The following is a 60,948-nucleotide window of genomic DNA, read 5'->3' on the forward strand; positions in this document are numbered from 1 at the left end:
TCAAGAGTCTTCTTCAACACCACAGTTCAAAAGCATCAATTCCTCAGTGCTCAACTTTCTTTTTTTTTCAGCTTTCTTTATAGTCCAACTCTTACATGCATACATGACCACTGGAAAAACCATAGCCTAGACTAGACAGACTTTTGTTGACAAAGTAATGTCTGCTTTTTAATATGCTGTCTAGGTTGGTCATAACTTTCCTGCCAAGGAGTAAGCATTTTTTAATTTCATGGCTGCAATCACTAGCTGCAGTGATTTTGGAGCCCCCCAAAATAAAGCCAGCCAATATTTCCAGTACCCCATGAAGTGATGGGACCGGATGCTATGATCTTCATTTTCTGAATGTTGAGCTTTAGGCCAACTTTTTCACTCTCCTATTTCACTTTTATCAAGAGGCTCTTTAGTTCTTCTTCACTTTCTGCCATAAGGGTGGTGTCATCTGGATATCTGAGGTTATTGATATTTCTCCCAGCAATCTTGACTACAGCTTGTGCTTCCTCCAGCCCAGCATTTCCCATGATGTACTCTGCATATAAGTTAAATAAGCAGGGTGACAATATACAGCCTTGATGTACTCCTTTTCCTATTTGGAACCAGTCTGTTATTCCATGTCCAGATCTCACTGTTGCTTCTTGACCTGCATACAGGTTTCTCAAGAGGCAGGCCAGGCGCTCTGGTATTCCCATCTATTTTAGAATTTTCCACAGTTTATTGTGATCCACACAGTCAAAGGCTTTGGCATAGTCAATAAAGCAGAAATAGATGTTTTTCTACTTCTGCCTTCACAAGCTAAACAGTTTTATCACTTACTGGATCTGAAAATGCCACACACCAGTGTACAACTAACTGAGAATTCGGCTTGTTTTTTCTGGCCTTTAACAAGCCCGACCAGGAGGAGCTACTCTATATCCAATGTCGGGGTGGCAGCTGAGAGGAGCTACCCTACGTCCAAGGTCAGGGGTGGCAGCTGACAGGAGCTACCCCATATCCAAGGTCAGGGGCAATGGCTGAGATGAGCTACCCCGCGTCCAAGATAAGGAGCAGTGGCTGCGCCTTGCTGGAGGAGCCATGAAGAGATACCCCACGTCCAAGGTAAGAGAAACCCAAGTAAGACAGTAGGCACTGAGAGAGAGCATCAGAGGGCAGACAGACTGAAACCACAATCACAGACAACTAGCCAATGTTATCACATAGACCACAGCCTTGTTTAACTCAATGAATCTAAGTCATGCTCTGTGGGGCCACCCAAGACGGATGGGTCATGGTGGAGAGGTCTGACAGAATGTGGTCCACTGGAGAAGGGAATGGCAAACCACTTCAGTATTCTTGCCTTGAGAACCACATGAACCACATGAAAAGGCAAAAAGATAGGACACTGAAAGATGAACTCCCTAGGTTGGTAGGTGCCCAATATGCTACTGGAGATCAGTGGAGAAATAACTCCAGAAAGAACGAAGGGATGGAGCCAAAGAAGAAACAACACCCAGTTGTGGATGGGAATGGTGATAGAAGCAAGGTTGAACACTGTAAAAAGCAATACTGCATAGGAACCTGGAATGTTAGGTTCATGAATCAAGGCAAATTGGAAGTGGTCAAACAGGAAATAGCAAGAGTGAATGTCAACATTCAAGGAATCAGCAAACTAAGATGGACTGTAATGGGTTAATTTAACTCAGATGACCATTATATCTACTACTGTGGGCAGGAATCCCTTAGAAGAAATGGAGTAGCCATCTGTTGGGGGCCAGAGTGAGGTACTCCGCCCGTGACAAAGGTCATGAGGAAGGAGGCTCGACATATGCAAAGGCGGGATCGAGCCTCAGGAGTCCCCCTGGAAATCCTCGAGCGTCTACCCCCATAACCAGAGCCTGCCTACTTTACTACTTTGTGCTCTTACCTACACCTCTGACTTTACGGGGGGCTGTCCCCCACCACCTCTTTCGGAGAAGGAGTTAACCTAGAGCTCCAGTCAATAAAAACTCTTGGGTGTGACAAGAGTGTTTTAACCTACAAACTCCTCTGAAGGTTCTCTAGCCTGCCTGACAGGCTCGTCCGGCCACATGTGATTGCTCACAGCCTACCAACCGTGAGAGGCACGAGATGCTGTAAACCTTCTAAAAACAGGTTCCTTAGAAAAGTTAGAAAACTATTAGTATAAGTATAATGGGCTGATTAGAAATTGTGTTGGTGAAGGGTTTTTCATTTGTTGAGCCAACGTTTGTTGCTAAGTCTCCATATCCCCTGCCCTTACACACATTAATGAATATATAGAAGGAATAAGTATTAACCTTTGATATTAATCACGTTAGACCTTAGGCTAAGTAAATTCTTTCCTTAACTAAAACCCACTACACCCTCACCCTGTAGGAATGTAACTTTATTTGGGTGGCGTCTGTTTTGAGAATAATCAGCCCTGGAGAAATAAGTGTCCTGATTGACTGACCGCTGTCACAAGGAGAGGGTCGTAAATTGTCAGCAGGCCCCCCTGGCCAGAAGATGATGTAATACCCCTAAGACCTCTGTATACATTTGTGTGAAGCACCTGACTTTAATAAAAGTCAGGACTGCTGTCCCCACGTGACTTTTGTATAACATCTTAGTGTATAAAAACAGACTCTGGAAAATAAAGAATTGGGATCAGTTTTTCGAAATACTGATCTCCCCATGTCGCTCTCTCTCTCACTCTGGTTGAGTCTCCATCTGGAGCGCAGAACCCACCATGCTTACTAATTATGCCTGGGCTTCTAAGATCCGACCGGGGAGGCCTCAGTGTCTCCTCTCCTTCGGGAGAACGGAAGGACGCCTGCGGCCTACGTAAGTGGTGCAAACTTCTTGTCTTGAAGTTTTATTGGTCTCCCGCGTAAACCAAGCCACTCAGCCTCTTTTCTCCACTGAATTTTCCTACTGAGCTATCCTTATCCTATTACTCTTTATATCTTTGATAAAATATTTAAATAAATAAATAGGTCGCCGACGCCGTCCCCGCTTCGAATACCCTGGATCAGCCGGGGCAGGACCCCGGCAGCCATCATAGTCAACAAGAGTTGCATTCCAAAATGCAGTACTTGGATGCTATCTCAAAAACGACAGAATGATCTCTGTTTGTTTCCAAGGCAAACCATTCAATATCATGGTAATCCAAGTCTATGCCCCAAGAGTAACGCTGAAGAAGCTGAAGTTGAACGGGTCTATGAAGACCTACAAGACCTTCTAGAACTAACACCCAAAAAAGATGTCCTTTTCATTTTAGGGGACTGGAATGCAAAAGTAGGAAGTCAAGAAACACCTGGAGTAAGAGGCAAACTTGGCCTTGGAGTACAGAATGAAGCAGGGCAAAGGCTAATAGAGTTCTGCCAAGAGTTTCTGTTTTAGTCCTCCATTAAAATGATATGATTTCTAATAGAAAATAAATTATTGTTACTCCAAAGTGTTTCAACTCTTACTCATGTTTATCTTCTAAACCTCAGAAACCATAATCTTGTCCAATTATGTCAGTTCAGTTCAGTAGGTCAGTCGAGTCCAACTCTTTGCAACCCCATGAATTGCAGCACACCAGGCCTCCCTGTCCATCACCAACTCCCAGAGTTCACACAAACTCACATCCATCTAGTCGGTGATGCCATCCAGCCATCTCATCCTCTGTCGTCCCCTTCTCCTCCTGCCCCTAGTCCCTCCCAGCATCAGAGTCTTTTCCAATGAGTTAAATCTTCACATGAGGTGCCAAAGTACTGGAGTTTCAGCTTCAGCATCAGTCCTTCCAATGAACACCCAGGACTGATCTCCTTTAGGATGGACTGGTTGGATGGATCTCCTTGCAGTCCAAGGGACTCTCAAGAGTCTTCTCCAACACAATCCAAAAGCATCAATTTTTCGGCGCTCAGCTTTCTTTATAACCCAACTCTCATATCCATACAAGACTACTGGAAAAACCATAGCACCTTAGCATACACACATGGTGCGTATAAAAGTTACATTTTCACTATTCTACAGACTAAACTGTGAAACAGAATTATGTCTTAAAAAAACAGTCTAAATACATGATTGAGATGTTTATTCCTGTCTTTTTCTTCTGGGAGGTGGCCCAATGGACACAGATATTTATTGGATTGGCCAGTTTTGTTCAGGTTTTTCTGTTAAGTTCTTCCAACAGATGTTTGTAAATACACTGAGGTCATCCTAACTGACCAGCAGCATTTGATTTTTGTGGGCACAGCGCTGGTGGATGGCCCTACTCTCTCAGAATTACTATATGCAGAGAGTCCACCTGCACTTATCTGCTGCCTGAGGTGCCACCGCAGGGAGCTTCCCCTCAGCTGTTCCCCCAGAAATACAACTGGGACAAGGTGACTTGTCCCAAGCTTTGTGCCTGCCTGCACCTCGGCCCTGTCAATTGCAACAAGAATTACTGTAGCATTGCCAACAACCTGGGCCTCAGTGTAGCAACATGGTGACGAGTTTTTTGAGGTGAGACAACGTGGATTCAAGCTCCCATTCAGTCACTTCCTGGGATGGGGTGATTTTTGTTCCATTCAAGTTCCTTCATCTGGGAAACGAGAAAGAACATCAGTACTTATTTTGGAGCTCAAATTCAAAAAGATAGCATGCGTAAAGCATTAAAACAAGGACTCGCACACTGTGATATAAAAGTGAATTTGAGTCCAATTTAACATGAGTTATTAACGAAAGTATTTTCGGTTGGGAGCCAAGAACACATCTCAGTTTCTCTGCAAGATCTTCGGGCTCTGAATGTGAATACAACACTGAGAAACGGCAGGACAAAATACAGTTGTAATCCATAGTCATTCCCTTCACTGTGTGCTTGTGCAACTCTACTCACTTGACTTTCAAGCACCTGATCACCGCCAACTCCCAAATTAAACATTTCATTTCACCATTTTGCCATTTCAGTTTTTTCATGGAAGTAAACCCCACCCCTAAAGAAACTCAGCTTCTTCATGTTTATGCTTCACCTACTTTGTACACGTCATGGCATTTATGAGTATATTCAGGTCACAAAAGTTTGAAAACAACCCACTGATTCATATATACCTTGGTGTAAAGATGACAGACAGCTTCTGGGAGCACCTGTTATTTACCAGGTGGGATGCTGACCAACCCATGAATCAACGAATAGCAATCTTTAACATTTACTTCTGAAGACCAGTGGGCCCTGACTGCAGGAGCTCCACAGGAATGGGGAAAACAGAGACTTCACTCTTAACAGGTGCAGATGAAGCCTCACACACCCTGAGACGAAGCTGAGATGAAGGGCAAAACACAATGGTTTGCTAGGATCCTGGATGGTGAGACCTGCCTGCTGGTCTTGAAGGATCTCTGGAGGGTGGGGGGTGGGCTGTGGCTTACTGTGGGGACACAGATCCTGAGGGCAGAACTATCAGAGAGCACTCATCTGCGTAAAGTCTCCATCGTGGCCTGACACTGGATCCACTCATAACCTGTAGGCTACAGCAATGGGGCCCCTAAGGCCAAAGGATGAAAGGGCCAGGATGCAGCCCTAAGCATCAGCAGACAGGCTGTCCAAAGGCTTCCTGTACACATGCCTTTTGATGTAACTGTACCCACAAAGGGTCAAGACCCAGTTCTAACCATCACTGTGCAGGCACAAGCCTCCAGACCAGCCTCACCCAGCAGGGTTGTTGGTAAGCCGCTCAGCTGTGTCCAACTCTTTGCTACCCCCTTGGACTGTAGTAAGGCAGGCTTCCCTGTCTTTCACCATCTCCTGGAGTTTGCTCAAACTCATATCCATTGAATCGGTGATGTCATCCAACCCTCTAGTCCTCTGTGGCCCCCTTTTCCTCCTGTCCTCAACCTTTCCCAGCATCACGGTCTTTTCCAATGAGTTGGCTCTTCACATCAGGGGGCAGACACCAAAAGCAAGAAAAGTAGAGTCCCACAGCTTGCAAACAGAGTCCACAAATACCCGTGGGAAACCACCCTGCGATCAGATGTCCTCTGGCCCTTGGATCAGAATAAGGGTGCCTGGGATATCTCCTTCAGAGGGCCACTTCTCCAAGGTCAAGAAACCTAACTATGCTACCAGATAAAAATACAAATAGTAATTTACACAAAACGAGGTGACAGAGGAATATGTTTTAGAGGGAGGAACAAGACAAAACCCCAGAAGAACTAAGTAATGTGGAGATAGACAATCTACCTGAAAGGGTTCAGAGTAATTGTAGTAAACATGATCAAAGAACTTGGGAGAAGAATGCACGACCTGAGAACTGAGAAGTATTTAACGAAGACTTAGAAAATATAACAACCAACCAAACAGAACAGAGGAATATAGTAAATGAAATTAAAAAAAAAAAAAAAGAAGAAACTAAAGTGAATCAGAACAGGCTAAATGAGGCAGAAAACACATCAGTGAGCCAGAAGAAAGAGTACTGAAAATCACCACTACTGAACAGAATAAAAAAGAACAAAAGGAGGAGATTTTAAGAGACCTCTAGGACAATAAGCCACAAATATTTGTCCTGTAGGAGTCCCAGAAGAAAACAGGAAAGATCTTCCAAGGAGAAAACAGCTGAAACCACACTAATCTGGGAAAGGAAACAGTCACCCAAGTCTAAGAAACACCAAGAGCCCATATCTAAATAAAAACTTCATAGTAAGGAGAAGACAAAAATCTGTAACAGATACATAATCACAATACACATGAAAATACCCTCAACATCCTGAGACTGTCCACTGTGTCAGGCTCCTTGAAGCACCCACTTACCAGGCTGAATTCTGGCCAATGCATGAATCATTCAATAAAGCTAATGAGGGACTTCTCCAATGGTTCAGTGGTTAAGAATCCGCCTGTCAATGCAGAGCATCACGTTTCATCCTTGGTCTGAGAAGATCCCACATGCCACAGGACAATTAACAGTGTGTGCTGAAGCTACTGAGTCCATGCTTTAGAGCCTGTGAGATGCAACTACTGAGCCCTCGCATCTAGAGGCTGTGCTCCCCAACAAGAAAAGCCAACACACACAGCAACTAGACAAACCTTGCATGTAGCAACAAAGACCCAGCACAGCCAAAAATAAAAATAAAGCAGATGAGACCTTTAAGTTCATTTGATGCAGTTTTTGTACAGTAATGGAAGTCGGTCTAGAATGCACTGCTGTGCTATTTGGATTAGTCATATGAATGTCCTGGCATAGAGTGTAGAGAGAGTAACTTTAGTTACAAATTATGACTATGTAACCCCCAAATTTTATGTTGTTTGATTCCATGGTGACAAGAAATTGTTCTAGACTATTTAAACCTGAGAGCCGAATGGTGCCTTCTTAGCTGCTGTTATAAGTACTGCAGTGAGAGAAAACTGTGTTGATGGAATAAACACCATTCATCCAGGGTTGTGACACAAGGGTTTCTATTTTATTCATGGAAACAGGAAACCTTGATACATTCAGAATGTAGTTCTTTGAATACAATAGTAGCAAATGGTAATGATAGCTGTTAAATGTGATTCATTCACATACACATAATATCCTGGTTCAGATCAAACTGATGCTCAAAATAATTGCTCTGTGTCAGGGGACGTTCAACTTTAAGGGATCCAATATGTTGCATTTTCTTCTTTAGCGTGCTGTTTCTCAAGAAGTCTGTATTCCTTACCAGTTCCTGGAAAATAGGAACGAGCAGAGCTGCATGCAGTTCTCAGGACTGAGATCATGAGAAAGGGCACCTGCTTGGATTCCTTTCAGTGACTCCCTTCAGTGACATTTTACTTAAAGGTAATTATTCAGTTATGCCCCTCTTCCTCAGTATATGGAATGCTTTCTGGCCCTTTGAAGATTGTTATTTGCTTGGCTTTGTTTTTGCTCAATTTTTTTACTGACTAAAGCTGCCTTGTATGAAGATACATAAACATGTGTTTCTGCAAAAAAAGCACCCTTGTTTTGAGATGTCCGTCACCCTGCTTCCTTCTTCGCATCCACTCCAGTCCCTGGGTCCCAGTCTACAAAGACTGTGACAAGTGGCGCCTGAACAGGGACCTGGTGAATGCCCTTGGCAAGCGGCTGGAGTCGACTGTTAGGACCTACGGAGGTCGGTAAGTGCGGGGTTATACGACAAACGGCTGGAAAGCCCCACCACTTTTCTACTTTACTTCATCATTTATTTAAGGTTCAAGGACTGTTGGTTTTGCGTCAATGGATAGAGGCTTGTCTCCAAAGAATGGTTAAATATAATCCCTGGTTCCCTGATGAAGGCAGTTTCGATTTAGAAATTTGGAGCTGGGTTAAAGAAAATGTTGAACAAGCCGCAAGACGGGGAGAAAATACTCGAATAAGTTTCTGGCCCTTGTGGGCCTTCATTTAAGCCGTGATCTTGCTATTTCAAGGCCATTCTAGCTCCCCTGATATTCGTCAACAAGCAGAATGCTCATTATATGAATATAAATTAGATGATAAGACTCTACAGAAGGCCCAATTACAGCAACATAAAATGTTTCAAAACTTTCCCACCATCCCTGCTCCGTCTGTCCCAAGTGCTCCTCCCCTTCGTCTTGTAATGGGCATAAAACCAAAGGTCCCCTCAATTAGAGGACAAAATTAATCTGATGATGATTCTTTTGATGCTCTGACACTAAATCAACAATACATTTTTGCTGACAATAAGCTTCTAACACACATTCATATTTATGAATACAGACGATCCACTCATTGTCCTTCACGACAAAGCCTTTCTGATGTACTGGCTTTGCAATCGCGAGTCTCTGAGGTCAATGATCTTCTTGCCTTTTTTGTGTTAGGAAATGTTTATGCTGAAGGACAACTAATACCGCAATAGGAACGCATTGATTTTTCTCACATGCAACAGGTGAAAATGGGTGTAACTCTATACGGCCCTCATTCACCTTATACTAAAGAACTTCTAAACGCATGCTTGAAAGTCAAAGTGAAGTTGCTCAAGCATGTCCAACCCTTTGCCACCCCATGGATTGTAGCCTTCCAGGCTCCTCTGTCCATGGGATTTTCCAGGCAATAGTATTGGAGTGGATTGCCATTTCTTTTTCCAGGGGATCTTCCCGACCCAGGGATCCAACCCGGATCTCCCGCATTGTAGACAGACGCTTTTATACCTTCAATAAAATAATTACTCAGCCATTAAAAATGAAATTCCATCAGTTGCAACAAAACGGATAGTCCTGTAAGTAAAAGGTCACTGAAGGGAGTCACTGAAGGGAATCCAAGCAGGTACCCTTTCCCATGATCTAAGTCCTAAGAACTGCGTGCAACTCTGCTCATTCCTGTTTTCGAGGAACTGATAAGGAACAGAGTCTCTGAGAAATGGCACACAAAGGAAGAAAATGCAACATATTGGATCCCTTAAAGTTGAACGTCCCCTGACAATTCCCCCTTTTTTATTTATTCATAATTGCAGGTGACTGTAGATACTTTTTGTGAAAAAGGCCCAGGCCAATTGAGTTTGTTTAGTTTGAACAATTTTAGTTGAAAGGCATCAGTATACTACAAATATAATCACCAGGATAATTATCAGTGTTATAGTCCCAGATCCATTACTATGTGTAATGCTTTGAAACCATCCAGGGTCTAACCCAGATAACTGATCAGCTAGCTGGTCAGCTAAGGTTTCCAAATTGTTGGAAGAGGATAGACTCTTAGAGAAGGTTTCAAAGATTTCCTTTTGTAATAATTGTACATTTAAGGAAGCGTTATCACATATGTTTTACAAGTGAAATTTTATTTGTTCCCAAGAGTAGGCACTATAGTTGAACCGAACAGGGGTAATACAAAATTGAGTAGAATTCCAGTCACATCTTAGCATAACTTGTTTTTGTAAATCTATTAATTGATCTCTGACCCATTGGATGGCTGTTTTTATTTCCTGTATTTCATCTTGAACTTCTTCATTTACCTGAGCCTGAGTGGTCCACATAGTATGAGCATCTTTGGTCCAATTTTGAACAAAGTTGTGTATCTGAATTGAGATTTGTAAAGCAATGCCTGTGTCAGCGGCAGTAGTGCAAATGGCTATTAATCCCAAAATGCCCAGAATTAACCACCCAATGAATCACTTAGATCATCAAAGTAATTGAGTGCATAGCCAGGAGGCAACTCCTGCCATGGGACCCTCTTCCCAGTGTCATTAAATATCTACTGGCAACCATAGATTACATCCAGATTCAAGAATCAAAAGGGATTCGTTTTTCAAAGAAACAGATTAATTAAGACAAGTATACAATTTAAAATCTTATTAAACTGCAAGTTCCCTATAGCTATAAAAAAAAGGGGAACACAAGCTTGTGTGAAACAGATTATAACAAAAGGAATAGTTATGTTTTATAACTATTATTATAGTGTTTTCTATTATAATGTTTTATATTATTATTATATGTTTTATGATAGGCTTAACTATGTATGGAAGGGCTTCCTGATCCTACTGACCATGATGAGTCATGTCCTAGTTTTACATTATTTTCCACCCTCCCTGTTGCTAATTCACACACACGGCTGAATCTCGTAATTCAGGCTGTGTGTGTTTCCAGGAAATACAGGTGTGACCAAATCATATCTAATAAAGTTGGCCCCTTCATCTCACTAATTCCTTCCCAGAGACCATCAGGAAATGCATGTAGAAAATGTGTTTGATCAATGTATTACCAAAGCCAAGCTCTTAGAGCTCACCACACAACAGGCCAATAAACTGAGAGACTACTTGTTGGGCAAGGAATAGTGACTTTATTCAGAAAGCCAGGAGACCAAAAAGATGGTGGACTACTGTCCCAAAGAATCATCTCTGCTGAGTTAGAATTCAGGTTTATTTTACACGAAAATATTTCTACAGCTTCTTTTCAAATATGGACTTACTGTAGTTGCTGAGTACATGGATTAAAGTCATCAGAGAATACATATAGTGAAAAAGGTAAAGGATTTGCCACAACCACTGAGTCTGGGAAGTATGGCTCCACTATGTTCCTATCTTGTGACTTTTGGGTAAGATCCTTGCCACACACATTACATTGCTGTGTGTTTTTTCCAGGATAAATACTCTAATACTACTGGTGAGATGTTGAGCTGAGGATAGGTTTTTTTTTTTTTTACAACTGTGAAATTGGTGAGTAATCTTTCTAGAATGAATTCAAGTTCTAAAGACCTAATAAATACATATATATCTAGCTTCTATCCAGTATGAATTTTCTGATGAAGCCTAAGATGTTGCCACACTCATGATATTTGTATGGTTTCTCAGGAGAATGAATTTTCTGACCAACAGTAGGGTGTGAATTTTGAAGACTTCTACCATATACCACATTCACATACATTTCTCTCATATATGGATTTTCTCATGTTTACTGAGTGCTGAGACCTGAGTAAAGGATTTTCCACACTTGAAACATTTGAAAGGTTGCTCTATATGTATTCTGCGATGACTTGTAAGGTGTGAATTTCGACTGAAGAACTTGCCACACTCATCACATCTGAAAGGTCTTTCCCCAGTATGAATTCTCCAGTGAAGTTGAAGATGTGGTTTTTGACTGAAGACTTTTCCACACTCATCACATTTGTAAGGTTTCTCACCAGTATGAACTGTCTGATGCCTTAAAAGGGTTGACTTTACACGAAAGGCCTTGCTACACTCATCACATTTGTAAGGTTTCTCTCCAGTATGAACTCTCTGATGACTTAAAAGAATTGACTTTATACAAAAGGCCTTGCCACACTCATCACATTTGTAAGGTTTCTGTCCAGTATGAACTGTCTGATGTCTAAAAAGTGTTGACTTTACACAAAAGGCCTTGTCACACTCATCACATTTGTAAGGTTTCTCTCCAGTATGAACTGTCTGATGCCTGAAAAGGATTGACTTTTCATGAAAGGCCTTGCCACACTCATCACATTTGTAAGGTTTCTCTCCAGTATGAACTGTCTGATGTCTAAAAAGTGTTGACTTTACACAAAAGGCCTTGTCACACTCATCACATTTGTAAGGTTTCTCTCCAGTATGAACTGTCTGATGCCTGAAAAGGATTGACTTTTCATGAAAGGCCTTGCCACACTCATCACATTTGTAAGGTTTCTCTCCAGTATGAACTGTCTGATGACTTAAAAGCGTTGACTTTACACGAAAGGCCGTGCCACACTCATCACATTTGTAAGGTTTCTCTTCAGTATGAACTGTCTGATGAGTTAAAAGGATTGCGTTTACACGAAAGGCCTTGCCACACTCAACACATTTGTAAAGTTTCTCTCCAGTATGAACTGTCTGATGACTTAAAAGGACTGACTTTTCACTAAAGGCCTTGCCACACACATCACATTTGTAAGGTTTCTCTCCAGTATGAACTCTCTGATTCCTTAAAAGTGTTGACTTTACATGAAAGGCCTTGCCAGACTCATCACATTTGTAAGGTTTCTCTCCAGTATGAACTGTCTGATGCCTTAAAAGGATTGACTTTACATGAAAGGCGATGCCACACTCATCACATTTGTAAGGTTTCTCTCCAGAATGAACGCTCTGATGACCAGCAAGCTGTTCCCTTTCGCTGAAGACTTTGTAACATATATCACATTTAAATAATTTCTGTCCTATATGAATTTTTTGATGTCTCCTGAGGTTTGAGCTGTCAGTAAAGGCCTTGCCACACTCATCACATTTGTAAGGTTTCTCTCCAGTATGAACTGTCTGATGACTTAAAAGGATTGACTTTACACGAAAGGCCTTGCCACACTCATCACATTTGTAAGGTTTCTCTCCAGTATGAACTGTCTGATGCCTTAAAAGGATTGACTTTACATGAAAGTCCTTGCCACACTCATCACATTTGTAGGGTTTCTCTCCAGTATGTAATCTCTTATGACTTATGAACTGTGAAGGTTGACTAAAGTCCTTGCCACACTCATCACATTTGTAAGGTTTCTCTCCAGTATGTAATCTCTTATGACTTATGAACTTTGAAGGCTGATTAAAGTGCTTGCCACACTCATTACATTTGTAAGGTTTCTCTCCAGAATGAACGCTCTGATGACCAGCAAGGTGTTCACTTCGGCTGAAGACTTTGTCACATATACGACATTTAAATAATTTCTGTCCTGTATGAATTTTCTGATGTCTCCTGAGATTTGAGCTGTGAGTAAAGACCTTGCCACACTCATTACATTTGTAAGGTTTCTCTCCAGTATGTATTGTCTGATGAGATAAAAGGGTTGACTTTGCACGAAAGGCCTTGCCACACTCATCACATTTGTAAGGTTTCTCTCCAGTATGAACTGTCTGATGAGTTAAAAGGAATGACTTTAAACGAAAGGCCTTGCCACAGTCATCACATTTGTAAGGTTTCTCTCCAGTATGAACTGTCTGATGACTTAAAAGGATTGACTTTAAACGAAAGGCCTTGCCACACTCATCACATTTGTAAGGTTTCTCTCCAGTATGAACTGTCTGATGACTTAAAAGGGTTGACTTTACACGAAAGGCCTTGCCACACTCATCACATTTGTAAGGTTTTTCCCTGTGTGCTTTGAGGTCTTGCATTACTACTGAAGGATTTATAAAGTCATTCCCATATATACTAGAAACACTGGTTTGGGCACAAGGAGGAATTGTTTGAAGTGGTGAAAATGAGAAACTGTTGTTGACAGACCTCTCAACTTCATTATATTCAGAAATTATCCCGCCAGTTTGAAATATCTGCAGTTTATCCTGAAAGTTAAATCCAAGCCTACTTCCAAAGGGCTTGATTCCTGCATCCTTTCCATCTTGTGAATCTATTCCATCAGGCATATTTCCATTAAGTCTTACAGGTGTTCCTTTGTAATTTCGTTTGTCATCTCTTCCCTGACATTCAAAGTCACACGTATTTTCCTGACTTTCCCAAAGATGAAAATGTTTGATTTCACAGCTTTCAGGTCTTCCCAGCATCAATGTTTGGAATATTTCTCGTTTATCACTGTTCGCTTTGGGTTGTAAATGCTTGATCAGATGTGTAGGAGAGATATCTACAAGATAAAAAGAACCACAGGTATCCTGCTCATAATAATTCAAAAATAAATCTTTCATGTTGAATATATATTACACCAAAAGTAATACTTACACCAAGTTGTGAAACACCACAATGATGACATTAAGTTTTTAGAAACATTAAATGAATAGAATTCTTAATTTAAGAAAGCATGAAAAAAAAAAAAAAAAAGAAAGCATGATAACATAAATTCACCGTTAAGATAGCCTAGTTTTAAATACCATACGTGAAACACACTCACGTTGGGCAATCTTAGGCCAACTCTCAAAAATAGAGTATTCTTCTACCAGGACCCCTAGGAATGTATCAAACAACAGTTGTCTCAAATTGAAAAGCAAAATATTACACTATTATTGTGTTCTGCATACTTACTGTACATAAATAAATTCTAAACAATATATAATATATTGTAACAGTAAATAATCTAAAACCAAGCATACCCAATTAATAATTAACTATTCATAATTGGTTGTTTACAATTGAAAACAAATGAGAAAATGAAGAATATGACTAAAACAATTCTTTGGAAACAATAGTTTTCTAAATCTGCTACAGAACTACATACAAAAAAAGAAAAAGCATTTTACAATGTTAACAAGTAGTATGTGTCAGCTGTATTGCAGAATACACACTAAAAGACCATCATCTGTACATGACATATACATTAAGACATAAAATATTCACCAGTTTTCTAACACTCAATAACCAAAGCAATCCCTACCTATGTTGTTGTTCAGTTGTTCAGTCGCTCAGTCGTATTTGACTCTGCGACCCCGTGGACTGTAGCCCACAGGACTCCTCTGTCCATGGGAATTCCCAGGCAAGAATAATGGAGTGGGTTGCCATTTCATTCTCCACGGGATCTTCCTAACTCAGGGATCAAACCTGCATCTTCTGCATTGGTAGGTGAATTCTTTACCACTGAGCCAAGAAGGAAGGCTTCTCTCTAGCCATGCACTATTCTTAATTACCTGGTTTAATGGCACCAAAATATAATAAATAAAAAGCAGGTGCTTTGTGTATTTATTGACTAGGGTCAGACACAATATTGCTGAAAAATGTTGCAAGTAAATAGCATACAAGATATAATGTAGTTGACGTCTGACAGAAAACAAAATTCTGTAAAGCAATAATCCTTCAATTAAAAAATTAATAAAATTTTAAAAAGATATGTAGATAAAGTCATATCACAAAGAACATGAAGTAAATTTTGAGTATTTACTATAAAACATGCACTACTACAAGCCAACTGACAGCACTAATCTGCTTTCAAAGGCTTGAGGTAAATTAACATGTTTTTCTCTAATCATCGGAGGAGACACACCAAATGGCGCACAAAGTGGTAAGAGATGCAGGTTATGAATCTGAACCTACAGACTGAGAAAACTTATTTGTAAACATGACCACCCACCGAATGAATAGATTAGAAAATATTAAAAAAAAAATACAAGGAACTTAGAAAGAAAATATCAAGGAAGATACAAGACAGAAGTAGTCCATTTAACTATTATTCAACCATCTAATCTCGAAATGGGTTGTGAGTCATCATGGATGCACAGAGTGATTTAGGTCATGTCCTGAGAAACTTGTTCAATAAATGGCCAGAGATCTTTACAGTGAGAGTATGTAAAAGGTGGAGGGATGTGGTAGTTGAGAACAGTGTTTCCATCCATATCAAGGTACTATGTGAGGAATGGTCAGGACTAAGAAAGGGCCTGTGTGGAGCATAGGGTACATAGCTTTATGTCAGATATCAGCTTGTGACCGCATGTCTTTGTGAAGATAACTGAGAGTGCAAACAAATATACTGACCTTAAAAGAAAAGAACTGGTTCAGCAAGTTTATGGGCATTATACTATGGGTATGGGACAGAAACAAGAGAGATTTTAAAAAGTGACTGTGATATATGGAGAAAGCAGGATAATATCTGTTATACTATTTACAATGCAATGTATCCAACCGTGAATTTTGTAAGTTACAATGGAATGCTAATATTCAAGAAAAACATACACAATATTCCCGGATATTGTGTAAGAATCTTATCAGCAGAAATCAGAAGGAAAATCCAGGAAAAGGCTATATAAACCTGGGTATCTCTGCCAAATATGATTAACCTCTCTTTTGGACATTTATTTCATTTCTTCTTCCACACACGTTCATCTCAAGATCGAGGAGCATCAAAGAAAATGAGGGATTGAAATTGACTCTGGACGACCTTCCCAGTTACAAAAGCCTTCCTTAGGCACCCAACTCCTTTTTGTAGAAAAAGGCATTATTCTCCTAGACCTTCCCTGAGTTCAAAAGAGCAGATTCAAACAGTTACTAATACATAAAAGGATCATACCATGTTCAAATGGGATTTATTGCAGGGATGAAAGATTTCTCAATATCCACAAGTTAATCACTATGATACACCACATTAACAGTTGAAGACTAAAAACCATATGATCATCAATAGATTCAGAAAAGGTTTTGACAAAATTCAAGTGCCATTTATAATAAAAACCCTTCAGAAAGTCAGCACAGATGGACCCTGCTGCTGTGGCTGCTAAGTCGCTTCAGTCATGTCTGATTCTGTTCAACCCCATAGACGGCAGCCTACCAGGCTCCCCTGTCCTTGGGATTCTCCAGGCAAGAATGCTGGAGTGGGTTGCCATTTCCTTCTCCAATGCATGAAAGTGAAAAGTGAAAGTGAAGTTGCTCAGTCGTGTCTGACTCTTCGCAACCCCATGGACTGCAGCCTACCAGCCTCCTCCGTCCATGGGATTTTCCGGGCAAAAGTACTGGAGTGGGGTACCATTGCCTTGTCAGAGATGGACCCTACCTCAACATAATTAAGACTGTATATGTCAAACACACATCTAACATCATACTCAACAAGGAAAAACTGAAAGCATTCCCCTTAACAAAATGTATAAGACAAAAATGATCACTATTGCCACTTTTATTGGAAATATTTCTGGAAGTCCTAACCACAATAAACAAAAAAGAAAAAGAAATAAAAAGGAATTCAAGTTAAAAAAATAAGAAAGAAGTAAAACTGTCACTATGATGCTACACACAGAAAATCCCCAAGATGCCACAGATGACTACTAGACCTTATCAATGAACAGAGTAAAATTGCTGGATACAAAATATATAGAAAACTGTGGCAATTCTATACACTAACAATGATATATCAGAAAGTGAAATTAATGAAACAATCTCATTCACCATCTCAGAGAAAAGAATAAAACTCTAAGGAATAAACATACCTAAAAAGTCATAAGAACTGTACTCATAAAACTATAAGATGCTGATGACTGATAGAAAGATGACACAAACAGATGGAAATATATACCATGTTCTTAGATTGAAAGAAGTAACACTGTCAAAATGACCATACTATCCAAGGCAATCTACATATTCAATGCAACCCTTACGAAATTAACAATGACATATTTCATAAAACAAAGAAAAACTTAATTTGTACCATAATACAAAAGACTTTGATATCTAAAACGATATTGAGAAGGAAGAACAGAGCTGGAGGAGTCATGTTCCCTGAGTTTAGACTATACTACAAACTGACAGTCATCAAAGTGAAAGTGAAGTCGCTCAGTTGTGTCCGACTCTTTGTGACCCCATGGACTGTAGCCTATCAGGTTCTTCTGTCCGTGGGATTTTCCAGGCAAGAATACTGAAGTGGGTTGCCATTTCCTTCTCCAGGAGATCTTCCTGACCCAGGGATTGAACCTGGGTCTCCTGCATTGTAGGCAGACCCTTTACCGTCTGAGCCAGGAGGGAAGTGGTATGATAATGGCACAAAACAGAAACTTAGATCGGTAGAACAGGATAGAAAACCCAGAAACAAACCAATTTACTTAGAGTCAATTATTCTGTAACAAAGGAGGAAAGAATACAGAATGAAGAAGTCTCTTTAATAAGTGATGCTGGGATAAATGGATAGTTACATGAAAAAGAATGAAACTACAACATTCTCTAACACCACATACAAAAATAAACTCAAAATGCATTAAACATCTAAATGCAAGACCAGATACTATAAAATTCATAGTGGAAAACAAATGCAAAACACTGACATAAATGTCAGCAAAATTTTTTTGGATCTTAGAGTCATGGTAATAAAAGCAAAATCAAACAAATGAGACCTAATTAAATTCAAAACCTGTCTGCAAAGCAAAGGAAACCAACCAAAGAACAAAAACACAACTTTTGGACTAGGAGACTATAGATGCAAATGATGCTACCTATAAGGGATTTATTTCCAAAATATACAAACACTTCATACAGCTTAATATCAAAACAAACAACAACCCAATCAAAAACTGGGCAGAAGATCAAAACAGGTATTTCTCCAAAGGAGACAAACAGATGGCCAACAGTCACCTGAAAAGATGTTTGACGTCTCTACTTATGAGAGAACGCAAATCAAAACCGCAAAACTGTTATCACCTCACACTGGTGAGAATGACCACCATCAAACAGTCTACAAACAATAAAGGCTTGAGAGGGTATGGAGAAAAGAGAACCCTCCTACACTGTTGGAAGGAACATAAATTGGTACTGCCACTTTGGAGACTAGCATGGAGGTTCCATAAAGAACTAAAAATAGAGCTATCACATGAACCAGCAATTCCAATCCTGGGCATATATCCAGAAAGGATGAAAACTAATTCAAAATGACACATGCACCCCAATGTTGTTAGCAGCGCTATTTATACCCGGCAAAACATGGCAGCAACCTAAATGTTCACTGACAGACAAAGGGATAAAGAATATGTGGTACATATATACAAGGGAATATTGTGAAGTGAAAGTAGCTCAGCCGTGTCCAACTCTTTAAGACCCCATGGCCTGCAGCCTGCCAGACTCCCCCGTCCATGAAATTCTCCAGGAAACAACAATGGAGTGGGTTGCCACCTCCACCACATAAAACACAATGATGTAATGCCTTTTGCAGAAATATAGACAGACTTAGGGATTATTCTAAGTGAAATCATACAGAGAAAGACAAATATCATAGTATATTAAGTGTTGAACTGAAACAAATGATACAAAAGAATTTATTCACAAAATAAACTCACCAGCATAAAAAACAAACTATACCAAAGGGGATAGGGCAGGATGCTGGTGTGGGCAGGAAAGGGAAACATAAATTGGAGTTTGAATATATACAAACTAATATATATATATAAAATAGAGAAACAACAAGAACCTACGATATAGCTCAGGGAACTGTATTAAGTATCTTGTAAACTGCTATATACCTGAAACACAACATTGTAAATTAAGTATACCTAAAAAGTGGAGAAGGCAATGGCAACCCATTCCAGTATTCTCGCCTGGAGAAACCCAGGGACAGAGGAGCCAGGTGGGCTGCCATCTATGGGGTCGCACAGAGTCGGACACAGCTGAAGCGACTTGGCATGCATGCATGCATTGGAACCACAGAGGATCCAATCTACCAGCTTGTCCCAATCCGAAACAGAAAGAAAAAGCCCTTTTGAGATACTCATTTTTCTTCATACGTTGTATTTTTGACTATTTTTACGTCACTCCCCACTGTCCAGAGCTTTTTCTCATGCTCCAATGTGGAGATAATATTCAGATCCGAAAGAGAAATTCTGGGACTCCCCTGGTGATCCAGTGGTTAAGACTCTGCATTTCCAATGCAGGGGGTGCAGGTTTGATCCTTAGCCAGTGACATGAAACAGACACAGCATCTGAAGAGCGTCAATTTAACCTTGTGAAGCTGTGTCACGCCCGAGTCACCAGAACTCTCAGATTAAAGACATCAGGGCCTCCCAAGGGGCACACAGGGAAAATGCAGATACCCAAGGGCAGCTCTGGAAGGAAGTCATCCTCACCCACAGACAGCAGGTTCCTGTAGGTCTCCAGCATCACATCCCTGTACAAGGCCCTCTGAGCAGGGTCCAGGAATTCCCACTCCTCCTGAGTGAATTTGATGGCCACATCCTCAGAGGTCAGTCGTTTCTGAAATCAAACCACACGTCACCAAAACGGCCATGAAAAGTTCTCATTTTCATGCAAAAGAGAAAGCATAGTAAGGGGTAAGGATTGACTTGGTTGAAGTATGTGTTCTAACAGATCCATGCAGGGGTATCTGGAGAAATTATGCATCTCTAATTTTAATTTCTTATGCTTTTTCGTAAGACCTTATGAGATCCTCCAATTAATATGGATTTTTCATCACTGCTCAAAATCCATGAAATATATACAAATAAAACTCAACACTGTATTGGCTATACAGAAGTGTCAGATACTATGCTCTACCCAGTGAGTGCAATTCATTATCTAGATGAGGTACAGCATGAGTGGTGTCTTCAGAGATGACGAAGTCCACGGCACTTTTAATGGAAACGTCAAAAGTTTCAGTTATGACATCGATAACAGCAGCAAGGACCAAAAGTGTCTGAAGGCTTCCGGTTGCTCTAAATTACTGTAGTATTACTCTAAACATTAAACAAGTACTTTACAGGCAAGAACCTGTCATCAATATAATAGCTCATTAAAGAACGATCTGTTCCCACCTTACAGATGAAAAACTATGTCACAGACAGACACTCTGAGAAACTCGACTCAGATCAAGAAGGTAAGAATCGTTACACGAAGCACCTGAACTCAGAGGCTTGGGCTCAGCAACTGAAGCTTAAGCATCTAACAGTTAAGTAATACAGAGAACATGAAAAGTCCTTTGACAGAGGGCTCCTAAAGAAAACTTGAAAGACGTCCAAGGTGAGCCTCCTCCTTGCCCCTCTTGTCTGCACAGGGAGAAGCTCTCGGGCCTCGGGCCTTCATCCCCTGAAAATGGACCTCTGCGCCAAATTCGTCTCCACCCACTTCTTGATCAGGAGAACCTCCCTGCTGTTGATTGATCACTGTCCTGACCGGTGGTGAAGGATGGGAGACACTGACTGATGAGAGCCACAGCAACTTGGGAGCCCCAGGTCCCCAGACCATCTCACTTATTCCTAGCCACAGCTTCCAAACCAGTGCCATTTCAAGGGACTCTGACACAGCAGCCAAGTTCCCTGGAGCTGGAGCTGCCATAGCAGGGGTGGCTGGCTCTGGGGCCGGAAGTGGGACTGTGTTCGGGAGCTTCATCACTGTTATGCCAGGAACCCTTCTCTGAAACAGAAGTTCTTCTACGCCATGGGCTTGGCCCTCTCAAAGGCCATGGGGCTCTTTTGCCTGATGGTGGTCTAGCTCATCTTCTTCACGATGTGAAGGAGCTGTTTCCACCTCCCATAGTTCTTTCTCCTGTGTCTGCCCTGTATGTTCCCTTTCCTGTAACTCCCCAGGCAGCCTGGGGAAAGTGGTGGGCTCAGGGTTTGACAGAAGGAAAACAAATATTGTATTACTATGAAAAAAACACAAAGTTCAAGGCGAACAATGTGGAATGGCATGAAAGGTCATTATAGATGTGGATACAGAAACACAACTGTTAGTAATTTACTACTTAAAACACTAATAGGATTGTTTAGAAAATTTCAAGGCCACAGATTATACTGATAACAGAATTTCAACTCCAAGAAAAAAGGTGATATGTAGTTTTTAAATAATGATGTCTTGTATCTAAACCACAGACTTGCACATGAATGCATACATATCTATAAAAAAATTAACTAAAATAAGAGGATGCATCTCTTGACAGATTTTTTTGGACAATTTTATATCATCCATTTATTCACATGTATTTCAGCATCTTTCAGACAATAAAAATGTATCCTTTGTACTCAGCTGAGTTTGTCAACAGCATTCTATACTAGGCTACCAAAAGAAAACTGGTCAAAACATGAAAAAAAAAAACAATACTTGAACTAAATTCATAATAAAATTACCATATACTAAAATACAAATACAATTTTATCCACTTAAATTTACATAGCAAGGCATTAACAGAAGTCAAAGACTTTCTCTGCTTTTTTTTTTACCATTACTAAAACAGTGATTTGAAATTAGAAGAGTCATTAGATTATGACAAAAAAAAATTATAGCAATAGTGAAGTAAAACAACTTCTTGGAGAATTAAAAATCATGGCAAAAAAGAATATGAAAAAAATATATAGTTATTAAGCATGACTATCTCAAGAACATCATGATGGGAAGGAAACATTCAATACATTCCTTCTGAAATTACAGTGGCATGAAAGGAGCTGTCCAGGGTGTCTGTCTTTCACCACCATACGATGCGCATGCGCAGGGGCCACTAGAAGAAGTAACAGGAGGAAAAACACAGGGCAAGAGACACAGAGTTTGTCAGAGAGTTGAAACAGGTAGTACTCACAAACCTAAGGACATGGAAAGGTGAACAGTCAAAGGATGGAAAAAGTCCTCCTAAAGAGAGCAGGGGAGACTGTTATAATAGACAAAATAAACTGAAGAAAAAAAAAAGTGCAATGAGATAAATATTGTATAATGATAAAATGGTCAATTTACCAAAAAGCTGTACCAAGTAAAATATATATATATACATCTTATATTAGATATGTCAGAAAAATGAAGCAAACATTAAGGGAAAGGAGACAGAAATAGTGGCACAGGAATAGTATGAGATTTCAACATCCAAGTTGAACAGGCATGTACAGATCACATAGCCCAACAAAAGCATAAAACACATGCATCTCAAGGACACATAAAACATTCTCTATGAGACACCACAGGTTAGGCCCAAATCAACAATTTTAAGAGACTGATACCATGAAAGTATTGAGAGGGTTACAGGCAGGAAGGCCAGGGGTCTCCAAACGGAGGAAGTAGCCTGCAAGTGTCAGACATTTTTATCTCTCTTAAGCGGCAGGAGGAAACAAACTAGCGATATTTTTTCCTTCTCCATACAAATTTAAAAAGAGGTTTCTCTTAAAATGCTGTGTTGCCATAATAACACTTGGTTTCACCTGAAGTTAACTATTCTCAAACCTTGAGTTAACCAATGCCTTTTTCTTATGGAAATGTTTATCTTAAGCTATGCTAATGTACTATATGCATTTACCCCAAACTCTGTCTTCAAGTTGGTTCAGCCTCTTGGCTCAGAACCTACTTGACAAACCAGTATGTTATATTCTGATATTGCTCCCCTAATCTATGTAAATGAAACTATTTGTATGGTGATCTGCCCTTCTTCAAGATTTAAGTTAATCATTTTATGGCCCAGGATCAACCATTTGGTGCCAAGATTATCCCCAAATGCATCTTATGGGTGAGGGGCCTGGTGCCATTCTGAGTTTTAAGACATTCCTTTCTTTCATTAACAGACTGCTAGTGACTATAGAACATCCAGCTGAAGACTAGCAGACGGGTACTCTTTCTGCCCCCTTCTGATGCCTAAGTCAGAAGCTTTCTCTATCTCCTTTATACTTTAATAAAACTTTATTACACAAAAGCTTTGAGCCATCAAGCCTCGTCTCTGGCCCCCAACTGAATTCTTCTCCTCCAGGGGCCAAGAATCCCGGCGTCTTTGCGTGATTCAACAACAACCTTTCAGGATCTTCCCTAACAATGAAATAAACACAAGAAAAAAAGAAAATTCCCCAAATGTGGACATTAAACAACTCACTCTTACACCACAAATGGGTCTAAGAAAAAAATCACATGGAAATTCTTAAATACGTGGATGAAAACGAAAAGACAACATTAGAAAATTTATAACACACAGAGAAGACTGTCCTAAAAGGAAAGTCTGAACTGTTAAATGCTTACAGTAAAAAAGAGAAAAGATCTTAAATCTGCAATCTATTTTTAGACCTTTAGGAAGCAGAAAACAGAAAACAAACTAAACTCAAGTTTAGCAGAAGGAAACAGGTAAATAAGAAAGATTAAACCAGAGATACAGCAGAAAGAAGAAAACTATAAAAATCAACAATCCAAGAGTTGATGTTTTGAAAAAACTGTATAGGAAGACCCCCACCTAGACTAGGGAAAAGAGAAAAAAAGATTCAAATAACTAAAAACAGATATGAAACAGGAGTGATTACAACTGAGGTTAAAGAAAGTTTCTAAAGATAAGGAAGGACTATGACCAATAATGCCGATAAATGACAGAATATAGGAGATACTGGCAAATTCTCAGAAACATACAAACTCTTTTACTTATTAGGAAATAAAAAAATTGAGAAGTGTTGAAAGTGAAAGTGTTAGCCACTCAGTCGTGTCTGACTCTTTGTGACCTCATGGACTGTAGCCCACAAGGCTCCTCTGTCCATGGAATTTCTCCAGACAAGTATACTGGACTAGACAGCCATTCCTTTCTCCAGGGGGTCTTCCAACCCAGGGATAGAACCTGGGTCTCCCTCACTGCAGGCAGATGCTTTATGATTTGAGTCACCAGGGAAGCCCATTATACCTAGAGAGATTTAATAGTCAGAAACCTCTAAGAAAAATACAGGACCAAATTCTACCAAACATTTACAAAAGAATTACCACTATTCCTGCTAATTCTATGGAGCAAGCGTGATTCTAATAGTTTGCTGATTTCCCAAAGACACAAGAAAGGAAAAGTAGAAACCAATACCCCTGACGAATACTGATGCAAAATTAAAATACTTGCAAACCCACTTCAACACATATTAAAAAGATCTGGAGAAACAGACATAGAGAACAGACAGAGGCGGGAGGGGAGGAAGGAGAGGGTGAGATGTATGGAGAGAGTACCACAGAAACTTACATTACCATATGTAAAGTAGAGAGCCAATGTGAATTTGCTGAATGACTCAGGGAACTCAAACAGGGGCTCTCTAACAACCTACAGGGGTGGGATACGGAGGAAGATGGGAGGGAGGGGACATAGGTATACCTATGGCTGATTCAGGTTGGTATTTGGCAGAAAACAACAACTTCTGTAAAGCAATTATCCTTCAATTAAAATAAATAAAAAGATCTGACACCATGACCAAGTGGAGTTTATTCATATAAGGCAAGGAGAAGTCAACATACAAAAATCAATTAATATGACACACTACATTAACAGATTTAAGGGAAAAAAAATACAGGATCATCTCCATGCAGAAAAAAAACCATTCGACAAAAATTTGACAATCTTTCAAGATGGAACACTCAACAAGCTACAAACAATAAACTATACCAACATCAACATAATAAATGCCATTATGAAAAGAGCACAGCAATGGGGAAAGAATGAAAGACCTTTTCCTCTGAGGTCAAGAAGAAGGCAAGGATGCACACCCTGCACTAGAGTTCAACAAAGCACTGAAACCCTTAGAGCAATTAGATGAGAAAAAGAAATCAAAGGTCAGCAAATTGAAAAAGAAGTAAATTTATCTTCTTTCCCACGTGACAAAGATTCATAGGTAAAAGTCATAAAGATTACAAAAGAAACATGCTATATCAAAACAGATTCTTTAATAACCACACAAAGGATCAATCAACCAATTAACTCATTATCAAAACTGCCATGGCAATCTTTGTAGAAGCTTAATAAAACATGGTGAAAGTTATAGAACTATTCAAAGAGCAAACAGCAAAACTCCTGAAGAAGGAAGATGGAGGTCTCTCTATTCCAAAACCTATTACAAGGTAAATCAAGGTGATGTGGTACTTGTATAAAAACAGACAAATAAACCAACTGAACAGAACACAGTACTCAGAAATAATTCTTTCTGTATATGTAAGGTATATCCACAAGGATGTATCCACAAGATAGACAAAACAGCAAGGACAATCTCAATAATCATGATGGTGAGAAAATAGATATCCACCAGCAAAACAATGAAGCTGGAATCTTGCTTGCATTAAAAGTTAAAACATTTCTGTGTCAAAGGATTCAATCCACAGAGTGAAAGGACAACCTCTGAAGAATGGAGGTAGTGAAAATTTCCACTTGCCAGAGACTTAGATTCACTTCATAGATTAAATTTGATGATAAACTAAAAAACCCTGTATCACTGACGTCTATTTCTGAACTTTCCATTCTATTAACAATAAGGATTTAAGGAGACTGACCCACATCTTTAGCTTGAACTGCCTTAACAAAGAACAAACTGCCCCTAATTGATCTGATTCCCAGATTTCACCAGCTATTGTGCATATTAATACCTCACTTCCAAGTGCAGTTTCCTTACCCTGGTGGACAGAGAGCAGACAGAGCGTCCAAGTGGGCCCTAAGCAATCCCTGCTGCCCAACAGCACTGAGACCCCATCTCCAACCCGTGGGTGAGAAGCCCTGCCCAGGACGGTGCCCAGGGGAGCCTCCTCACAAGGGCCAGGTCACCGGGACATGGGGACACGGCATCTAAGTGGAGACGACAGGCCCTGAGGGAAGGCCCCGGATGAGTGTGTGTATACAGGAGTCAGACAGGATACTCCAGAGTCAGACACGATTAGCAAGTCCAGAGCAGGGCATTTCAGGAAGGACAGACTGAATATGACCTTACCTGAGAAAGAGCCATGCCTGACTCCTTTTCTTTCCTCTTCCTCAACTTCAGGGCTTCCTCAGGCAACACAAGTCTTCAGAGGTCTATCATGAAAGTCGAAAACATGCCGCTTAATGCTTAGAGTCAGCACATCCCCTTTCTGAGCCCCAACGACACACACAGGGCAGAACTCACTGTGTGGAACAGACAGTCCTCTGTGGCCACTGTCTCAGGAGGGACTCAGGACCGTCAACTCCCGCAGAGAGACCAACATGGGACTTTCCCACACTTTCCCTCAGATCGCAATCTCCTCCTGGTGAGGCCTCATGTACACAGCAAGCAGGGGCCACCTCCACTGACCCCACGCCCCCTTCAGGTCACACAGCAGGCCCTGGTCCAGACCCACTCGGAGCAGAGTGCCCCCTCCTCAGCTCAGATCTCAGCCCTCAGGACTGGGAGGACTCAGAGTCCTGACGCTCAGTGAGGGAACCAGACTGGAATCCACTGGGGCACCTGAAAAATTCTCGAGCCGTGGATCACCACAAGTTACCTAAAGGGGAATCTGTGGTCAGAGGGTACAAAACATGGCTACGCAAAATGCCTCATCAACGAAACGTGAAGCCTGGACTGAGCACCATTCAGAGGAGAAAAGCACCTCCCAACTCTCTTTTTCATCCCAGCCTAACTAAGGTGTAACTAACAAAAATGGTACAAACGTACTGTGTACAAAGTGATCCTGTGATAGATTCATACATTGAATAATTATTACAGTGGAGTAAGTTACACTTCCATCTATGAGTACACTGTATTTCTCCTCTCTGGGCGAATTTCAAGTATATAGAAACACTACCGGCAGCATGCAGTACCTCAGATTCCCAGAACTGAAAATGTCTACTCTTTGCCTAACAGTGCCCCATTTCCCCCTCCACCCAGCTCCTGGTAACAGCCTTATTACTCGATGGCTCTATGAGTTTGACAAGTCTAGTTTCCACATACAGTGTCTGTCCTCCTTTGTCAGCCTTCTTTAACTTGGCATAATGTTCTCTAGGTTCATTCAGTTCAGTTCAGATCCTTGATTTTTATATACAGAGAAAAAATAGTTCATGAATATACAGTATATAACAAATATTTCTATACCACACTTTTGTACCTATTCTTTTGTCAAGAGACATCTGGGCTGTGTCTGTGCCTTGGCTACTGCAAATCCAGTCACACTCATGGGACTGCGGACATATCCCTGAAAAACTGACTGCTTTCCCTTTGGATATCTGTCAGAAATGGGTTTGACAGACTGTAGGCCTGTTCTATATCAATTTGTTAAGGAACTTCCATTTTAGTTTCCCACATAGCAGTACCATTTACATTACCACCAACAGTGCAGTTAAGATTCCGTGTTTTCTGTACTGTGCCTGTGTATGCGCTTATTTTGGGAGGGACAGGAGTGGGTAACAGAGAACCCAGCACTGGCCTGGCAGCAAGAGAGTTGCAGCTGCATCTTCTAGAGGACAAGCCTCCGGGCTGCAGATCACTGAGGTATCGCTGCCCTGTGATTCTCGGAGCCATCTTCCCCTACGTCACAGGATTTTATGACTCTTCGCAGGTTGGGCCCAGAGATCCGGACTGAGCAGGACCACCTTATAACAAGTATTCTGTGATCTTAACCTTAGTACTCCTATTTTCCCAGAGGGACTCAAACAAACTAACAAACTTTCATGGTGTCCAACAGAGTGTCCACAGAGCCCACGATGAGCCTCTAACCCTCTTATGCAAACACAAAGCACTCCAAGCCCTGACAACTCATGGATGAGGCAAAATACAAAAGAGGACACCCAAAGATCCACAGACACTAGACACCATATTTTCACTTACAGTGAGTGATCCAGGTCAAACACCAAAATCTCCAAAGACTATGAAAAAGAGGAATAATTCCAGTGATGCACATGGCCCACTGAGACCTCAGCATCTTCCAAGGACACACTCCAGATTCTCTTGGTATCTTCCCAAATGCACATGAACCTTTCTTCACAGGCAACCCCAAGTACACAATAATACCAAAGTTGATGCAAAAAAATGACCTGAAATTTTCCCTGTTACTCTATGGTGCCTGCCTGCTAAAAGAGCCAACAAAAGCCAGGGCGTGGAGTGGATGCTGGGGGCAACTCCTAGAACCAGCCCCTCAAGCCCAGGGCTCCCATCCTCCTGCACCCACAGGTTCCTGCGGGCTCAGCCCAGGCCACAGTTCTAACAGTGGAAAAGACTTCTCCTGGCTGAATTCCACGTCCTTCATTGCTGCTCACGTGTGGTCATGAGTTGTCAAATCAAACCTGTGCAGGCAAGTGTCAGGCTCAGCACTGCTGTCCCGGGAACACGAGCTAAGGCACTGGAACCTCAAACCATTCCATGCGGGCTCTCCAACAAACCCGCTCCCAGGTTCTCCAGCCTGAACTGAGACATTCTTTTCCAACAGATCCACACCCGCCTTGTCCCTGCAACTACACTTGGGATGGGCGCACGCTCCATTCACTGGGCTCACCTTGATGCCCCCAAGTACTGCCACAAGCCTCCTGCAGACCCCACCAGGCTCCCTCCGCTTTCCCCATTTGCCTACCTCTCCTCCCTGCATGACTGGACTAAGCAAGACTAAAGCGCACCAGGGTTTCTTGGCAAAGGGGATCACAAGAGCACTGCCCACGAGCTACCACACAAAGGACACTGCACGTGCAGTATGGAAACCAAGACACTGGCCCCCCTAGGAAAGTCTGCCACCACCTGGGGACACTATGCAGTCCTGGTACAAAGGTATTTGAGATGAGGAAGTCTCAAAGCAAGGGTCTCCAGGTCTCACTCTCTCCTGTTTTCCCCACCCACACCTACTTGGAAAATATTCTAGCCCTTGGGAGGGGGGAGGGCGGGCAGCGTTTCCTTCCTGCCCTGTTAGGTTTTGCATTTCTGCTCATCCTCAGCGCACTGAAATCACAATCGCTGACACTGAGCACATGAACTCCTAGATGGCAAAGCTGCTGTCCATAATGGTGACTGGTCCCTGGATGGACAGAGCTTAGACTGGGGGCTGCAGAGGACGAAACACAGCAGACTAAACATGGGGACATCTTAGCCCACTGCTTGAGGACACCAGCTCTGTAGGGCTTTTCAGGACTTCCTGTATTTCTTGGCTCATCTTTTGACTAATTAAGTAGTCACATGGGGTAAAGACCAATTACAGCTGAAATGTCCAGAATGTGGGAAACATCTTCATCACCTGTCCTGTGCTCTTGGTCTTCCCTGAGGATTATTCAACCCAACCCATAGTCCTGTCATCTAAAGACATTTCCAGTATCAGGTACTGCAGCCACGTTGGGAAGAAGAGGAACACTATGAGCCCTAAAAAGAGGGGAACCAGGAAGGACTCAAAATAACCCATGAAGAAGGGCATTAATTTCTGCTGATGGCAACTGATACAGAGGCAATAAACCTGGGTAACATGAGAGAGACTGTTAGGAGGGGACGGGGAGACCTCTCTGAGCCTAGACTTGAAGGGTGACAAAGGGCCTGAGCCAGGGTGACCTGAAGGTGAGAAAAGGAACTACAAAGTCAGACAGAAATGGTTTTGGTATTTGGAAACAGAGAAAAGGTAAATGAGACCAGGACAGGCTGAACCACGAGCAAACAGTCAGCTCCCAGGATGAGGCTGGAGACTCTTACAGGGCCCTGAGCTTGACAGAGGGCTGTGGAGCCACAGCGAGGAGTCAAGCTTTTGTCCCAAGAACAAATGAAAGCCAGTGGAGGTCTGAACGTCAGGACGTAAAAAAAAATCTCCCTTCAGATTTAGCCTTATTCATAGAAGTCATCTAATTCTGAGCCTGTGATCCTGCCTCCATCCTACAGTTTTCCTTTTTGTTTTTCATTGAGAGAGGACTGGGATCTATTTAAAATTCTAATTACCGCCAGACACTCCCTCCAAACCAGAACTGCCACACACAGACACACAGCCAATTCGGCTAATCATTTCAGGGGTCAGTGTTGCCCACGCTCAGAGTTTCCGGTCTAGTCTCTCATCTCCATGTTACAAGTGGGCTCCCTCGGGCCCAGAGAGAAGCTGTTTATAAGAAGGTCTGAGCTGAGTGAAGAGAACCAGGTATAACTGATTAATGAAATGGGAGGCTGAAGGGCAAGGGGGCCAAGTTTGTCCTTAATGCCCATCCCATTTAACACCAGGAACATCTGTCATGTATCTGAGCAAAAGAAACTTTTCTTTCAAGATTGGGTCAAACTGATACCAAGCAGGTAATTCTTTATTAGAAGATTGCAGTAAAATATTTTAACAATACAGAATTGCAGATATATATCCACTAGTACAAAAAACATTAGAAATAGGGTCTGAGCAATCTTTTTCATCATGAATAGAGAGGCTCTGTGGGAAGGTCCCACGTCAATCCAGCCCATCCTTCCTCATTCGCACAGAAAAGTCAAAAAGGGACCTGAGGGAAACATCTTCATATCACCTCACAGCCCACTTGTTTCACTGATCATAGAAAATGGAGAAAATGGACCATTACACTAACCAGTTAAAATAGGTGTTGTTTTTCTTTTTTTGAAAGGAAAGAATGAAGCATTTTATTTTGTTGATTTTATCATGTTAAATGTTCTTTTATTTTCCCATTTCTCAAAGAAATGCCTTTAATTTCACAAGATCTAATGTCATACCTTCGTTATTCTCTGGTAAAGAGCTGAGACCAGAAACATCCTTTTGTGTGTGCAGACATAAACACATACACAATTCAAGTCTTTGGTAAAACCACAGTTGAAAATATGTCTGTTTAATTACACAATGTTCCATACATAAAACCCTCCAAGATGTATTTCTCTTTGAATTCAGAGAAAGGGAGGCGAGGTGATCGTTGCTTATTAACTTTAATTTTTTCAGTTTCCTCATTTTTAAGTATTATAATGGGAGGATAATTACTTTATAATATGTGATGGTTTTTGCCATACATCAACATGAATTGGACATGTGTCCCCCCCCATCCTGAACCACCTTGCACCTCCCTCCTCACCCGATCTCTCGGGGTTGTTCCAGAGCACTGGCTTTGGGTGCCCTGCTTCGTGCATCGAACTTGCACTGATCATTCTATTTTACACATGGTAATATACATGTTTCTATGCTATTCTCTCAAATCATGCCACCCTCGCCTTCTCACACTGAGTCCAAAAGTCTGTTCTTTACATCTGTGTCTCCCTTTATTGCCCTGCATGTAGGATCGTTGGTACCATCTTTCTAAATTCCATATATAAGCAGGAATATACAGTATTCGTCTTTCTCTTCCTGACTTATTTCACTCTGTATAATAGGCTCTAGGTTCATTTACCTCATAAGAACTCATAAACGAGGTGACATTTTTGCTAAGTATGGCACAAAATAGTCTAAGATGATTTACTACTTACCAAAGAAAATTTCAAATGTACAAGACGAAGGGAAGAAAGCACCCAGGCAAGGAATGAATCGGAAAAAAATTTTAAAGAAAAAATTGTGAATTAGTTTTAATCTAAAAATCTGGTGTAAAAGTTTAAAAATATACTGAGAATAATCATAATCAGAAAAGGATGATAAGAGTAGAATACTGGAAACTAAAAAAGCTTATTTCTGAAGTTAAAAATGATTATAGAAACTGAATGAATTAAGACCTATTCCAAGCCACAAAAAGCACCATATATATAGAAAGGAGAAAATGTGAATCCATTAAAAAAAAAAAAAAGTGTTCCTTTAAAAATGCTACCCAACAGTGATACAATGGACAAGAATCTGCCTGACAATGCAGGGGACATGAGTTCTATCCCTGGTTCAGGAAGATCCCACAAGTACAAGCAACTAAGCCTGTGCACAACTACTGAGCCTGTGCTTTAAAACCTGGGAGCCACAACTCTTGAGCCCACGGAACAGAACTGAAGACAACACAGCCAAAAAAATTAAAAAAAAAAAAAAAGCTATCACAGAGTGACAGAGTCAGTCATTTCTTGCTCCAGGTGTCTCTTCCCTGACCTCTATCTTATGATAGGACAAGGGAAGGAGTTCACTCACAACTCAGTGAATCAAGCCACTGCCCCAGGCTCAACAGGGTTTGCAAATGAAAAGTCATCTTCTGCCACAAGTAATAAAAAAAAGACACAAGCCTTATAGACAGGAGTTTTGAAATTCTCAGCCTCCTCTGTATAACTAAAAAAATCATCTGTATCCAAACAACTGGCCACACCTGGATCGAGCTTACCCCTCTGTTCACCTATCTCCCTACTCCATCTGAGTCTCCGTGTCTCTTTTTCTCCCCCTCTGCTCTCCTGCTGTTCCTGTCCTATTTCCTCCCTCACACGTGTCCTGTCTCAGGCAGCTGCAATTCGTTCCCCCTCGACATGCTCTCTCTCCAACCTTCCTGAGTCTTTCAAAAATCCATACCTATGTCTGCCTCTTTCTTCCCCCATTTCGGCTCCCTCTCTGCGCTCCAGATTACTCCCCTTCTCTCGCTGTGACTCTCCCTTCCTCACCACTCTCTAGCAGGCCATGTGGCTACGCTTCCTTCTAGCCCTTTCTTCCTCTGCTCCTTATCTCTTGCTCTGCCAGCACCATTATAAAACCGGCCACCTCACATTGCGACTTGAACCCTTGTGGCGGGACCCCAACCGGATGAAAACACAACTCCGGACTCTAACCCAAGAGGCCTGGACTCAAACCCGGCCAAAACTCAGTTAGGTACTCTCCACCTCTGACGTCCCTCATCGCCCTTCGCCTCCCCGCTCCCATCATTGATACAGGGCAGTTCTCCCTATGCTGTTTTCCAGTCCCTGGAGATCTGGCTTTTTAATTTATTAATACTTCTCTATTTTACTCACTTGGCTATTTTCAAGGCTTAATCTCTTTGACTTGACTATCCCTTTGCAAGTCCCTCAGCCATTCTCAGTATTCCCATTGGTTCTCCCTGATGCTTTTCTCCTCAGTTTCAGTTATTTCTCTCAGTCCTTCTGACTCTGCTTCTCCTGATCCTCCTGCCTCCTGAATTTACTGAGTGGGCCACAGAACGCGACGCCCCCGGACCGGAAGACCACCTTTTCCGTCCGAGTTGAACTGGGCATGGAACAGCACTGGCGGTCACAAGGCTGGACCAGGTCACCTACCCTATGCGGGGTGAGGGGACGGGCTGACAGGAATGGGGGGGTGTGGGGGGGGGTGCCTGCGGGGCAGAAGGACCGGCCTCAGGAGACACGAGAAAAGAGGAGCTGGGAGGGAGGGGGCTCAGAGCCGGGCGGGCTCTCCGGAATCCCGGGACCAGGGAGGGGGCGCGGCCTCTCCGGGAGCGGGGGCGACGGGCTCTGCCTCCAGCGGTCCAGAAGGCGACGCGGCGGGCGCGACTCCAACTCGCGAGAGATGGCTTTACTTGGCGACGCCAGAGGTAAAAAAGCCTTTTAAACAGGAAAATCTCGCCAGAGGCCTTGTCTGCGCGGACCGAGGGCCGAAACCGCCTCAGAAACACTTCAAACCCAAACGAAAAGATAACTGGGCCGCAGCGGCAACGGCAGCGTCTATTCGGGGCCGAGCACCGGGTGCCAGGGTTTTCAGGTCGCTGGCAATTCCCACACCATGAGGACGAGTGAGCGGGGACGGAGGTGGGGATTGGAGGGGTGGCGAGCTCTGCAAACTTACTCTAGAAGGAAGCTTAGGCGCCGCTCGGGGATCTCGGCTCCGCGCTCTCCAACTTCCGGCTCTGGGTGAAAGGGCTTTTGGTATTAGAGCCGCGGCTTCCGACCGGGGGCGGGGCGAGCACCGGCTGTGCGCAGAGTTCGTGGGAGGGGCGGGCCCCGGAGGGGGGTGGGGCCTGTTACCTTGAGAGCACTAAGTTACCTTCTGTAACACTGCTAGGTAAAAGCTTCAAGTTATGTCGGAACCCAAGATACTTCCTCTTAAGACTAAAAGGGTTTATTCTCAATAAAAAGCTGTTTTGCACAGCATGGTGTGCTCAGATTCTTCTAGTGAGGCTGAAGCAATTCAGGGATCTCGGAACTTGGGCAGTTTTAATAAACAAGAATGGGACTAGTCTCTATATTACAAATACAAAACTCCCTCTGGGTAGAAATGGGCTATTCCCTACTGCCGCCCTATAAACCAGCAAACTCAGCATAGTGCTGAGTTCAACCAACTGAGGGTCAGCACTTGGGTGTCTGAGATGGAGGACTTAAGGGATGTGATCATTTGGGTCACTAACCACAGCCTTAAAATGAGCAAGACACTTTATTATTTTTTTTTTTTTTGAGCAAGACACTTTAAATGATTATAAACTGCATTTTTGTTTATTTTATCCAACGTGTTTTAATTATTTCCCTTTCTAAACCCAACTCTTTAAACAGTGACATAAAGGGGGTTGTATAAGCAACTCTTACAATGACAAATATCATTGTGTAAGGTTAAGCTACAGAGAAAAATTAACTGATATATATACTGTGAAACGATTATCACAATGTTTACCTAGCATCCATAGTTTCGTATAGATAACCTAAAAAGAGACAGCAAAATAGGAGAAAAAAACATTTTTTTTCTTTTGATGAGAACTGCATTATTCTTTCAGAGAAGGCGATGGCACCCCACTCCAGTACTCTTGCCTGGAAAATCCCATGGACGGAGGGGCCTGGTGGGCTGCAGTCCATGGGGTCGCTAGGAGTCAGACACGACTGAGCGACTTCACTTTTTTCACTTTCATGCATTGGAGAAGGAAATGGCAACCCATTCCAGTGTTCTTGCCTGGAGAAAACCAGGGATGGGGGAGCCTGGTGGGCTGCGTCTATGGGGTCGAACAGAGTCGGACAGGACTGAAGCGACTTAGCAGCAGCAGCAGCATTAATCTTTAAAATACTCTATTCTGTACTTTGGAGGAAGTGCTTAGTCACGCAGCTGTGTCGGATTCTTTGCGACCCCATGGACTATAGCCTGCCAGGCTCCTCTGTCCGTGGGACTCTCCAGGCAAGAATACTTGAGTGGGTTGCCAGGCCGATCTTCCCAAACCAGGGATCAAACCCATGTCTTGTGCATTGCAGGCGAATTCTTTACTGTCTGAGCCACCAGGGAAGCCTAACTGTTAAGTATCTTTCCCAAAAACTTGTTTAGGAAATTACACTAAATAATATTCATAATGTAATTTCAAGTTGATTATATGTTCAGTGTGAACATAATTAGAATCTTTGACTTGCTATTTGCAAGTTCTAATATATTTTAGGTCTTTATTTTCTAAAGCTATGACAAATCTCTACAGCATATTAAAAAGGAGAGACATTACTTTGCCCACAAAGGTCTGTATAGTAAAGGTATGGGCCAGTAGTCATGTATGGATATGAGAGCTGGACCATAAAGAAGGCTGAGTGGTAAAGAATTGATGCTTTTGAATCGTGGTGTTGGAGAAGACTCTTGAGAGTCCCTTGGACTGCAAGGAGATCAAACCAGTCAATCCTAAAGGAGATCAATCCTGAATATTCACTGGAAGGGTTGATGTCGAAGCTGAAGCTCCAATACTTTGGTCACCTGATGTGAAGAGTCAACTTTTAGAAAAGACCCCAATGCTGGGAAAGATTGAAAGCTGGAGAAGAAGGGGACAACAGAGAATGAGATGCTTGAATGGCGTCATCAACTCAACGGACATAAGTGAGCAAGCTTTTCGAGATGGTGAAGGACAGGGAAGCCTGTCATGCTGCAGTCCATGGGGCTGCAAAGAGTCGGACACGACTGTGCAACTGAACAACAACGTTCTATCAAATGTGGATAACAAAGTCTGAAAAATACACTCTTCTGAAGATTTGGGATTTATGGATAAACTCCATACGCCCATCATCATGGGATCTAATCAACATTTTCAGAACTTGCAAAAATGGCAGATTACACGTTATTTTCAAAAACACATATCAAAATATATCAGTCTTAGCAATATCTTCTTAGATGCATTTCTAGTAGCCAACTTCCACACTTAAAGTTTGTTTCAGAGCAGGCTGTTTGATTCAAAATATTATAGGCATTCTTTTCATTATTCACTTCAGTTCAGTTGCTCAGTTGTGTCCGACTCTCTGTGATCCCATGAACTGCAGCACACCAGGCCTCCCTGTCCATCACCAACTCCCGGAGTTCACTCAAACTCATATCCATCAAGTCAGTGATGCCATCCAGCCATCTCATCCTCTGTCGTCCCCTTCTCCTCCTGCCCCCAATGCCTCCCAGCATCAGAGTCTTTTCCAATGAGTCAACTCTTTGCATGAGGTTGCCAAAGTATTGGAGTTTCAGCTTTAGCATCAGTCCTTCCAATGAACACCAAGGACTGATCTCCTTTAGAATGGACGGTTGGATCTCCATGCAGTCCAAGGGACTCTCAAGAGTCTTCTCCAACACCACAGTTCAAAAGCATCAATTCTTTGGTGCTCAGCTTTCTTCACAGTCCAACTCTCACATCCATACATGACCACTGGAAAAACCATAGCCTTTCCTAGATAGACCTTTGTTGGCAAAGTAATGTCTCTGCCTTTTAATATGCTATCTAGGTTGGTCATAACTTTCCTTCCAAGGGGTAAGGGTCTTTTAATTTCTTGGCTGCAATCACCATCTGCAGTGATTTTGGAGCCCCCCAAAATGAAGTCTGACACTGTTTCCCCATCTATTTCCCATGAAGTGATCGGACCGGATGCTATGATCTTCGTTTTCTGAATGTTGAGCTTTAAGCCAACTTTTTCACTCTCCTCTTTCACTTTCATCAAGAGGCTCTTTAGCTCCTCTTCACTTTATGCCATAAGGGTGGTGTCATCTGCATATCTGAGGTTATTGATATTTCTTCCAGCAATCTTGATTCCAGCTTGTGCTTCTTCCAGCCCAGCATTTCTCATGATGTACTCTACATATAAGTTAAATAAGCAGGGTGACAATATACACCCTTGATGTACTCCTTTTCCTATTTGGAACCAGTGTGTTGTTCCACGTCCAGTTCTAACTGTTGCTTCTTGACCTGCATACAGGTTTCTCAAGAGGCAGGTCAGGTGGTCTGGTATGCCCTTCTCTTTCAGAATTTTCCACAGTTTTTTGTGATCCACACAGTCAAAGGCTTTGGCATAGTCAATAAAGCAGAAATAGATGTTTTTCTGGAACTCTCTTGCTTTTTCGATTGCCAGCGGATGTTGGCAATTTGATCTCTGGTTCCTCTGCCTTTTCTAAAACTAGCTTGAACATCTGGAAATTCACGGTTCACATAATGCTGAAGCCTGGCTTGGAGAATTTTGAGCATTACTTTACTAGCATGTGAGATGAATGCAATTGTGCAGTAGTTTAAGCATTCTTTGGCATTGCCTTTCTTTGGGCTTCCCTGGTGGCTCAGACGGTAAAGCGTCTGTCTGCAATGCAGGAGACCCGGGTTTGATTCCTGGGTTGGGAAGGTCCCCTGGAGAAGGAAATGGCAATCCACTCCAGCACTCTTGCCTGGAAAATCCCATGGATGGAGGAGCCTGATAGGCTACAGTCCATGGGGTCGCAAAGAGTCAGACACAACTGAGCTACTAGCTACTACTTCTTTGGAATTGGAATGAAAACTGAGCTTTTCCAGTCCTGTGGCCACTGCTGAGTTTTCCAAATTTGCTGGCATAGCATGATTAGAAGCTCCCATCACTATGACTTGGCACCTGGGATCCATATCCAGTCCATCCCAAAGAGTCATAAACTGAGCTTTCATCATGGCTAGGCTTCATGGTCAGAAACTGAACATTCTCATGCTCAGGTGCCTCAAGTCCTAATGCATAAGTCCTCAACATAAAGGTTTTCCCACACTCATTCCATTTGGGAGGTGTTGCTCCAGTATGTTCCCCAACTTGTGATCTTTGGGTGAAAGCCTTGCCACACACTTTATATCTGTGTGCTTTCTCTTCAAGATAAATATTCTGCCATCTAGTGATAAGTGAACAATAACATGAAGCTTTGCCATATTCACTGCAATTTAAATCATGAAGTATTTGGTAAGTCTAAGGCACAACCTAAAAGCTATTCAAAATTCAGTTCATTCGTACTGTTTGGTGCAGTACAAACAACTTGATTACTGGTGCAAGAGGGACCAGTGAGGAAAGGTTGCTCGCATTCCTGAACTGGTGATGAACTTTTTGAGAATGAGTAGATATTCAACGGCCTGACCACATTAAATATCATCTGCGCTTGATCCAGTGTGAATATTCTCATGAAGCATAAGATATGAACCACTGCCAAAAGCACTGCAACCTCTATATTTTCAAGGGCTCTCACCTCTGTACATCATCTGATGGCAAGTTAGGCTTGAAAGTACACTGAAAAATTTACCACACTCATTACATTTCTAATGTTTCTTTCCAATATGGATCATAAGGTATGCATTCAGACTAAGTACTCTGAGACACTCAATACATTTGTAATGTTCCACTCTTCTATGAATTATCTGATTGTGAGGCTTCCACACACAAAAGCTTTGCCACACTCATGACATTTGTATAGTTTCTTTTGAACTCTGACAGTTAAAGATCAACATATATCACACTTGGATGATGTCTCTTATTTGTGGATTTTCTGATGTTTAGTGAGGTTTGAGACCTGAGTAAAGGCTCTTTTAACACTCAAGACATCTGAAAGGTCTCTCTACAAAATGTACTCTCCGATGACTTGTAAGGTGTGATTTTCGACTGAAACACATGCCACACATTACATTTGTAAGGTTCCTCTCCTGTATGTATTCTCCAATGAAGCTGAAGATGTGCTTTTTGACTAAAGGCTTTTCCACACTTCTTACATTTGTAAGGTTTCTCTCCAGTATGAATTCATTGATGCTTTGCAAGGGTTGCCTTTTCCGTAAAGTCCTTCCCACATTGATTACATTTGTAGGGTTTCTCTCCCATAGGGATTTGAAAGGTTGTTGCTGACTGAAAAAACGCCAGGATTCTTGGCCTCCGGAGGAGAAGAATTCAATCTGGGGCCAGACACGAGGCTTGATCGCTCAGAGATTTGTGTAATAAGGTTTTATTAAAGTATAAAGGAGATAGAGAAAGCCTCTGACATAGGCATCAGAAGGGGACAGAAAGAGTACCCCCCCGCTAGTCTTCAGGTGGATGTTATATACCCACTAGCAGTCTGTTCGGAGAAGGTGATGGCACCCCACTCTAGTACTCTTGCCTGGAAAATCCCATGGACGGCATAGCCTGGTGGGCTGCAGTCCATGGGGTCTCGAAGAGTCAGACACGACTGAGTGACTTCACTTTCACTTTTCACTTTCATGCATTGGAGAAGGAAATGGCAACCCACTCCAGTGTTCTTGCCTGGAGAATCCCAGGGACGGGGGAGCCTGATGGGCTGCCGTCTATGGGGTCGCACAGAGTCCGACACGACTGAAGCGACTTAGCAGCAGCAGCAGCAGCAGTCTGTTAATGAAAGAAAGGAATGTCTTAAAACTCAAAATGGCACCAGGCCCCTCATCCATAAGATGCATTTTGGGATAATCTTGGCACCAGACAATTCATCCTGGGCCATAAAATGATTGACGTGAATCTTGTAGAAGGGCAGATTACCATACATTAGTTTTGTTTACATAGATTAGGGGAACAATATCTGAGTATAACATACTGGTTTGTCAAGTAGATTCTGAGCCATTAGATGGAACCAACTTGAAGACGGAGTTTGGGGTAAATGCATGGTACATTATCATAGCTTAAGACAAACATTTCTATAAGAAAAATGCATTGGTTAACTCAAGGTTTGAGAATAGTTAACCTCAGGTGAAACCAGGTGTCATTATGGCAACACAGTATTTTAAGAGAAACCTCCTTTTAAATTTATAAAGAGAAAGAAAAAAATATCACTAGTTTGTTTCCTCCTGCCGCTTAAGAGAGATAAAAACGCCTGACACTTGCAACCTATTTCCTCAGTTTGGAGACCCAGTTTGTTTCCTCCTGCCGCTTAAAAGAGATAAAAATGTCTGACACTTGCAGCCTAATTCCTCCATTTGGAGACCCCTGGCCTTCCTGCCTGTTATCCTCTCAGATTCTCTGATGAATTAAAAGGTATGAACTCTAACTAAACAGCTTACCACAAAAATACATTTATAACCTCCCACTTTTCTTCGATTCTATCTACTATGAACTCTCTGTTGATCTGTGATGTTTGGTTTTTGACTAAAGACACTGCCACATATATCACATTTATATAATTTATATTCTATATGAATTATCTGGTGCCTAGAGAGATTTGCTACAGTACGCTTACCTGGAAAATCCCATGGATGGAGGAGCCTGGTGGGCTGCAGTCCATGGGGTCGCTAAGAGTTGGACACGACTGAGCAACTTCACTTTCACTTTTCACTTTCATGCACTGGAGAAGGACATGGCAACCCACTCCAGTGTTCTTGCCTGGAGAATCCCAGGGACAGGAGAGCCTGGTGGGCTGCCGTCTATGAGGTCACACAGAGTCAAACACGACTGAAGTGACTTAGCAGCAGCAGCAGCAGAGAGATTTGAGGAGCAATTAAAGCTTCTGCCACACTCATTACGTTTGAAAGGTTTCTCTCCAGTATGAATTCTTTGATTATTTGCAAGGGTTGTTCTATGACTGAAGACCCTGCCACACTCATCACATTTGTAAAGTTTCTCTTCCTTATGAATTCTCTGATGAACTGCAAGGTGTGAATTTGTACTGAAGACCTTGACACATATGTCACACTTATGTAATATCTCATCTGAATAAATTATCTGATGATTCCTGAGAGCTGAGACATGACTAAAAGTTTTCCTACACTCAATATACTTGGAAGCTCTTTCCCGGTATGCTGTTGGATCTTGTGTCAGTAATAAAGGATGCAAAAAGTCATTCCCAAATATATTAGAAAGGTTAGTTTGGACACCAGGAGGTATTCCTTGAAGTGGTGAAGGTAACAAAGTACTGTTGACAGACCTCGTAACTTCATTACATTCAGAAATTATCCCATCAGTTTGAAATATCTGCAATTTATCCTGCAGGTTTAATCCAAGCCTATTTACAAAGGGCTTGATTTCAAAATCCTTTCTTCACTGTTGACCTCTGCCATCAGTGAGAATTCCATCATGAGTTATAGGCGTTCCTTTGTTATTTCTTCCACCACTTCTCCAACGACACTCAAAGTCATACATGTCTTCCTGGAGTTCCCTGAGGTAAAAATGTTTGATTTCATGACTTTTAGGTCTTCCCAAGATTGCTGTTTGGAATACTTCTCCTATATCACTGTCTGCTTTGGGTTGTAATTGGTTGACCACATGTATCAGATAGATAGATCTATAAGACATAAAGACTCTATATTCACTAAAATTCGTCAATAAGTGTCTCAGTGTCTATTACACCAAAAGTAATACATCTATAACAGTTATAAAACTTTTCCCAACTATGTAATATTTTTCATTTTCGAAAAATTTTGAAACTTTCCAAATATGATATTAAAATTCTGAGAAACACTAGAGCAATAAACTTGTTTATTAAAAATAAGAGTTGTAAAAGATAATTCAAATTGATTTTAGGGAAGAATACTTGCAAACAGCCTATGACAAAAACACGTATACTAGAAAAACATGTCAGCTCACACAAAAACACTATTTTTGCACCATGACTTCCATGCATGTACCAATTAACAGTAAACACACTGCAGTCTCATAATTGAGGAGAAAAAAGTACTCTACTATAGATATATTCTCCACACTTACTGTACACAAATAAATGCTAATGAACACACAATATATTGTAATGCTAAAGAATCCAAAACGAGTTTATCTAATAATATGTTGCTATTTAGATCTGTAATATATATACCATAGAGAAAAAAATTCAATACTACAGTTTTTATGAAACAAAATATCTTTCTAAATATGTCCTACAAGATAACATATGCATAATAGGCATTTTGCAACATTAACAAGTAAAAATATATATATAGAAATAATGAAAGACTTCAAAGCAATTACGAGATACAATATCAACATGCAAACCCAATTGGGTTTCTAAACTTTAAAAATGAACAATCAAAGTAATTCAACTGACAAGAAAATTAAAAAAGAATACTTCATCATAACATTATACAAGAAGGGAAGAATTTTTATACTGCAAACTAATGACTTCTGCAAAATATTAGAGAAGACACAAATAAATGTAACACCCCATGCTTCACAGATATTGTGAAGCTGATATTGTCAAGATGTCAGGACTAGTCAAAGTTAACAAAAGATTCAAAACAATCCTTAGTGAAATCCAAACTCTGCTTTTCTTAAGAAACAGATGAATCAATCCTACAATTCCTAGGGAATCACAGAAGACAATGAACAGCAAAAACAAACTAGAAAGCAAAGTCAGACATCTCATATTTCTTTATTTCAAAACTGAATCCAACACTACACTAATCAAAGCAGTATGGTACCAATATAAAGACAGACACCTGAGGAACACAACAGATTCAGAAAAATACTTTTATGTGTAAGGTCACATGATGTTCCACAATAGTGTCCAGACCAAGTAATGGGGCAAGGGCAATCTATGGAACAAAGGTGTTGTGAAAACTGGATATTCACATATAGAATTTAGTGGGAGCATTATTATACACTATACACAAAAATTAACTCAAAATGCTTCAAAGACCTAGACCTCAGTCGCTAGTGTATAAAGCTCCTATAAGTAAATGAACAAAGAATGATTCTTGACAGTGGACTCACCAAAGATTTATCAGATACAACAACAAAAGCTCATGCCAACAAAATAAAAAGATAAACTGGACACATCCTAATTATCAAGTATTGTGCACTAATCCATCCTCAGCAGAGTGAAAAAACAATGTACACTATAATACAAAATATTTGCCAAGCATATATTCAATAATAGCTTAACATCAAGAATACATAAAGAACTCTAAAAAGTACTGATCACCAATTCCACCATAGGGGTGGGGGAGCTTTCTTAACCAACCATCCCACATATTGCAAATAAAACACAAAGAGTAACATAAAATAGAAACTTAATGATAAAAATAAAAGACATTCATTTATAATGCATAAAAATATAAAAAAAGGAAAGTAGCAATGCCTTGAAAAAAAACAAATGATGGTTCATCACTAAAGTTATCCCTCCACTACATAAGCTCTGTCATTAAGTTACTACAAAATTAAGTGTGGAGGCAGAATGATCAATAGCACCCAGGTGACAAGCATGCAGCATCAGCAACAGTTTAGTCAACAGCCTCACAAAAATGAGGGTGTGAACCTGGACAATACCCTTGTCAGGAGAAGTCCAGCAATGGCTTTAAAGAAAAATCAAAATCATCAATTATGATAATAAGAGAAATAGCACTGACTGAAAGTGTTTGAATACTTTAAGTCAAGAAGCTAAGCAAGGACACTTATGGCTCAAAGAAATCAAGAAAATTTTTGAACATCTACATGAAACTGAAAGTACAACACTCCAAAATTTATAACATGCAGTGAAGGCTATAATAAGAGAAGTCTACATGGCTAAGAAACTTCTCAGGTGGTTCAGTGGTAAACAACATGCTTGCCAATGCAGGAGACCCAGGAGATTCAGGTTTGATCCCTAGGTTGGGAAGATCCCTGGAGAAGGAAATGACGACTCACTTAAGTATTCTTTCTTGGGAAATCTCATGAAGAGAAAAGCCAGATGGGCTACAGCCCATGGGATGCAAAAACTCAGACATGACAGAGCACACACACACGCACGTGGCTAAATGGTTACCACAAAAAGGAAAAAGAAGTCCAATCAGGAAACTATTTTTACATCTCAAGGAAGGAGAAAGAGAACAAACTAAATTCAGCTTTGACAGAACAAAAGAGTTAAATAAGAAAGATTCAGATCCTGCAAACCCACTCCTGGGCATTTATCTGAAGAAAACCATAATTCAAAACAACAGTGCACCCTAATGTTCACTGTAGCACTATTTACAATAGGCAAGGCATGGAAACAATCTAAATGCCCAGCAACAGAGGAATGGATAAAGAAGACATGGTACATATATACAAGAATATCAGTCGTGTCCGACTCTCTGCGATCCCATGGACTATACAGTCCATGAAATTCTCCAGGCCAGAATACTGGAGTGGGTAGCCTTTCCCTTCTCCAGGGGATCTTCCCAACCCAGGGATCAAACCCAAGTCTCCTGCATTGCAGGTAAATTCTTTACCAACTGAGCTATCAGGGAAGCCCAAATGAAATATTAACTCCTGCATTAAACAAAAAAGAAAGAAAGAATGCCTTTTGCAACTACATGCATGGAACTAGAGATTATCACGTTATGACCAACCTAGACAGCATATTGAAAAGCAGAGACATTACTTTGCCAACAAAGGTCCGTCTAATCAAGGCTATGGTTTTTCCAGTGGTCATGTATGGAAGTGAGAGTTGGACTATAAAGAAAGCTGAGCGCTGAAGAATTGATGCTTTTGAACGGTGGTGTTGGAGAAGACTCTTGAGAGTCCCTTGGACTGCATGGAGATCCAACCAGTCCATTCTAAAGGAGATCAGACCTGGGTGTTCATTGAAAGGACTGATGTTGAAGCTGAAACTCCAATACTTTGGCCACCTGATGCAAAGAGCTGACTCACTGGAAAAGACCTTGATATTGGGAAAGATTGAGGGCAGGGGAAGGGGACAACAGAGGATGGATGGTTGGATGGCATCATCGACTCAATGGACATGGCTTTGGGTGGAGTCCAGGAGTTGGTGATGGACAGGGAGGACTAGCAATGCTGCGGTTCATGGGGTCGCAAAGAGTTGGACACGACTGAGCAACTGAACTGACTGAGAGATTATCATACTAAGTGAATAAGCCAGACAGAGAAACACAAATTATCACTTGTGTGTGAAATTAAAATAAAAAAAGATCCAATTGAATTTATGAAACACAAACAGACCGAGAGACATGGAAAACAAACACAGAGGTGACCAAAGCAGAAGGTGGGAGGGATAAATCAGGATTGGGGATTAATACAGACACATTCCTAGGTATAAAACAGATATCCAACAAGGACCTACTACACAGCACAGGGAACTATACTTCATAGTTTGTAATAGCTTATAAGGGAAAAGGATGTGTCAAAGAATATATATAAATAAAACTTAATCACTTTGCTCTATACCCAAAATTAACTGAACATTGTAAATCAACATACTTCAATAAAAAATTTCTAAGTAATAATACCTACAAATTACAAATACATATCATAAAATAAACAGGTAAATTTGTAGAAACATACTGCTACTGCTACTGCTAAGTCATTTCAGTCGTGTCCGACTCTGTGTGATCCCATAGACGGCAGCCCACTAGGCTCCCCCGTCCCTGGGATTCTCCAGGCAAGAACACTGGAGTGGGTTGCCATTTCCTTCTCCAATGCATGAAAGTGAAAAGTGAAAGTGAAGTCGCTCAGTCGTGTCCGACCCTCAGCAACCCCCTTGGACTGCAGCCTACCAGGCTCCTCTGTCCATGGGATTTTCCAGGCAATAGTACTGGAGTGGGGTGCCATTGCCTTCTCCATGAAACATACTATCTAATCCTTAATCATGAAGCAAATAAAAATGTGAACCAAATTATAACTAGAAAGATTCAAGCAGTAATTAAAATCCTCAAACTAAGAAAAACCTAGGATCAGATGCCATCTGTGAAATTATACTAAACCTTTACAAAAGAAGTACCTCTAATCCTGCCAAAAATATTACAAAGAGTTGAAGATGCAACACTGACAAACTCACTGAATAGAGCCAACATGATTCTGAAATCGACCCAAAAAAGATCAAAGAACAAAAAAATAAAATCCAATACTCCCTGATGAATATTGATGCAAAATCCTTAACAAAACACCAGCAAACCAACTTCAACCCCACATTAAAAAGATCTGAATTCATGACCAAGTGAATTTTATTCATATAAGGCAAAGAGGACTCAACAAACAAAAATCAACTTATAGGTTACATTAACAGAATAAAGGGAAAAAACAACAGATGACCACCTCAACTGATACAGAAAAAAAGTATCTTACAAAATTCAACAACCTTTAAATATATATATACAAACTAGAAAAGATAAAGTATCTCAAAGTAAAATATACCCTGTATGAAAAGAACACACCTAACATTGTTCTCAATGGTGAAAGACTGAAAACTTCCTCTGAGATCAGGAAGCAGGCAAGGACGTGCACTCTGCACCACTGTTCAACAAAGGACTAAAACCCCTAACCAGAGCAATTACACAAGAAAAAGAAATCAAAGCTTTCCAAAGTGAAAAATTAGAAAGTTGCCTTCTTTCCTAGAGGACAAGGTCTTTTATGCATAAACTGTAAAGACTCCACACAGACACAAAAAAACCCTGCCACATCAAATAACAATTTTAGCAAACTATCAGGATACAAAAGTCAACATGCAAATCAGTTGCATTTCTCTACAAAATGAACAATGTCAAAAGAAAATCACATAACAATTTTATTTACTATTGTATTAAAAATGGATGAAATATTTAGGAATAATTCACCAAGGAGATGAAACATATACACTGAAAACTACTTAACCACTTCTAAAAGAAATCCAAAATAAACAAATCTAATAGTCATGGACTGGAAATCTCAGTACTCTTTAAATTTGCAAGTTACCCAAAGTGTTCCACAGATTTAATGAATTCATTATGAAACTTAAAATAGAAATGCTTGCAGAAATAGAAAAAACTTGCCAGAAGTCATAAAGAATCTCAAGGGGACCACAAACTGCAAAAATACTCTTCAATAAGTAGAAAGAAGAAAGATGAAGGCCACCCTTTTTAAAATTTCAAGCCATATCAAAATATAATCCAGATGGTGTAGTACTGGCATAAAAACAGATTTATACACCAAGGAAACAGAAGAGAATGCTCAGAAATAACCATTTGCATATATTTAAAATCTAATGATAAGGATGCTAAGAAAACCCAGTGGAAAAAAGACAGTTGCCATAACAAATGATGAAATTACGGGTTAAACAATGAAGAGGAAACCTCACCTGCATCAAAAGTAAAAAATCTCTGTGCCAAACCACAAAATGAACACCGTGAAAAGACAAAATCTGAAGAATGAAGGCAATGAAAGTGAATTTCCAGCTGTGAGATTTAGATTCATGTCACAGTTTCAAACAGATGATGGAATAGCACACCCTCTATCACTGATACCTGATTCTGAACTTTCCATCCCACTTCCAATCAAGATTTTGAAGTCAGTGCCTCACTCACTTAGCTTCAATTACCTTAGAACAAATTTTCCTTTTTAGGTCTACTTCCAGATTTTACCAGGTACTGTGCATGTTAATACCTGACTTCCACCCACAGCTTCTTAATCCTGATTGACAGAGCAGACTGCACATCCAGAAGAGCCCTAGGCAATCCCTGCTGCCCAACAGCACTGAGCTGCTGCTGCTGCTGCTGCTGCTAAGTCGCTTCAGTCGTGTCCGACTCTGTGCGACCCCATAGATGGCAGCCTACAAGGCTTCCCCATCCCTGGGAATCTCCAGGCAAGAACACAGGAGTGGGTTGCCATTTCCTTCTTCAATGCATGAAAGTGAAAAGTTAAAGTGAAGTCGCTCAGTTGTGCCCGACTCTAGCGACCCCATGGACTGCAGCCTACCAGGCTCCTCCGTCCATGGGATTTTCCAGGCAAAAGTACTGGAGTGGGGTGCCACTGCCTTCTCCAACAGCACTGAGACCCCTTCTCAAACCTGTGGGTGTGAAGCCCTGCCCAGGATGGTGCCCTCCACACAAGGTCCAGGCCACTGGGTCATGGGGTGATGGGATCTAAGTGGAGACGACAGGCCCTAAAGGAAGTTCCCTGATGAGTGTGCATGTACAGGCGTCAGGAAGGATACTTCAGAGTCACAGATGATTAGTAAGTCCAAAGAAGGGCATTTCAGGAAGGATAGACTGAGAATCAACTGAGAATATGATTTTACCTGAGAAAGAGGCATTCCTGTTGCCTTTGCCTTTCCTTTCTTCCTCTTTCCAGCTTCTTCCTCAGACAATGTAAGTTTTTAGAAGTTGATCTGGCAAGTGGAAAACAGGCTGCTTAAGGCTTAGAATCAACATCCCCCACTTCGTTTGCCACAACCACAAAAACAGGAAGACCTCACTATGTGGAACAGTCCTTTGGTGTCCACTGCCTCGGGTGGGATGCTGTTTCTGCCCTCCTATTTCTTCCCTCACACCTGTCCTGCCCCCCTCTGCAACTTGTTCTCCTCTTGCTGCTCTTCTCCCCACCCCCACCCTTCTAATTGTCCTAAATATCTATACATCTGTCTCTTTCTTTCTCCAACTCTGCTCCCTCTCTGCCTTCTAGTCACACCCCTTCTCTCCCTGTTACACTCCCACTCTGGGGCACTCCAGGTTTCTAGGCTTATTTCCTCCTCTTCTCTTCTGCTACTGCTGCTAAGTCACTTCAGTCGTGTCCGACTCTGTGTGACCCCATAGACGGCAGCCCACCAGGCTCCCCCGTCCCTGGGATTCTCCAGGCAAGAACACTGGAGTGGGTTGCCATTTCCTTCTCCAATGCATGAAAGTGAAAAGTGAAAGTGAAGTCACTCAGTCGTGTCTGACTCTTAGCGACCCCATGGATTGCAGCCTACCAGGCTCCTCTGTCCACGGGATTTTCCAGCCAAGAGTACTGGAGTGGGGTGCCATTGTCAACACCTATCCCTGTTTCTCTCCTAGGATCACCCCTTGTCAGCCCTCCTATCGCAGACGCAGGGCCCCTGTCTCGTTGTCTCCAACTCCTGGAGATCCCACGCAGTGGTCCATTTCTCTTTCACCCACCCGCTACTTTAAGGGAGAAATCTATTTCATGTTACCATCCCTTTGCAAGTGCCTCAGCCATCCTGGGCGACCCCGTCGGTTCTCCCATCATTTTCCACTTCTGACTTTGCCTTTCACTCTCAGTCACTGCTTCTTCTGATCCCCCTCGCCCACGTATCTACAGAAATGATGAGTAAATGAAACGCCCGCCTATCAAAAGAGCACATTTTCCAACGAGACGGACTCGTGACGGAAAAACGCTGGGTGTCACACGTCCAGCCCAGGGGTGAGGAAAAGGGACTGACCAGGAAGGGAGGCCTGCGGGGCAGAACGATCGGCCTGAGGAGACGCGAGGGCAGAGAGGCTGGAAGCGAGGGGGTCTCAGGGGTCGGGCGGGCTCTCCGGAATCCCAGGACCGGGGAGAGGAATCGGCTTTCCGGGAGCTGGACTGTCGACGCGATCTCCAGGGGCCGACAGGGTGAGGCGGTGGAGGTGGGCGTGCCAGAATACACCTCGCGCCCGGGGACTTTACAAGGCACAGGCGCAGGTACTAACGGTTAAGTTTTAAGCATGAAAATATCCCGGAAGGCGGCGTCTCCGGGGCCGAAGGCGAAAACCAAACGGCAAGGACAAGCCTCACAGCGATTTCGAATACTTGACCTAAACGGCGGCCTCTGGGTTTATTTGGGGCGGAGTTCGGGGTATTGGGATATTACTGCCGCAGAACCAGCCGGACCCTGAAGATGGGCGTGGCGAAGGCAGGCGCTTAGGGTTACTCTAGGAAAAAAAACACGCAAAGGCCGTGCGGGGACCTTCTCTCTCCGCTTTCCGCTTCCGCAGGAAACTGCGCACGCGCGGATAACGAGGCGGAACTTCCGGGTCGGGGGCTGGGCGGATCGCTGCAGGCGAGGGGCGGGGCGAGGAGCGTCCCGGTCTGCAGGCCGAGAGTAAGGCGGGGCAACAGGCAGGGAGGTGCTTAACAGTTCTGTCATGCCTCATAAATTACATCTGTTTTTTTTTTTTAATCTGTTGCATTTAACATCTATATAGATAGCATATTCTTCTATAATTACAATATGGAAATGTCTATGACCAAATAAACTTTTTGTCATATGTTGAGGAAAGAACGGTGGTAGTAGTGAAAGTCGCTCGGTCGCATCCGACTCTGCGACCCCATGGTCTATACAGTCCATGGAATTCTCCAGGCCAGAATACTGGGGTGGGTAGTATTTCCTTTCTGCGTGGCATCTTCCCAAACCAGGGATCTAACCCAGGTCTCCCGCCTTGCAGGCGGATTCTTTACCACCTGAGCCACAAGGGAAGCCCTGTTAGTAAGATTCATCCAGTGTTTTAGCAACAACATCTAAGCAGCCACGGTATGGTCAGTGTTGGGGACAGACTTAAAAATCTGCAATCGGTGCATACCTTTGATTTCTTCTTTTAGAGCCTGTTGGCTGCTGGACAGTTCTCTTCTCCTTAAATTCTTCCCATTTAATTTGAATTTTATACATTCCCCCACAGCCTCCTGGAAATTTTGAGGATTTGGGTCACTTTGCTCTCCCCCTCCGGATGCGAGGAAAACATGCACTGGGCACAGTGGAGAGGAGGAAGCTGGCGGGTTCCGCGGACCAGAGGCGCTGCTGTGGCGGGGCTCCACGCTGCCATGCCTGCAGAGGCGGCCGGCCTTCCCAGGTCGCTGTGTCACCCCGTTACACTTTTAAGGCAAAAGCTTATAACTTTGTAGACCAGTTATGTTGGAAACTAGGATCTTTCCTCCTAACAAGTAGAAAAATTTCAATAAAGATTTTATTTTCTTTTTTAAAATTTTTTGCAATTACGAAAGTATGATAACACATTTACATGAGGCTTTGAAAATAGTTACAGACAGTTCCACTATATATTACAATTTTTTAAGTAGACAAATTAAGATTTTTAGTTGGAATTTCAATATTAAACCCTCAAAAATTAATAGAATGGACAGTAAAGTAGGATATACTAGACCTGAAAAGAACTGTGAACCAATTGAACATAATTAAGACTTATACAATTTTCACACAACAGCAGGATACATATTTTATTCAAGTTCCCGTAGACTATTAACCAGGAGACACTGGAACATGACGTAAAACAAGGTGCAAAAGTTTCATGGTCTAAATAGAGTGTTGAAATCATACAGGGCCTGTTCTCTTATTACTGTGAAACTATGTGAGAAATCAATACCAAAAGGTATTTGAAAATAACTCACATATTTTCAAGTGCAATAAATAAATAAATAAATAAATGTTTTTGTCAGCAGGTTCTTGCCTGTCCTGCTCCTGGCAATTCAGGGGTTGGGAACCTGGGTCTCCAGAGAATTCCTGTAGGGCGATAATTGGATGCAGAACATTTCCTGCCATTAGAATAATTGAACCATCTTAAGAAAACAAGAAATTTTTTCTGGATTTCTCTCTGTACTGCAAACTAAAATAAGAAATACAAAACTATCCCTGGGGAAAACATGCCATTTTACAGTGACATCCCATATAACAACTTTTCCTCTTTGTTCTTCATTCAGCTGGAAGGCCAAACTCCACATGGCTCAGTTCCAGAGACACAAGGTCAAAACCTACAGTCTGAGACTGGAGGACTAAGGTATGTGATAGGAACTTCCGTCAGTACCTTTTTTTTTAATTTTGAAATTGACAAAGTTTACTAACCATTGCTTTAAAAAGAGCAATTTTCATTGATCAGTTGCTAAGTCGAATCTGACTCTTTGCAGCTCTATGAACTGCAGCACACCAGGCTTCCCTGTCCTTCACTATCTCCCAGGGTTTTCTCAAACTTCTGTTCATTGAGTGGGTAATGCCATCCAACCATCTCATCCTCTGTCGCCCTCTTCTCCTGCCCACAATCTTTCCCAGCATCAAAGTCTTTTCCATTGAGTCCGCTCTTTGAATCATGTGGCCAAAAAGAGCAATACATCTTTAAAAATTGATGAAAACCGCATTATTCCTTTAGTTCACATTCTAAGCTTCTACTGCTCTCCACACAACAGGCCAATAATTGAGAGACAAGTTGCTGGGGCAGGAATAACGACTTTATTCAGAAAGTCAGCAAACCGAAAATATGGTGGACTATACCCCCAAAACCATCTTATCCGAGTTAGAACTCAGTCCCCTTTTATAGTAAAAGAGGAGGGAGTAAAGTCAAGTCGAATTCCTTTGAACCTAAGGAATCAAACAGTTAAGTAACAGAGCATAAAATCCATCAATAAGAGTTCCCTGAGAAACCTCAAATAACATCAAGGAATTTGAAGAGCAATGGAAGGCCATAAAAGGTCATTGTATAGGGTCACTCCTCAACCCCTCCCCCACACACAATATCAGTAATCTTATTACTACTTAAATCATTCCTGTGCTGGGGTAGAAAAAATTTAAGGCTACATAATGTATTTAAGATGTAATTTCAACTGTTAAAAAGTACAAAGCTTATTTATGAGATGATGTTTTGTAATAAAACCATGGAATTGCGTATCCATGCTCACATGCATGCACATGTAAATACACAATTGACTGAAATGAAGAGTTGCCTCTTGACACATTTTTAAATCATTTTCTCATTATCACTTTTAGTCATATGTATTTCAGCATCTCTGGGGCCATGAAAATGAATCAACTGTACTTAAGTTTGTCAATATTGCATTTTTTTTAAAGCTTGTTTCTTTATTTAGGTTGTACTGGTCTTTGTTACTTTGTGTGGCTTTTTCTAGTTGCACTGAGCGGGAGACACTCTGTAGTTGTGGTGAGTGGGCTTCTCACTGCAATGGCATCTTTTGTTACAGAGAAGAGGTTGTAGGTGAACTGCAGGCACAAGGCTTCTGTAGTTGCAACACATGGGCTCTGCAGTTTTGGCTCACAGGCTCTCGAGCATGGGCTCAGTAGCTGTGGTGGACGGGCTTAGTTACTCCCGGGCATGTGGAATCTTCTCGGACCAGGGAGATCAAACCCGTATCCCCTGCATTGGCAGGCACATTATTATCACTGTACCAACAGGGAAGTCTCAACTCTAATACTATATTAGTTTAAAAAAAAGAAAAAGTAGTATACGTATGGCACCCCACTCCAGTACTCTTGCCTGGAAAATCCCATGGACGGAGGGGCCTGGTGGGCTGCAGTCCATGGGGTCACTAGGAGTCGGACACAACTGAGCAGCTTCACTTTCACTTTTCACTTTCATGCATTGGAGAAGGAAATGGCAACCCACTCCAGTGTTCTTGCCTGGAGAATCCCAGGTACGGGGGAGCCTGGTGGGCTGCCGTCTATGGAGTCGCACAGAGTCGGACACGACTGAAGCGACTTAGCAGCAGGCAGACAGTATACGTATAAAAAACATATATAGGATACTTTGATTGCAATCCCTATAAAATACCTATATTCAAAAATAATATGAAGGTATCTCTCCTGGCGCAATGGTAAAGAATCCATTTGCAAATGCAGAAGACATGGGTTCTGCTCCAGGATAACGCCACATGCCTCGGGGCAACTAAGACCAAGTGACACAACTACTGAGCCTGTGCTGTAACGCCCAAGAGCCCAAACTACTAGGCCCACGTGCTGAAACTACTGAAGCCCAAGCATCATACAGCCCATGCTCTGCAACAAGACACAAGAATCCCATGCACCACGACTAGACAACAGCCCCCACTGCTGGCAACTAGAGAAAAGACCAAGCAGTGACAAAGACCCAGAACACCTAAATAAATAATTTTTCTAAAAAAATAATGATTTTATCCTTAGTTAATTTTAGGTATGTAGTTACTAACAAAAACCAAAGTTTATTTGTTAATTCCACAATAAAACAATCAAACAAGGTTAGTAAAGTTGGGGACTTCCCTGGCAGTCCCATGATTAAGACCTCACGCTTCCATTTCAGGAGTTTCAGGTTCAATCCATACTCAGGGAACTAAGATTCTGCAAGCTGCACCATGTGACAAAAAAGACAAAAAAATTTCAGTGAACTTGGATTTCATAGTGAAAAATAGATGATGGGATGAAAAGCCCCCTAGCCCTGAGGTCTCTTTCTGAACTTTCCATTCCGTTCCCAAACACCAAGATTTTCAAGGAGGTCCTCATTTAGTTTTAAATGTACTATAAATAGTCAGGACTGATTTCCCCTTATTGGCCTCTTTTCCAGATTTTACCACGTATTCTGAGTGTTAATACTTGATGTCCATGTGCAGCTTCTTTACCCTGGTTGACACAGAGCAGACAGTGCATCCAGATGGGCCCTAAGCAAGCCCTGCTGCCCAACAGCACTGAGACCCCGTCTCAAACCCATGGGTGAGAAGCCCCGGTGCCCAGGGGAGCCTCCCCACAAGGGCCAGGTCACCGGGTCATGGGGAGACGGGATCTAAGTGGAGACGACAGGCCCTGAGGGAAGGCCCCGGCTGAGTGTGCACATACAGGAGTCAGACAGGATACTTCAGAGTCAGACACAATTAGCAAGTTCAAGTAAGGGCATTTCAGGAAGGACAGACTGAGAATCAACTGAGAATATGACCTTACCTGAGAAAGAGCCATTCCTGACTCTTTTTATACCCTCTTCCATGTTTCTTCTCAGGCATCCTGCAGAGGTTGATACTAAAAGTTGAAAACATGCTGTTTAATGCCTACAGTCAACATTCCCCCTTCCTGAGCTCCAACCACACATGCAGGGAAACCCTCACCATGGGGAACAGACAGTCCTCTGTGGCCAGTGTCTCAGGAGGGACTCAGGAAAGGCAACTCCCACACAGAGACCAACACGGGAGCTTTCCCACACTTTCCTTCGGATCACACTCCCCTCCTGGTGAGGCCTCATGCACACAGCAGTAGGGGGGACCTCAGCTGACCCAACAATTCCCTTCAGATCACAGAGCAGGCTCTGCTGCTGCTGCTGCTAAGTCACTTCAGTTGTGTCCGACTCTGTGCGACCCCATAGACAGCAGCCCACCAGGCTTCCCCATCCCTGGGATTCCCCAGGCAAGAACACTGGAGTGGGTTGCCATTTCCTTCTCCAATGCATGAAAAGTGAAAAATGAAAGTGAAGTCACTCAGTCGTGTCCGACCCTCAGCAACCCCATGGACTGCAGCCTTCCAGGCTCCTCCATCCATGGGATTTTCCAGGCAAGAGTACTGGAGTGGGTTGCCAAGAGCAGGCCCTGGTCCATCCCAACTCAGAACAGAGTGGCCTCTTCATCCCTGGGGCTGATCTCAGTCTCAGAAGTGGAGGCTAAGAGCCTTGGTGCTCAATGCAGGATCCCGATCAGATTTGCTGCACTGTGAATATACCGGGGACTAGGACCCACACAAGTATCTGAGGATGTCTGATATGGCAGGGGGTACCATACACGGTTTTGCAAAATGCTTCATGGATCTCATGGGAAACATGGGTTGAACACCATTAAAGGTGCCAAACCCAGCCCACCTCCTACTTTCTTCTTTTCCAGCCTTACTAAAAGAACTAATGAAATGGATATGTGTATACTTATCATGCATGATCTGACCATTTGACAGACATATACACTGTGAAATATTATCACATTCCAGTCATCAACACATCCATCAACTCCCAGTTTCCACGTTTTGTATGGTGACAACACTTAAGATTTACGCTACTGGCAAATTTAAAGTATGTAGTAACACAGAAGAATTTACTACAGTTAGAATGCTGCACATAGTGCCCCAGAACTTACTCATTTTACAACTCAAAGTTCATACCTTAACATCTCCCCATCTTCCCCAACTCCCAGATCCAGAAAACCACCATCCTATTGGCTGTTACTGACTTTCACTCTAGTAGATTCTACATGTAAGTGAGATCATACAATAGCTGTCTTTCTCTGCCTTAGTTCACTTAGCATATTGTTCTCTACATTCATACAGGTTATTCTAAGTGGCAAAAGTCTTCATTTTTTTTATGGCTCAATAATATGTCATCTAGTACTCCTTCACTGACTATTCTAAAGCCTTTGACTGTGTGGATCTCAACATACTATGGGAATTTATTAGAGATGGGAGTACCAGACCACCTTACCCGTCTCCTGAGGAATTGTATGCAGATCAATAAGCAACAGAACTAGAAATGGAACAACTGGCTGATTTAAAATTAGGAAAGGAGTAGGTTGTCACTCAGCTTATTTAACTTATATGCAGAATGCATCGTGAGAAATGCTGGGCTGGATGAATCAAAAGCTAGAGTCAAGAGTTCTGAGAGAAATGTCAACAACCTCAGATATGCAGATGATGCCATCCTAATGGCAGAAAGTGAAGAGGAACTAAAGAGCCCCATGATGAGGGTAAAAAGAGGAGAGTGAAAAAGCTGCCTTAAAACTCAACATTCAGAAAACTAAGATCATGGCATCTGATCCCATCAATTCACGGCAAATAGATGGGTAAAAAGTGGAAACAGTGGCAGATTTTATTTTCTTAGGCTCCCAAGTCACTGTAGATGGTGACTGCAGCCTATGACAAACCTAGACAGCAGATTTAAAAGCAGAGACATTACTTTGGTGACAAAGGTATGTGTAATCAGAGCTGTGGTTTTTCCAGTAGTCATGTACAGATGTGGGAATTGTACCATAAAGAAGGCTGAGCACCAAAGAATTGATGTTTTTGAATTGTGCTAGAGAAGACCCTTGAAGGCACTTGGACTGCAAGATCAAACCAGTCAATCCTAAAGGAAATCAACCTTGAGTATTCACTGTAAAGACTGATGCTGAAGCTGAAACTCCAATACGTTGGCCACCTGATGCAAAGAGCTACCTGACTGGAAAAGACCCTGACACTAGAAAAGATTGAAGGAAAAAGGAAAGGAGACAGAGAGGATGAGATGCTTAGCTAGCATCATTCACTCAATGGACATAAATCTGAGCAAACTCCAGGAGATAATGGAGGACAGAGGAGCCTAGCGTGCTGCAGTCCATGGGGTCACAAAGAGTTAGACACAACTTACCAACTGAACAACAAAAAGCAGCAGCTAGCAGAATTTTATGTCTCTAACCATAGTGAATTCCAACTAGTGAATTCCAGCCCCTGGGGAATAAAAGATCAGTCTAACCACTGGATTGCTAGAGCATTATCTAGGTGATTTATTTATAAGATATAAAGATTTAGTCATGGAGAGGAGTAATGCATTACTCACACCCTATTTGGCAAAAAAGTTCTTATGGCCTTGCCTAACTGCACGGTGGCTGTGAAATTAAGAATAACATTGCTATGTCTTAGGAATGAAGAAAGTCATTACACTGTAGTGATCTTCACTGTGAATTTATATGTGGATATAAAAATGAATGAAAGAGCTGAAAATAGCAAGAAAAAACTACTTCATGTCTTTCAGACAGACTTAAGTTCAAATATTGAAATAATAATTTAAAATAATTTCACAACTATAAACCTTTTGAATATCCCTCAGGTTCAGGTAAGATGGTATGAATGACAGCCTAAAATGGATTTTTTTCATTTACCTACTTTGCTGCTAGAATCAGAATATTTATATTAAAACTTAGAGACTCATTTTAGCTTATTAAGATTCAGAAAAAAATCTAAAGGGAAGCACATCTGTGAGTTAAAAAAAACACAAAGGCCTCATTTAATTTTAAACTCTCATTTAGGACAAAGAAGAGACTGGCCATGGGTCACATGGGGTATTTTACATTGAGTATAAAGACAGTGAGTTGGTATATCTCTTTCAACAATTTTTCTGGACTACCTTGTTATTTGGGGCTTCCAAGATGGCTCAGTGGAATCTGCCTGCCAATGCAGGAGACACAGGTTTGATTTGGATCGGTAAGACCTCCAAGAGAAGGAAATGGCAACTCACTGAAGTATTCTTGCCTGGGAGATCCCATACAGAAGAACCTGAGGCTACAGTGCATGGGGTCACTGTAGGACACTGCTTAATGACTGAACAAATTCTTCATGCTGGGTGGTGAAATTTCAAGTTATCTGTCAAATAAGAGAAAAACTCATGAACACTGATCTTTTCAAACAATTTTACTGAGTGCTCCAAGCACAAAAAAGGTGTTTTTGTCCTTACTTGTGACATTATTTTATTTCTTAAATATTTTATATGCCTACTATATTCTTATTTTCTCTTCTTGTAAATCAAGGAACACAAAAAGGACATGAAGAGATCTATTTATAAGGTATACATTCACTGATGCCTGGCAAGGTTCACTCAATGTTCAAAAGACAAGACAGGCCCGAGATGGTGTCACTGCCTCCAGGACACCAAATCCACATTTCATTGTAGTGTCTCCCCTCTTAGAATCATGACCAGGAGGCACTGAGTCTGGAATTTACAGATGGACACTAGTGAAATAATCTGCAGGGTAAGACTCTGTCTGCATTCTCTCCCACCCTGAAATAGGAAATCAGACCTGAAGCGATGCCCTTTTTTTGTTTGTTTTGTTTGGTAATAACTTTCTTGTCCCATCCAGTTCTACCTGTGAAAGCTTTCCCTTTTGTATAGCTCCTTTGGCCACCTCTGTTAACTAGGTGGGATGTTTCCAGATGCATGAATCATTCAAGATACTCAATTATCTTTAAATTTACTAAGTTAAATTTTTGTACTGTTTTTTTCCCATTGGCCCTGCCTGGCATCTTGTGGAATCTTACTTCCCTGACCATGAATCAAATCCATGTCCTCTGTGGGGAAGCATGGAGTTCTAATCAGTGGGTCGCTGGGGATTTCCCCAAGTTTTGCACAAAATACACTGATAATTCTTTGCTACGCTATTTTCATTAGAGCCATCTGAAGTGTGTGGAGAAGGAACTCAAGAAAGGGTGTGGAGAATAATTCAAGTGCAAATTATGAACATGTAATCCCCAACCTGCATGTTGTCTGGTTCCATCGTGGAAAGAAATCATCATAGATTCTTTCAACCCTAAGAGCCAAATGCTGCATTTTTAGCTTCTGTTACCAAGCACTGGCTTCCCTGGTGGCTCAAACAGTAAAGAATCCACCTGCAATGCAGGAGACCCAGGTTTAATCCCTGGGTTGGGAACATCCCCTCAAGAAATGGCAACCCACTCCAGTATTCTTCCCTGGATAATTCCATAGACAGAGGAGCTTGGTGGGTTACAGTTCATGGGGTCGCAAAGAGTTGGACACGACTAAGCTACTAACACTTTTCACTTTCACAAAGTACTGAGGTGGGATAAAACTGTGTAGTGGGAGGAACATAATTCATCCAGGGTTGTGACAAAAGTTGACTACATTTTAGTAATCAAGACAGGAGACCCATGATACATTCTGAATAAAACAGTAACAAATGGTAATGGCAGAAGTTAAATGTGAACTACACACATATACATACTATTTGACTTTTTCTGATTAAAATCCACTCAGAAAACTGCTCTCTTGATGGTCAGATGGTATGGCACCCTGTCCAAAAACACACTGTGGTCTATGTATGGAAGGGTACCCTGAATATAGTGAGCATGATAAATCATGTCATAGTTTCACATTATTCTCTGCCCATTCCTGATGCTAATTCATACACCACTGAATTTGATAATTCTGTGTCCCTGTTATCCAAGGAAAGATGGATATGAATTAACTACACCTAATGAAGTCAACCCCTTCATCTCACTGATTGCTTTCCAGAGACCATCATGAAATACCTGTACGAAAGCTATAAAATAAAACAAAACGCTTTTGAAACTTCTGCAGGAAAAGTCACAAATAGTAATGTCACCGTCTTAAGAAAACTCAAGTAATTAAATACTTTACACACTGAAGATAATGGACTATTACTACATATGTCTTAATTTTCACCATATTTAACATACATACGCTGTAACTTTCAATATATTTAATATATTTTTTCTACACTATGTAATATCACAGACTGAGGTCAGAGAACTAAAGCTTTACTTGTTCCTAATATGAATTGTCTTATGTGTAGTCTGCAGTAAGAACTAGTCCAAAAGTTTGACAAATTCATTACACTTGAAAGGATTCTCCAAAACACGAATTTCTTGGTGAATATTAAAAACATACAGTTTCTTAAAGTTGTTTTGACATTCAGTATACCTGTACAGTTTCTGACTTGTGTGAATTACTTCATTATGCACAAGGTCTGAATATTTGATGAAAAGCAATACAACATTTATTACCTGTGCAAGCCTGCTCTGCAATATAAATCCTCTCAGGTTCCAAAGTTTTGATCTTTGGCTAAAGCTTTAGCATACACAACTTTTTTTAAAAAATTATTTTAATTGGAGGCTAATTACTTTATAATATTGTGGTGGTTTTTGGCATACATCAACATGAATCAGCCACAGGTATACATGTGTCCTGCCCATCCTGAACTCCTCTCCCACATCCTGCCTCACCCCATCCCTCTGGATTGTCCCAGAGCACCGGCTTTGAGTGTCCTGCTTCATGCATCAAACTTGCACTGGTCATCTATTTTAAATATGGTAATATACATATTTCAATGCTATTCTTTCATCCCACCCTCGCCTTCTCCCACATAGTCCAAAAGTCTGTTCTTTACATCTCTGTCTCCTTTGCTGTCTTGAGTATAGGGGCATTGTTATTGTCTTTCTAAATTCCATATACATGTGTTAATATACTGTATTGGTGTTTCTCTTTCTGACTTACTTCACTTTCTATAATAGGCTCCAGTTTCGTCCACCTCATTAGAACAGACTCAAATGCATTCCTTTTTATAGCTGAATAATATTCCATGGTGTATATGTACTAC

At 41.6% G+C, this 60,948-nt stretch overlaps 1 protein-coding gene, 2 long non-coding RNA genes and 3 pseudogenes across 7 annotated transcripts; 2 read left to right on the plus strand and 4 right to left on the minus strand.

Moving 5' to 3' along the window:
* Positions 1-10,695: 10,695 nt before the first annotated feature.
* Positions 10,696-34,128, minus strand: LOC147354484 (zinc finger protein 320-like). Of its 4 annotated transcripts, none has more exons than XM_086354183.1 (4): positions 34,079-34,128; positions 26,413-26,495; positions 19,870-19,996; positions 10,696-13,976 (listed from the first exon to the last, which is right to left on the minus strand). In XM_086354183.1, the coding sequence occupies exons 2-4, from the start codon at positions 26,425-26,427 to the stop codon at positions 11,308-11,310; spliced, it is 2,811 nt and encodes a 936-aa protein (XP_086210309.1). In that variant the 5' UTR covers positions 26,428-26,495; positions 34,079-34,128; the 3' UTR covers positions 10,696-11,307. The 4 variants fall into 4 exon arrangements, with proteins under 4 accessions (XP_086210309.1, XP_086210310.1, XP_086210311.1 ...); XM_086354186.1 differs by lacking the exon at positions 10,696-13,976 and adding an exon at positions 19,039-19,725; XM_086354184.1 differs by lacking the exon at positions 19,870-19,996.
* LOC147354485 (ATP synthase F(0) complex subunit C2, mitochondrial pseudogene) lies at positions 20,831-21,229 on the plus strand (annotated as a pseudogene).
* LOC147354486 (uncharacterized) lies at positions 33,376-34,379 on the plus strand. Its single transcript, XR_015146457.1, has 2 exons — positions 33,376-33,543; positions 33,849-34,379. It is a non-coding gene; the product is annotated as an uncharacterized LOC147354486 (long non-coding RNA).
* Positions 34,380-40,317: 5,938 nt separating this feature from the next.
* On the minus strand, positions 40,318-48,721 carry LOC147354487 (zinc finger protein 347-like; annotated as a pseudogene). The gene is made up of 4 exons (XR_015144969.1): positions 48,693-48,721; positions 48,383-48,472; positions 40,810-41,581; positions 40,318-40,359 (listed from the first exon to the last, which is right to left on the minus strand). The product of XR_015144969.1 is annotated as a zinc finger protein 347-like (transcript).
* A 30-nt stretch (positions 48,722-48,751) lies between these two features.
* LOC147354488 (uncharacterized) lies at positions 48,752-50,080 on the minus strand. Its single transcript, XR_015146452.1, has 2 exons — positions 49,523-50,080; positions 48,752-49,395 (listed from the first exon to the last, which is right to left on the minus strand). It is a non-coding gene; the product is annotated as an uncharacterized LOC147354488 (long non-coding RNA).
* Positions 50,081-50,580: 500 nt separating this feature from the next.
* On the minus strand, positions 50,581-50,970 carry LOC147354489 (bolA-like protein 3 pseudogene; annotated as a pseudogene).
* Between the last annotated feature and the right edge of the window lie 9,978 nt (positions 50,971-60,948).

This window comes from Bos grunniens, chromosome 18 (assembly GCF_055505025.1).
Source record: "Bos grunniens cultivar Pamir isolate PY7600 chromosome 18, Bosgru_T2T1.0, whole genome shotgun sequence".
NCBI classification, from domain to species: Eukaryota; Metazoa; Chordata; class Mammalia; order Artiodactyla; family Bovidae; genus Bos; species Bos grunniens.

Bases quoted from the DNA above. Each gene is read 5' to 3' on its own strand.
- LOC147354484 (XM_086354183.1), bottom strand. The intron at 13,977-19,869 runs GTGAGGATGACT...TTTATCTTGTAG, and splicing joins CAGGAACCTGCTGTCTGTGG to ATATCTCTCCTACACATCTG.